At 36.0% G+C, this 70,082-nt stretch overlaps 8 protein-coding genes and 2 non-coding genes across 13 annotated transcripts; 5 read left to right on the top strand and 5 right to left on the bottom strand.

The window, feature by feature from the left end:
* The first annotated feature begins 15,756 nt into the window (after positions 1 to 15,756).
* On the top strand, positions 15,757 to 19,345 carry LOC110876920 (protein FAR1-RELATED SEQUENCE 5). The gene is made up of 6 exons (XM_022125078.2): positions 15,757 to 15,955; positions 16,124 to 16,204; positions 16,785 to 17,586; positions 17,665 to 17,923; positions 18,008 to 18,577; positions 18,677 to 19,345. The coding sequence occupies exons 1-6, from the start codon at positions 15,757 to 15,759 to the stop codon at positions 19,343 to 19,345; spliced, it is 2,580 nt and encodes an 859-aa protein (XP_021980770.1).
* A 4,528-nt stretch (positions 19,346 to 23,873) lies between these two features.
* LOC110875089 lies at positions 23,874 to 26,828 on the bottom strand. The gene is made up of 13 exons (XM_022123324.2): positions 26,813 to 26,828; positions 26,683 to 26,757; positions 26,547 to 26,609; positions 26,405 to 26,467; positions 26,263 to 26,325; positions 26,005 to 26,145; positions 25,806 to 25,886; positions 25,676 to 25,714; positions 25,393 to 25,576; positions 25,165 to 25,227; positions 24,889 to 25,069; positions 24,459 to 24,725; positions 23,874 to 24,367 (listed from the first exon to the last, which is right to left on the bottom strand). Exons 1-13 carry the CDS (start codon positions 26,826 to 26,828, stop codon positions 24,056 to 24,058), a joined length of 1,548 nt encoding a protein of 515 aa, XP_021979016.2. The 3' UTR covers positions 23,874 to 24,055.
* Positions 26,829 to 27,069: 241 nt separating this feature from the next.
* Positions 27,070 to 31,627, bottom strand: LOC118481854. The gene is made up of 12 exons (XM_035977159.1): positions 31,554 to 31,627; positions 29,815 to 29,871; positions 29,665 to 29,721; positions 29,531 to 29,587; positions 29,396 to 29,443; positions 29,256 to 29,312; positions 29,127 to 29,168; positions 28,807 to 28,863; positions 27,971 to 28,725; positions 27,666 to 27,932; positions 27,321 to 27,579; positions 27,070 to 27,224 (listed from the first exon to the last, which is right to left on the bottom strand). Exons 2-12 carry the CDS (start codon positions 29,822 to 29,824, stop codon positions 27,085 to 27,087), a joined length of 1,749 nt encoding a protein of 582 aa, XP_035833052.1. The 5' UTR covers positions 29,825 to 29,871; positions 31,554 to 31,627; the 3' UTR covers positions 27,070 to 27,084.
* Positions 31,628 to 34,462: 2,835 nt separating this feature from the next.
* Positions 34,463 to 37,212, top strand: LOC110880003 (shikimate O-hydroxycinnamoyltransferase). Its single transcript, XM_022128553.2, has 3 exons — positions 34,463 to 34,645; positions 34,763 to 35,190; positions 36,173 to 37,212. The coding sequence occupies exons 2-3, from the start codon at positions 34,783 to 34,785 to the stop codon at positions 37,067 to 37,069; spliced, it is 1,305 nt and encodes a 434-aa protein (XP_021984245.1). The 5' UTR covers positions 34,463 to 34,645; positions 34,763 to 34,782; the 3' UTR covers positions 37,070 to 37,212.
* A 1,234-nt stretch (positions 37,213 to 38,446) lies between these two features.
* Positions 38,447 to 39,158, bottom strand: LOC110875090. The gene is made up of 2 exons (XM_022123325.2): positions 38,947 to 39,158; positions 38,447 to 38,866 (listed from the first exon to the last, which is right to left on the bottom strand). The coding sequence occupies exons 1-2, from the start codon at positions 39,050 to 39,052 to the stop codon at positions 38,637 to 38,639; spliced, it is 336 nt and encodes a 111-aa protein (XP_021979017.1). The 5' UTR covers positions 39,053 to 39,158; the 3' UTR covers positions 38,447 to 38,636.
* Positions 39,159 to 41,637: 2,479 nt separating this feature from the next.
* On the bottom strand, positions 41,638 to 45,488 carry LOC110880004 (mitogen-activated protein kinase kinase kinase 17). Of its 3 annotated transcripts, none has more exons than XM_022128555.2 (2): positions 44,446 to 45,487; positions 41,638 to 42,396 (listed from the first exon to the last, which is right to left on the bottom strand). In XM_022128555.2, the coding sequence occupies exons 1-2, from the start codon at positions 45,174 to 45,176 to the stop codon at positions 41,922 to 41,924; spliced, it is 1,206 nt and encodes a 401-aa protein (XP_021984247.1). In that variant the 5' UTR covers positions 45,177 to 45,487; the 3' UTR covers positions 41,638 to 41,921. The 3 variants fall into 3 exon arrangements, with proteins under 3 accessions (XP_021984247.1, XP_035833857.1, XP_021984246.1); XM_035977964.1 differs by having other exon boundaries at positions 41,638 to 42,408; positions 44,458 to 45,487; XM_022128554.2 differs by lacking the exon at positions 41,638 to 42,396 and having other exon boundaries at positions 43,732 to 45,488.
* Positions 45,489 to 53,384: 7,896 nt separating this feature from the next.
* On the top strand, positions 53,385 to 53,504 carry LOC118482495. Its single transcript, XR_004868529.1, has one exon. It is a non-coding gene; the product is annotated as a U5 spliceosomal RNA (small nuclear RNA).
* Positions 53,505 to 55,917: 2,413 nt separating this feature from the next.
* On the top strand, positions 55,918 to 56,037 carry LOC118482528. Its single transcript, XR_004868562.1, has one exon. It is a non-coding gene; the product is annotated as a U5 spliceosomal RNA (small nuclear RNA).
* Positions 56,038 to 57,833: 1,796 nt separating this feature from the next.
* On the top strand, positions 57,834 to 61,195 carry LOC110880005 (protein HEADING DATE REPRESSOR 1). The gene is made up of 3 exons (XM_022128556.2): positions 57,834 to 58,136; positions 60,384 to 60,703; positions 60,786 to 61,195. Exons 1-3 carry the CDS (start codon positions 58,046 to 58,048, stop codon positions 60,990 to 60,992), a joined length of 618 nt encoding a protein of 205 aa, XP_021984248.1. The 5' UTR covers positions 57,834 to 58,045; the 3' UTR covers positions 60,993 to 61,195.
* Positions 61,196 to 61,687: 492 nt separating this feature from the next.
* LOC110880006 (probable folate-biopterin transporter 3) lies at positions 61,688 to 67,010 on the bottom strand. Of its 2 annotated transcripts, XM_022128558.2 has the most exons (6): positions 66,579 to 66,712; positions 66,399 to 66,510; positions 64,720 to 64,979; positions 63,744 to 63,839; positions 63,315 to 63,485; positions 61,688 to 62,429 (listed from the first exon to the last, which is right to left on the bottom strand). In XM_022128558.2, exons 2-6 carry the CDS (start codon positions 66,454 to 66,456, stop codon positions 61,836 to 61,838), a joined length of 1,179 nt encoding a protein of 392 aa, XP_021984250.1. In that variant the 5' UTR covers positions 66,457 to 66,510; positions 66,579 to 66,712; the 3' UTR covers positions 61,688 to 61,835. The 2 variants fall into 2 exon arrangements, with proteins under 2 accessions (XP_021984250.1, XP_021984249.1); XM_022128557.2 differs by having other exon boundaries at positions 66,399 to 67,010.
* Positions 67,011 to 70,082: the final 3,072 nt, after the last annotated feature.

Here is a 70,082-nt window from a genome sequence, read left to right as displayed (position 1 = left end):
GTGACAGAGTTAAAGAAACTCATTGTTTAAGAAAAAGTATTCGTCCAAATTTATACTTTTATAAAAACTAGCACTATATATGCAAATTTTCGGGAACTTGGTTAAAGGAAAATATTAAATGTTTATGTGCGATATGATAAAATAAATATTCAAAATAACACGTGGATATTAGTTGATGTGTCTTTCTTTGTATGTAGTGAAACCTAGAATTTGTATGCAAGTTATAATATCTCACAAAAGAAACAAAAGAAGCAACTTGTCTGAATTTTGCTTTTAATTCCCTACACAAACATGAAATCTAATTTCTTTAGGATAAGAACGAGGTTGGCATGATCAACGTGAAAATGCTAAAATTGTGTCTTTATTAACTTCACATTGCCTATTGAGTATTTGTTTTTGTTTGTAATATTAGCATTCAACATGTTTTGTAGCTATTAATATCTTATACTAGCTCTATTAGACAAGTTGTAGTAGGGTTTTTGGCGTTTTTTCCTTAAAAAACGTCCTATAATGCCACTCCACCGCCCTCATGGGCGTTTTTCTTCAAAAATTGGGTTGAGGCGTTCCAAATTAAACGCCGGGTAAAGATTTTTTTTGGCCAATCATGCCATTACACTTATTTCTTCATTAGTTTTAATTAAAAAAACAAAAAAAAAAGTGTAATCATTGGATGGGACATTATTGGACATTATACCACTACACTCTATGTTAAACAAATTCCCTATAAGCCCTTGTGTAATGGGGCGCTTTGGCCAAGCATGGCGCCCAAAAAACGCCCGGAACACAACCCCCCTAGGCGCCATGTTTCAGAAATTTGGGGGAGGCGCGAATATGTTCGCGGCGTGAGGGAGGAGTGAGGGGGGAAGGTTATTAAGCTTGGACCAATCAAAAAAAGGTTAATGTTTTTATAATTATTTAATAAAAACGAAAATTAATAATTAGGTATTGATGGGTAGGGGCTTTATGACTACGGGCTTAAATGCATAACGCCCCATAACGCCCACCCGCACACGTGGCGCGCCACATGTCGCATAACGCCCCTAAAAGGGCTTTATGACTACACATGGCCTAATGCCCCATTATTGACTGGACCGCCACATAACGGATAATGTCCAAAAATGGAACATTATCTTCCTTCACTACTACACAATACACATAGTCTTTTATTTCTTTGAGGTGAATTATCACAAAGGATGGAAATTGCTTTTAAGAAATATCTTGCTATGATTAAGTAGTGTGTTTTATAATAAAACGTTTGTGACTTTAAATCCTGTAAAATGTGGATTATGATAAATTTTACATAGAAAATCTAGGAGTTTTTGTTCAAAATAAAATTAAGGATAGAAATTAGTGGAATTTATTGTAGTTTTAGCGTTTACATTTTCAGGGAAAAGATTAAATAGGAAATTAATTTTCGCTAGGAAGGATAGGAAGCCATAGAATTATGACATGTGACAAATTTTAAAATAAAGAGAAAGAATATTTTAGTCAATCCAACTCCTTCTTCTTCCTTTTTCAAAACCCAGTAAATTCAAAAACCCACCATTTTCAACTATTTCTTCACTTTCTATCTCAATAATCACTACATTATAGTGCGATTTTCATCACCAATCAATGATTCAGACCCGATCAACGTGTTCTTCAGCTTTTTTTGAAGAAAACCCAGTTTAATTTCATAAAAAAATCTCGTTTTTTCCGGTGATTTTGGAGATAATCACTCGATTCGTTTGATTCGAGCGTTGATAAGTGTTTCTATCATTCAAATTTCGTCAATTGATGAAGAAATCGGCTTCGATCTATGTAAGAAATTCTTTAATTTCATTTTCACGATCTGGGTTTTTTATTTAGTTATTGCGTTTTACGGTCTTTGCGGGGGTCCGGGGGCGGCAGCCCCCGGTAGCAGGGTCCCAGGGGCGACAGCCCCTGGCGGGGTCCAAGGGGCAGAGCCCCTGTACTAAAAACGCATCAGAAAAATTAATTTTCAAGAAATTGGCTCATTTCGAAGACAGTAATTCGTAGACAATTCAGACAGTTCACAGTGACAGACAGTTTTATGTGTCCATTGCGTTTTAGAAATGAGTCATTTTTAAGTGTTTTCTGACCATTGCGTTTTACATATAAGACATTTCTTTGTGTTTTTTGTGCATTGCGTTTTAGGTAAAACACTTTTTTATGTGTTTTCAGTCCATTGCGTTTTAGAAAACAGACATTTTAAGTGTATTCTGGCCATTGCGTTTTACAAATAAGTCATTTCTTTGTGTTTTTGGTGCATTGCGTTTTAGGTAAAACACATTTTTATGTGTTTTCTGGCCATTGCGTTTTACAAATAAGACATTTGTATGTGTTTTCTGGCCATTGCGTTTTACAAATAAGTCATTTCTTTGTGTTTTTGGTGCATTGCGTTTTAGAAAAATATCATTTTTTAGGTTTTTTTTTTCATTGCGTTTTACGTAACTGATGGTTTTTCTATTGCGTTTTACGCAACTGGGTTTTAATTTTTTTTTTTTAAATGTAGCAATAGTATACTCGTTTTAAAGATAAAAAAACGCTCATTTTTTTGGTGCAATTTTTATAAAAAAAATAATGTCATATGAAAGAGTTATTAACGTTTAAAAAATAGGGGGAATTGGAGGAGAGAGAAACTATTGGCTTGGATTGACTAGAATGCCCTTGAACAAACTCACGTGCCTCTTTTCTTCCTTTCAATTTCCCTGATTTAATCTTAGCCCTTGATTAACTTAATGGATGGTCAAGATCACTTCCTACGCTTCCTAGCCAAATAAACTTCCTATTGTATCTCCACCCTACATTTTCATCCTAAATGTAAAAGATTATTATAGTTCAATCTTAATTTATCAAGATTTCTGATTTCTTCTAAATTGTTGGGTTTTAAGGGTTTTCTCATGAGAACTGAGAAGAGCCTATTGTAATTTTAGAATGTTAAACCTTAATAGTTGGAGTTCCCACCAACCCGAACTCGAATTCGATTTTAATCTCATTTGAAAATTAACTTGAAATTTCTAAAATCCTACTTCTCAAATACAATTCTTTAGATTAATGTTCCCAATGTTAAAATTATTATATTATATTATATTAAAGGTGTAAAAATTTCAATAATGATTCCGATTTTATTCGAAACCTGATTTTAAACTTATCAATAAAAATCAACTTCAAGTGTTTAAAAACTATATAATAATTATAAGTTTTACAACTCCAGCGTATGAGAACTACTTACGTGTAATGTGTATGAGTAGTTTTGACTGTTTGAGTCCATGTTGTTTTGGTGAGGTTGTATTACCAAAGATAATATGGTTAGCCGAGATGTATTCAAATAATTTTAATGAAGATGATAAAATAAGACGCAAGATTGAACTCCTAAACTACACTGATAATTTGAAAGTAGATACAAGATATACCAATTTGAGTGGTCTATTTAGTCTTGTAAGATTGATAGTTGAAGAAAATAAACACCTTTCATTCATGTGTTAGTGCATTGAAGTCAACATTAGTTTACCGCTCGCAATAACAAGCGTTGATAGATGCTTTTCTACAGTTATGTATGTAATTCAATTGATAAAGAGAATTTAAACGACAGCTGTATTTATTATATTAAAAAATATTATGTTCTCTATATTGCAATGTTGTAGGACTATTTGACAATTTTTAGATCCTTTAAGAGTGTATTTTACATTTCCCGTATAAAAGCATACACTAAATTAAGAAAACATTATCTAATGACACTTTTTACTTTTTGTTAAATAACAAGTTGACGCTGACCCGCGCGTTGCGGCGGGACGTTGATTGTGAACGTTTTTTATATTAGATGCGAAAATTCTTGATATGTATGTATTTACAAAACGTTTTCGTTTTTAATGATCCAAAATATATCCGATAATCGGAAACGTTTCATTCATTTGTAAGTTGTGGGTATATTTTATCAACTACTATTCAGTACCCATTTTACTTTTCTATTATTCAATTCTGCATCTAATCACATATACATATGCTTAGTCACATATTTATGCAGCAATATCATTATGTGGTAAAAATTAAATGAAAAAACAAATGATATAAACATACAATTTGAAGTATGTGAGCCCAACCCACTAAAAGATATGTCGCCGACCAATATGCGAGCCATTTGCAACCCTTTAATGAGAACTCGCCACTGTTCAATAAACCCTCATTTGCCTCTTCACGTAATAAAGTTACTGCAATACAAAACCAACCCACCAATAGGAAAACACAGACATCTTTCCAACCATGACAACTCTTCCCTATATTTCAAAACCAAAGATTGGATGGGTAGGTTTTATTCTTTTCAAATTCTAGCCCCCCGAAACGACCCGGTCTCTTGAAGGATCGATTTCAACGAAATCTGCATCGAAATTGTTGGTGCTTGATCTGACAACGATTCTGGTGATATTTCAATGAGAAAGTAACCGCGTCACGGAGCCGGTGACCAGATTGTGGAGTTAGTAGATTTGTGGTGTGCGGTTACGACTCGCCATAGATGAAGTGGCAACGGTTATGAATTGTTGGAAGGGTTTGCACAATGATTTTTGCTTGAATCACCGGAGATGAAGAGACGGCAGTTACGAATTACCGGAGATGAAGAGGCGGTAGTTACGAATCACCGGAGATGAAGAGGCGGTGGTTACGGCTTGCCCGAGAGGAAGAGATGACGTTGTGACTCTCTGGATACCAAAAAATAATGTTACAAATCGCCGAATGGGCATAATTTCGATTTAAGGTTTACCGTTTACTAAAATTTTGTTTATACAACAACCATATTGATAGCAATTCTGGTGTAAATGAGAGAATTGTGAACGTAAACTGTTTGTGTGAAATTTGGATAATTTAGGATGGATGAAGTGAAAGGGAAGCGCTCCCTTTTATATTGTTCAATAATACTTTCATGAACCATTACAACGGTTTGTAAAGATCAACACCCGTTCGTGATTTTTTTTCATTTAATCGACACAACCTTTGCTTTTTGTGACACAATTTCTTCAGGGAGGCGTGAAGGGTGACGTTTTGTTGGTTTTTGTATGTATAGATAAAATCATTTTATCAATTCAACCGGTCGAGATGTCATTGTTCTGTTACGGTGTGTTTTTTTACGCAACGGTTAGTTATCCCTTAGTTATATAGTTTTGTAATTTAAGATATTAGAATATGGTGGGTTACTTTTAATTAAAAAAATTATAATATTTAAAAAGATGATGGTATGACTTAATGTTAAACGCTGGCAAAGGCATAATAGGAAATATCATATCCATAATACATGTCGTTTCAAAAGGTCGCCACGTCATTGTGGTTTTCCATTTTCTTTCGTTTTCTGAAATGGCACTTTAAAATTCCAACCGATTGCCTTTAAATTCCAACCGGTGTGAGTTGCTTTGATAGATCACGGAGAGGGACGTGATGTTTAAACATACCCTAAGTTGGTTTTTGTATATATAGATAATTATCTTTCAAATCTTTTAGCCATCATCAAAGTTTCAACCTTTCATTGACGATAGAAAAATTTACATAAGAATGACAAATAAACGGGCAACAAGCTGCGCCGCAACACCAATTTGTGTAGTAATAAAACTTAAGTTTTGCACATTTTGCAAAATTAAGAAAGAACGGGGTACATACAAACACAAATAAAAAACAAGGGACCTCATACAAAGTTGTTTATTATCGACACGGCAGGATGACGCGTGTTGCAGTATCCACACATGTCTGGATCTAATTGGTCCAATAAAATAGACTTTTAGTTTTAACTCTTTTGCTTTTTAGTTAGCTTAACTATGGATAAAATATATATTCCTGAATCTGGATAATTGTTGAATTGGAATTGTCAGATTGATCTCTTGGTATATAGGATGATAATTGAACAGAAAATCATGGATTGGTTTCTGTAACTTCATTCATGGATTCTTCATACATTTTGTTAAAAATATGACTTTTATTAAATTTATTATTTATACATAGGTGTTTACATTACTTTATAGGATGCATATATAATTTTTTAACGACAAATGTTATCAATAATCTTTAAATATTTCTCTTGCCCAGATTTGAATCTCGAACCTTCCTTTTAAGAGACAAGTGTCTCTACCAGATTAGTACTATATGAATTTGATACTTACAACAACGTATGTGTTCAAGATGAAACTAAAGTGAAACGATATCAATAGTGAATTAGAAATTAGTTTCTTCACTACCAGTCAAATACAACTTTTATCGATGTAAAACATGTGTTGATATTATTTTAGACGTGTCATAATTCCTTTTTTTTGTTAGATGAAACTTTTATGTAGTTATAAATGTCATTTCATACTATCTTAAAACCAAAAGTCGGTGGAAATTCCACCGACCACCTTCAAAAAATGATAAAATGCACTTTTAGCCCCTTGCTTTTTATAACCCCATAACTTTTGATAATAGCAATTATGACCCTTTATACTATCAGTTCATTTTGCAACATCTCAATTTGTGGCATTTATAAAAATGGTCCATCTTTTTTCCAACCTACGATACAACCTCTCAACTTTTGAAAATTGCAGTTTTAAGTCTACACTATTACTTCATTTTACAATCCCTTCAACTTTTGAAAATTGCAATTTTTACTTAAATTAAATCTACACTATTACTCCATTATACAATCCCTTCAACTTTTAAAAATTGCAATTTTTATTTAAATTAAACTAATCCTACATATTTAATTAATTTTTCTTTCGCTAATTTCCTTTTCGAACAACTAAATTGCTGTTGTGTTTAAAAACTTTGTAAAATATCATTTTCACCCACTCGATTTTTTCTAAAGTTTCGAATTTACCTATTTTATTCCTTTACCCGAAAAAGTATTTTCATGTGCGTATTCTTATTTATATGTCAAATTCGAGTTAGTTTACGTTTCGATGTAAACTTTTTTAAAGCAAGTCAACACAGATGTAATACGTTTTCGATTGGTCTACGTTTCGCCATAAATATAGTTCTGAACCGAATGGGGTCAAATATATGATGTTCTTATTCGACGGTATAAATTCGAGCTCACCGCAACGTGTTAGGGGTAAAATTTCAACCCTTAATGTGAATATGTCATTTGCTTACACGTGTCAGTTTTCCCTTTATACACTTTCATGTTTTTTTTTGTACATTTCCTATGTATGAGTCAGGTCACATATAAATACGTTATGATTGTACAGTATAAATTTGATTACTTTACATTTTGACCCAACCAAGATGCTATTGAGTTAAATCGGATATGTCAAAACACGCATTTTCATATGGTATACGCATCACATAACGCTTAGACTAAACCGTTCGATATTTATAATATACCCACGCCGCAACGCGCGTGGGTCTAATAACTAGTTTTAAATAATTCTTAACTTTAATTTACAAAACATACATATTTCTCGATGTATCGCTCGAAGGATTTTTTTAATAATTACCTTTGGGCCATTTGATTATGGGCTGTCAAAATGAAGTCAGGGGCAGTGATGGCCCAGAATCAATTTTGTTTCTATAAAACGCTTGTGTTATTGACGTGGGCCTAAACTCTTGCGCTCAATCGCTATTGACAAAACCCACCGTACATAAAAGTCGATTTGGGCCCGCCAAACCGGTTTATAAGCCGGCCCAATGCAAAAACAAAACCATTTTGGCCCAAACTAGGTTGAGCCCCCTCTGGCTTGATACCAGTTGGTGATTTGAAGGAAAATATCGGTTTAAAACAAGCCCTATTCAGTTTTTCTAAAGCGGTTTACTAACAGGTTTTTTTTTGGGCCCCTGAACCGGTTTAGAAGATCCTATTCGATTCGTATAAGGTTGGGTTTTTAGTCAATAATTGATTGGTAACCGAACCATTTTTGTCAAACCGATTTGGGCCTTCAATAAAAAAAATGATTTGGTTTGGGCCCCGAATCGGTTTGGGTCTAAAACCAGTTTTTGTACATATAGTTGGACACTTGGAACTTTATTTTTTTAAAAGGGGTGTTGTTAAACGTACGCCTACTCTCACAAATCATAAGGGAGACCCACCATTAGTTTGTTTCTCATTTCATATGGAAGGGGATACGTTCACTAGAGAGGGAGATAAATTTAACCCGGCCTTTTTAAAGTTATTTTTTTTTTTTTTTTTGAACTTCAACGTTTCATTATTTTCAATCTAAATCCTATTTTTAGGCGCAGCTTGCATAAACCAACGATGAATTCGACAACGTCTGGAGACATTTGGTTGAATTGTTGCAAGTATTCGTTTATTCTTTTACCAATGACTAAGTGATCTAGCCGTATGGTGAGTGCCCCACACAAAAGTGGGGTGGGTTTAAATCCTTGTATGTGCATGTTAATAGGTGGTTTATGTGTGAAAAATATAAAAATTAGTGTTCGTAAAATTTGATTGCCCTTTTTTTTAATTTACAAGCAAAATTATTATAATTGATTGCAATGACATATTTATAGTTGAACATAAATGTTAACAGAATATCATCCTGTGATTATGGGCTACGAAACATAGACGCTTCATCACATTCAATTGCCTCTAAATGCAGTTGCATGGTGAACTTTGAAATATGGCCATGTGACCATGACCCACTTCATTTATTAAGTTGTTCATGCAATTATGTTACGTGATAATTCTTTACATCGCCACAATGCCACGTTGCATGTATGTCCTTTACATTTTCTATGTTTATTAGTTACCTCTAAGTAATAGGTAATTGTTTGAGTAGTTTGTTCAGTTATTTAAGTAATAGGCAATAGCTATAAATATCATTTGTATGCTTATGGTTAGATTATGAATGAATAATATGGTTTAGTCCGAATTCTCTCTAAATATTCTATCAAGCTACTTATCTTATTTCTTTGGGTCATTTGGTAACGATTCGATTCGTATCAGATTGTCACCTAAAGACAGTCTTCTCATTTTAAATGTCGACTATCATACTTGAATATATTTGGTAGATTTGTCCAATTGTCTGGCCGTAAGGACGTTCAAGGATGTGCAAGAGTAGTGCCCCACAAAAACAAAAACAACTATATTTGGTATGTTCAATTGAATAAATAAAGGTATTGACAATCACACTTCAACAATTTGTTCTTAGAAAATAGAAGTGTTCAATAAACTGATGTTACGTGCTAACATCATGTTGTCGTGCTAAGCTTGAGCTTGACTCATGATCCGCTTATTTGTAGACATATTGTAGGATCTTGCCATGCTTTATTTTATGAACCTTATGGTCTGAACACTCAAAGCTTCCGAGTTTTAAGGCCACTCTTGAGTCTTTCTTTTTTCTTTTTTTTTTACCCCATTGATACTCTCGGTGATATTTACTACGATTGTTTTGTTCTAAAAGTCCCCAATTATCAACTTTTAACTATTTTGCCATTTTGGTCAATGGCCATCATAAGCATATAATAAAATAAAAGAGAATAGATTTTTACTCTCTCAACTACAAATTTTATATAGGGATATTGGATTTAAACAACCACAACTTTCACCAATAGGCCGATATCATTCTCAACTTTCGATTTGTACTACATGACTCCCAACTTTCAACTTATTGGCCGATAACACTCCCAAACTAACTGAAACCTAACCCAATTAATTTTTTATTAATGTAGCACTTGTGCGATGACGTGGACTTTTTTTGATGCCGTGGCAACTGACTTGGTTTTTTTGATGATGTGGCATCTGACTTGGTTTGTTATGACATGGCAGCTGACATTGCATTGGTATGTTGATGTGGCAATTGATGTCAACAAACTGAGTTAGTGTTGGTTAGTTTGGGAGTGCTATCTGCTAATAAGTTAAAAGTTGGGTGTGCTACAAATCGAAAGTTGAAAATGCTATTGACCAATTGATGAAAGTTGAGTTTATTTAAATCCAATATTCCTTTTATATAAGTGTGTCATCGTCGTGTCCAATAGACCGATAACTGGTTTGCTCTATCAGTTTTTCAAAGGTATGTGATGAAACAATGGTTAACCGGGCAGGGTTAACTCACTGGTCTGGTCAAGAAGGGTTAATCCCTTCCTCTCGAGGATCGCTGGTTGGATCACCGGTGGGTTGATCTCCTGCACAAGGAAACAAACCGTGACTCGTAACAAGGAGGATGGGATGGGGGGTGCTCCTTGTTACCACTCTCCGGCGTGAGAATCAGTAATTTGCTTGGGAAGCAAAGTAAGATAGTAGTAGTAGTGCGAGAGTTGTGAAGAGATACCTCAAACCTGGTTTGGGGTTGGTATTTATAGCCGAGGAGTGAAGGAGGAGGTGGATGGATAGACTGACGGCATGCTACACCTTTGCAGGTGTGTCAGACATGTCGGCCGGGGAGACGACGCCACGTCAGTCTGTCGCTTATGTAGACCTGACAGGTGACTGCCATTGGTTCCACTTGCACTGTGGTGTCAGTCCCACTTGTTTGAGCGTATAGGATGCGGTGCGAGCCGCATCGCTGCTTGCGGTAACATCTGATGTTATCGCGTCTCTTGCTTGTGATCAAGAAATACGCGAGATGCGGTGCTGGCCGCATCGTCGCCTGTGGTGACTGTTGCTGTTATCCAGCTTCCTTGTATTGATAGAAGTGTTCACTGGATGCGGTGCGAGGCCGCATCGCTGTGAATACTTCCGTTTTCATACATCAGATGTGATGCTATGTCGCATCACTCTACCGTTCTCATGTTCCAGGTAAGTCCTCCTTCATCACTAGATGGATTGGATTCAACCCTTGTGTCGACGCGTTCTCGCATGGGCACAAGTAGGTTGTTGGCTGGTGGGGTTTTTGATAAGGGTAATGGTCACTCGCGGTCGATGCTGACGCGAGATCTGGGACCATACCCCTTCAGTATGCCTATTTGTTGGTTCAACCACCTATACTTTATTTGTTGTACACAAATAAGCGTTTTATATCAGATTCATATCATTATATCGAATATATCTCTCTCTTCTAAATGACATTAATTAAACATAAACAATAAAAGACAAGTCGCCACAGCCTGAGTCGATTCACATTGAAGTGGCAAGGCAAGATCAACGACGGTTGACCACGACGAAGGACCAAGCAACGCAGTCTTCAATTTTGGCAACTCAACTTTGTTGCTTCTTAACTTAGTTTGTGCCTTGTGGGTCCACACAACCCCATGAGTGATTATATTAAAAATTCATAATTTTATAATAATTTACTCATATAATTTTAGTTGACTGAGTAAAATTCCTTTTATATGTATAAAGTAAATAACACATGGCCTAATTGTACGAAGTTTACTTTTGTGACCGAAAATGTATTTAAAAGAGCAATAATCAAGAACTAGATGGGGTCATTGATCTAAATATATCCTAACAATAATCAATCTTGGTACTTATCAGGTTACTAGTTTATAGGCTACACCACGTTTGGTAGCCGTGGTTTCATACATTTGAATTCTTTGCATTAATTTTCTTAATCTAGAAATCAAGAGCGATATGTAAGTTTTGTTTTGGAATCGTACCATAAATCAGATTAAAGGTCGACCTTATACGTAGGTTATAAAGTATAAACACAACAAAAAAAGTTAACTTTGCATGAGAGAGTATAACTGTTTAGTGATTATAAATATCGGCAGTTAGACAATTATATATGTAGGAACACCCGCTTCTCTAAATTGCCACTGCTAATTAATTTGTCAATGATGCTCACTTGCAACTGATGCATAGTTACAATTGAGCGTCAAGGTGCCATTTATAAAACATTGTAACTTTTCATGAGAGAGTATAGTTGTTTAGTGGGTTATAAACGCCGATAGTTGGATAGTTATATATGTGGGAAGACCCACTTCTCTAAATGCATAGTTGCAACTGATGCGTTGTTACAATTGAGCGTCAAGTTGCTATTTAAAAAAACTTTGTAACTTTTCATGAAAGAATAAAACTATTAGGTGGTTATAAACGTCGATAGTTCGCCAATTTTATATGCGAGAACAGCCACTTCTCTAACCTACCACTGCTAATTAGTTTGTCACTGATGCACAGTTACAACTATGGGGGCTTCATCCCCTAGAATCATCATGTTATTAGTGATAGATAGGGATGGCAATCAAACTTAAAACCTAATACATTTGGGACGGCTTGGGGTCAGGTATGGTAGCAAGTTTGGGACTAGTTTTTTTTTTTTTTTTCTTTTTTTGCAGGTTTGGAACGGGGGTTGGATTTGGTGATATGCCTGCTTACCGGATAAAATGTACTCGTTTACCCGATTGTATACTTGATATAATTTCTTTTTTTAAATACGTGTGTATCAGTTATTGGCATAGACTATTTTTGTCATCTATGCATTTAAGTATTTATTTCGTATACTGATTATTGGTATATACTATTTTTGTCATCTAATTATTTTAAATTAACGAGTTTACCCGAAATCCGCATGTATACTCGATACCCAACAAGTAATTACCCGGTGGGTTTTGGGACAAGCTTATCTAATCGGGTTTGTGATTAGAATTACCTAAATATGTCCCAAGCCTACCCCATTGTCATCCCTAATGCTAGAAATGAGCATAAGCTTATACAAGTATATACTTTACACCTCTGCATTTGTAATAATGTTTATGCTATATTACTTATGGATTTAAGTAAATCCAGCTAAACTAAAGCAATCTTGATAATACGAAAATCACCGAGAGTGTTCTCGTTAATAGATTTTGGATCAAGGATTATGAGGTTCAACTAAGATTTTAATGTCATACGACATGTGTTGCAACATGAACAAATTATAAGAAATAAAAAAAGTGCATTTTTGTTAATGAAACAAACTCATGTTAGGCATATAGTATAGCGGCGATTATACTTAGTATACCTATGTCTAACTAATAATAAATCAAACTTATTAACCATTAAATTGATATTCAAGGGTAAATCAATTATTAAAAGAAATTTATAGTTAAAAGAAGTTAGATAACGATTATTGTTATATAGAATACAAAAGGTAGCCATGATGAATTCACACTAAAGAGTAAGACTAAGAAAACTTTGAACTATCACCAAAATAATCCAACCCTTGCATAAACTTCGAAGTAATAGTATTGTAAATGCCCACCCACCCTATCTTTAAAAATAAGAAAAACATCGATGAGCTCACCCATGACCATGATGGCATGATTGCAACTAAAACACTTCGGAGACGAAAAGGAATCAAAGACCATGGGTGCACCAACATCCGATTACTTGGACCCACACATATTTCTGGTTTCCAATATTTTAGTGTATACAAGAGTTGGTGAAGTGTTGACGTTTTGGCCTGTGTCGGGGTCACTATCTCACCAACTTCCCTACGCCCACCCGGTACAACTTTCCTTCTTATCTCTTAACATTTTTTTACAGCTAACCACTATTTCTACACCACTAAAATCTTATTTTCACATCCCGTATAGCAAATTTTTGCATAAAAAAAGTCGGTGAATGTTTTATTCGTCTCCATGTATACGGGCGTATTATACGATCTGTATAGAATGTTATACGACCCAAACTCATATAATGTCATACGACTTATATAGAATGTTATATGACCTGATATTTTCTCCATCTATACGAGCCGTATAACATTATACGACCCAATATTTGTCATGTTAGATTATTCTATACGGCCGTATAACGTTATACGGCCCGTATACAGGGTGTGAAATTAAGATTTTAGGGTGTGACTTTATTAGCAACTTTTTTATTTACGCAAAATTAATTGTTATGATTTTTGTTTGTTTTCTTTTTTTTTTATATTATAGAATTGCTTTGTGTTTTAGGTTTTATAATAACTATCAAAAGTATTTATACAAACTTGTATGCCAAGTATTGGAGAAATTTAAGTTACAATTCAAATTATTTTTATTGATAGAATGTGTTTACTTAATGTAGAATATTATCAAAATAAACTAGAAAATCAACATCTATCATGCATAATTTTCTGATGTGATGTTTGTTTTTCATGAAGCGAAACCTTTTATCAAACATTATCTTGTATTCAGATACATTTATTGAATAAAAAAAGGAATAAATAAACAAAAGCAAAAAGAGAAAAGAACACAGATCATCACACCTCACTAATCATCATTTAGGTGTTTGTTTGTTTTTTAAGAGGTAAAATGTTTGTAATTAGCGGATCACATCTGCAGACATCTATAGAATAAGATGTGAATCAAATCTCCGCAGTCTACAAGAAGAAAACTGTTTGTTTTTTAATGTATGTAGAGTTTTAAAATAAACTGGTGGTGGTGTACAACCGGTGGTGGTGGTGCTGGACGGTTGTGCTGGGCGGTGATAGTGGTAACGGTGGTGGTGGTGGTGGTGGTGATGGACGGTGGTGGGCGTTGGGTGGTGGACGGTGGTGGGTGGTGGGTGGTGGATGGTGGGTGGTGGGTGGTGGATGGTGGTGGTGGTGGTGGTGATGGACGATGGTGGATGGTGGTAGTGTGTGGTGGTGTTTAACCCTCTGCAGACATTAGAAGATCTTAGAAGTAGTTAGGTCAAGTCTGCACCAAGAAGAGCTCGTGCAGACGTATTTTAATGAAACATCTTCGGAAAAACAAACAGTCTGCGCGTGGCAATGTCTGCGCGTCGTCTGCGCCACACACACAGAAGAACCTACACATAGCTTTTCTGAAAAAACCAACAACACCTTACTCTTAAATAAAAATTTAATGCGTTAAAAATATATTATATTTTAATGTTAAAAGATAATTAATAATATTATATACATTATACATAATCTATCATCCACCTAAGGCTAAAGGGTTTGAGGATCATGGTTGGAATATGATTTGTCATCTATGATCATAAATGAAAGGCTATACCATCCCCTTGCCTTATCCAACATGGTTTGCATGGATTAAACCATGACTACCATGGTCCTGCTTTCCATTTTCAAGAAATCCTTTCATTTTTCTTTAGATAAAGCTAAATTAAAATAAATAAGAGGATAGTGGTTTGGGTCATGACCACAGCCTTAGGATAGTAGATTAAAGGTGGGTGACATGGCACTGACGTGGTGGGTCGTGATAGTCATGAGGATCATGAACACATAGCCTAATATATGTAAAAAGAATGGGAGCCATTGTCTAATTGTTGAGAGAGCCGGAAAGGGGTGTGTGATGGATTGGCCGATTGCCACAATGGCCCACTGCGCCAAATCCTATCTACGCCACGCAACCCCCACACAATTCGAGAAAAAAGCTCAGATTCCTAAAAATTTGAACTGATTTGAGTTTAAACGAGCTCGAACTTAAAAATAAACTTGTGTAATAAATAAGTCCAAGCTCGAGTTTCACTTATTGAGTTTGAGCTAGCTTGCAAATTAAATATATATGATTGTTGTTCTTAATTATTTTTATACATAAAACTATAATTAATATATATATATATAGGCTAATTATAATGAGAAAACTCAGTCCAGTTGACTAAACCCTGAAAACTCTAATATGTGGCTAGGATTGATCCACGTTTAAACTATTATTTGAAGAATGAGGGGCATGATAGTAATTTTGCATGTCTCACTTTTGACATGTATAGATGGCGATGGTGATGTCTGCACACGCAGACTTCTTTCATTTGTATCATACCCACCTTTTCATCTTGTCATGCTTTTAATAAATGCATGTACTTGGAGGAGACTTTCTTCTTCTCTATTTTCTTAATATCACAACTTTCTTCATCTCTCTTTTCTTCTCATCAGTTTCTTTCTCTTCATTTACTCACCATTTACTCATCATTGATGAGAACTTGCATTTAACATGGCTGATTTGAACAACCAACAACATCTAACTGTTGTCGGCGGTACGGAGGTAGCTAACCTCAATGATGATCCCGGTTCACCATTAAATGTTGTCCCACATAATCTTTCACTTCATTTTGCATTTAATGAAGATGAAGATGCTTTGGTTGAGGGTAGAGTTTCTCCAGATCCTGAACCTATTTCTTCAGCGATTACACGTGAGTGATTTTTTTTTCTGTTTCATTAGATGTACAGCTTTAAATGCTTGTGTAGATATTCGTTCGATTCATGTTGGTTCCTTTTTTTTTTCTGTTGTGTAAAATAAGGATTTATTTGTTTAGTTGTACATTGGATTCTTGTTGCTTAACTTTTTTTTTTATGTGTAGCCTCAACTCTGAATCAAAATGGACTAGATGATGATGAAGATGGTGTTCAAGATTGTACTTTTACTCAGTTGTTATCAACAGGTCATTGTTTTTATCTATAGTTTAATTGTTGTTTGTAGTTTATTATTATTATTATTATTATTATTTTTATTATTATTGTTATTATTATTATTATTATTATTAAGCAGATGATGTTTTGGGTAGTTTGGTTGAAAATGTGGTATTTTTTTTTCCAAGGCAAAAAACAAGTGTAACCATTTTTTTTAAGAAACAAGCTTTTAGAAAACATGTCGTTAGACTTGTATTAAGTTTTTATATGTTTTTGGAAACCAAGGTATTGAACTTGGTACTATGGTTAGGTTATATATGATAGTATGTATTGAAAAGGTGACACTATGGCATACCATAATAATAATTTAGCAAGTATACGTTAACAAAGTATGACATATGGTCACCATTAAAAAAATGCAATAGCATCTACACTTTTTGGCGTCATCAATAAAATGTACTTCCACGTTTTATTTGAATTTTTTTTGGAAAAGGTGTTAATGTTGTATTTTTGGAAACTATAGTATCAGTTTGTTATGTTTTCATGTTACAAGTAAATTTGTGTTTTAACCTATACGTGCTATGATTTATTTAATCAATACACTTTTTCTAGGTGTTCATGCGGACGAGGAATTTTATGTTCACCACACACCCAATGGGACTAGAATGTGGTGTCCTAATGTTCCTATTGTTTTAAAGCCTGTTGTTGGTTCTGTTTATGAAACGTGGAAGGATGTGTTCAGTATGTACAAGGATTATGCTGTGTATTCTGGGTTTTCTATTCGTAAGGGGCAAACCAAGAGATGGAAGGGGGTTGTCACTCACCAGTACATAAGGTGTACTAAATATTCAAAACCACAGATTAAGCGTAAAACTGATACTTTGGAGCATTCAAGCTTGACTATTAGGCAAAGTAATTTCACAGTGACAGATTGCAAGGCTAGTATACTGGTTAAGTTTTGTGAGGGCAGCTCTACGTGCACAGTGGTAGGGTTCAATGAGCACCATAATCATCCGTTTGTTGAGCGTTTCAATCGTGACCTAAGTAGGACTTCAAGGAAACTACCATTTGCATCCAAACAGTTTATCCATAACATGAGTTTGAACAGAATTGGTCCGATTGTTTCTCACAGAGTTTTAGTGTCCCTGATGGGTGGACATCACAATGTACGTGGCACGCCAACTGATTTTAAGAACTGGAGCCAGTCGGTTAGGCTTTATATTGGCGATCGTGATGCGCAACTTGTTATAGATCGTCTCAAAGAAAGATCCGAGAGCTTACCAGACTTTTACTATGAGTTTGTTGTTGAGAAAGGGCAATTGAGATCGATTTTTTGGGCAGACGAAATTTCCAAGATAAACTACGAGGTGTTTGGGGATGTGTTAGCTTTTGATGCGACTTATCACACTAACAAGTAAGGTTTTTGATAGTTGCACTTTTTTTCCCTTTAACATACTATTTAACTTTTGTTTTTTTTTTCTTTGTCGCACAGGTACAACATGATTTTTGTTCCTTTCACAGGCGTTGATAATCATAAACAATGTGTGACATTCGGTGCTGGCTTGTTATTCAACGAAACCACTGAGTCTTACAAGTGGTTACTTGAATCATTTCTCAAGGCACACAAGAAGCAACCAAAGCTAGTTTTGACGGACCAGGATCCTTCAATGAAAGCTGCCATTTCAGAGGTTTTCACAGACTCTCGGCACCGCCTTTGCATGTGGCATATTATGAAGAAACTTCCCACCAAGGTTTTTATTAATTTATGAATTTATTTTTGAGAAGTTTTTTTTGTTTCAATTATTTTAACAGTTTTTGTGTTTTCATTTGTATAGATTGCTGGAGACTTGTTACAAAACTCTGAGCTAAGAGCATTGATGCATCGTTTGGTGTGGAGTATTCACATGAAGCCATCTACATTTGAGACGCGGTGGCAACTTTTGATGGAGGAATATGGGTTACAAGATCACGACTGGTTGAAGGACATGTACTCAATTAGGGACCAATGGGTACCTGCCTACTTCCGTGACATCCCAATGTGTTGTTTGATGAAGACTACATCAAGATGTGAAAGCTCTAACTCAAGCTTCAAGGTCAACTCTTCTAGTGCTAACACACTAGTTCAGTTCATGCTATGTTACGAGACTAGGATAGACAATCAGCGTTACAGGCAACGCGTTGCAGAGTTTAAAACTTCATCTAGTGTATTCATGGACAGTACTGACCTAGCTATTGAGAAGCATGCCTTTGAGTTGTATACACATGCAATTTCTACGGAAGTAAGAAAAGAGATATACAAGGGGAAGCTGTTTTGTTACATAGTAAACACGGAGGATTGTGAGGAAGGTTGTGTTTACTATGTGAATCAATTGGACAAACGTAACAATGCAACCAACACATTTACGGTAATTTTGATGTATCTTTATAGTTGCATTTTTTGTTTTAAGTTATTCATTATGCTTTTTTTCATAGAAGCTTAATTATGTGTTTTGGTGTGTTTATAGGTTATACTTGAGTTGAGTAACCAGTCGGTTTCCTGTTCATGCAACAACTTCATCCGTATTGGATATTTGTGTAGGCACATTTTTTGTGTTTACCGGGTAAACAACATTGAAAGAATCCCGGCCCAGTATGTTGTTAAGCGTTGGTCTAGGGACGTGCTTCCTAAAAGTTTATTTTCTATTGAGAGTCGATATGGCGTTGACACTCGTCCACAAGCCGCTGCTAGAAGTCAGATCCTTGAGATCGTAACTGAATGTGTGGACGCATTAAGAAGCGATGTTGGAGGACTTTCCTCGTTCGCTGAGCAGATAAAGGAACTGAAATGCAAGTTACTAAATGGAGGACCAGTCGATGACGGAGCCAACAATGATAACTATGCTGCTGTTGAAGAATTGCTTGGTGTTTCTTTAGATGGGGACGTAACTCTCGACAACCCAGACGGGATCAGGAACAAAGGACGCGGCAAACGCCGGCGATTGTCTAGAGCACCTCAGGATGGAACGAGCAACTCTGCTGTCAAACCTCCCAAAACACCCAGGCTTTGCCGAACCTGTATGAAGTACGTGACTGGGCATGATTCAAGAAATTGCAAGAAAAAGAAGAAGAAGAATAAATCGGGTAACGAGGACGAGGACGAAGACTCAAGCTCTGCGAGCCAGGAGTCCACTTGATTTGGTATTTTTATGTTGATGTGTGTGATGTGCGTGTTTTGAAAACTTTTATGACGCCAGCTTTTTGGTCTCCATTTTAGTGGAGCGCAAGTAAACTTTGATCAACCCTTTTGGACATGCACATGTTTGCATGTGTAGATTATATGAAAGTCGATGCACATGCATATGTTTGCATGTTAGGATGTATGTGGTTTTGGTATGTCGTATGGTTTTTAAGTTTAATGACTATGTTTTAACTGATCAGTTGCATTATGAAATGATATCCCTAATGTTTTGTGTTAGAAGTAAACGTTGCATTGTTTGTTGAGATTAAGAAATGGGTGGTACTTAGCTGGATTTATCTTTTGTTAGTATGCTAATGATATTTTCGTTAGAATGTACCTGTTAATGCTATGTATTTTTTAGGTTTTTTTTTAATGTGTTACATTTTTTTCACCATTAGTATTTTTGTAGATTCTTTGCTGTGTTTGAATCTGAGATTTTTCAATCTTATGGATTTTTTGTTTTTTTTTATACCATGTTACATATTTTTGTCGTTACATCCATTTTATGTATATAATTAGGTAGAAAAGGTCCCTTTTCGCTACAAAAGCCGTTAACAAAAAAAAAAATTTATTAGCACATATAGTAGTTTGTGTTTTTTTTTTCTGTTTGTATTTTTTGTACAAAACACTAGCCGTAGATACATTTTTCCATAATACATAGAACAAGATGTATCTTTTTGTTACTTTTCCCCTTATTTTCCTGGTGATGCATTTAATTTGTCATTTACTCTCATATCTAATCACCACCATCCTTTTTCATTATAAATAAGTTTCAGCACCCCCCAATGTGTATATCCCCAAAGCATTGTTACCTACTTATCACACACAAAGCATAACAATGCACAAGAGGCCATGTTTGTTTTCCAAAGTTCTGGATGTTGAGGCGATCGATCTCAAGCCTGAAAAAAATGAGTTCGTTAATGTTGGCAAGAGACTTCGAAAGTTTGCATAGACTCCAGTCGGCGTTGGCGATATTCCTGAAACAACCCCTCTACCCGCTATGCCCATACGCAAGCTTAGGGAGATTTTTACCAGTGATGGGCACCCCCGCGGGAAGAGAACTAGTTTTCCGACCCCCAAGGTTGAACCCGATGTGAAGCCTACGGCGCGAGCAATACCGAAGAACGAGCCTACTGTTAACGCTACAGTCAAGATGGAGCCAAGAGTAGTGCCCAAGGGTGAGCCTACAACATACCCAAAAAAAAGAGATGTTGAAGATCCCACAACCAGCGATTGGGTTGATGATGTCTCATGGATGAGTGAAATTGAGTGGGATTCATATTTCCCAATAAACATATCAGTTTCCCCTGTGCCAGCAAACCCTTGCAAGTGCAAAAAATGGTTCACATGAACAAGCTCAAGTAGAAATTAGGTGTTGTTGGTGTGTTTTTTTAATTATGTCGTTTTTTAAGATGTATGTATGTTTTTAGGTTAATTAGAAATTAGGTATAGTATCAGGTTATCAACATTATGTAAGGAGTAATTTATGTGTCTAATGTTTTTCTAATCTTTTTGTGGTGTAATATGTAATGGAAAAAAAAACTATCTACTTTGTGTGTTGTTACTTTATTTCTTTGGATGTATTATGTTTTTGGTTTATTTTAAAAAAAGTAATGAAAAGTTAAAAAAGTAGGAAGTAGGTGGACGTGGGTAATGACAAAAGGATATATTTACCATGGGACCCACAAATGGTTGGTTCATATCTTTATATTAGATCCATCATTTCAACTACAAGCTTCCAACTATCTCCATCTCCAACTACCCAAACTATATTCATCTATCTCTCAAAAAAGATGAAAAGGTGTTCATGTGGGAGGATTGCTGTTATTCGGACATCATGGACCGACGATAACCCAGGAAGAAGGTTCTATTCATGTCCATTTAAGGTAAAAGATTCAAACCCTGGTTTTATTAAGTAAACGTGTTTTCTAATCATGTTTTTTGCCCTTTTTTTTAATGTAGCCTAGCAACTGCCCTTTCATTGGTTGGGTCGACCCACCGATGTGCTTACGGTCAACTAGGATCATACCAGGTCTTTTGAGGAACATCAACAACCTGCAAGCTGAACTGTTTACCCGCGAACAAGAAATTCGGAAGAAGAATAGGGTTATATGGTTACTGATATTAGCGTTAGTGTTTGGCACCTTACTTGTTAGGATTGTTTGTTATGATTAAGAATTAGATAGTACTTAGTTGGATTATGCTTATTAGTATGTTTAATGACTTTTTCTAGTATGTACTTGGTGATGTTTGGTTGAATCTGAGATTTTTCTATGTTATGGGGTTTTGGGTTTTGTTTTTTCCATATTACATTTTTTTCCCACTAAGATTTTATGTAGAGTTTTGATGTTTTGAATCTGAATTTTTTATGTTATGTTTTTTTGGTTCTTGTCTTTACCATGTTACATTTTTCTTTTGCCCATGATTTTTGTAAATTTTTGGTGTATCCGAGATACATTTTTTTCAGCGAGTTTTTTTTTGTACATTTTTTTTATATGTGTGTTTGATCATGTGCCTTTGAACCTTCCTTGAGTATTTTTTTTTTCCCCAACAACATTGTATGTTTTTTTAGATTTGATCACGTGACTCTTTTTTATTTTTTTTATTTTTTTCCCTAAGGTGTGTAACCTATGTATGTCCTTTTTTTTAAGATATCAATTTTTTTTAAAATCATATAATAATGACACGAATTATTGAATAAGATACACTGGGAAAAACATAGATTTATCTCAATAGTTGAGTACATAATAACTTCAACACTAGATATGGTAAACAACATAGGATAAGTAAAGTAGCCCCTATATTGCATGAGAGAGGGAAAATTGGGGCACATTTTTTTTCACACCGATAATAGCAACATGATGTAAACACCACTATTTAGTCAAGAAACGATCTTGGTGTGCCATACTCAATTTCAGTGCTAAGTGGTTCTGGGCTAAGCTCACTCTCCCAGGGGTTGTGGTTGGCCCACGAGATAAGGGTGTTTTCAGAGTAACAGGAGTAATCATCATCTATAGGATCATCTTCAGGATCATCGATAGTTTTTTGATCAACTGCCGGGGAGGTCTCCTGGGTGCCGGTGACTGGTTTTGCTTGGTCTTCGAGCACTACAGATGAAGTTTTTTTGACGGGGGTAACTTGTGTGGTGAAGTAAAATGATCCCCAGTCAACATCCAAAAGTTCATCATCTAGCGACATCTCATCATGTGTTGTTGCTTCAGCTTTAGTGTTAGTAAGGAGATCACTTATAAGCTTAGCATCGATATCCAGATTTTCTTCAACAGTGGGCGGCATTGACGGAATGCAAGGGGTTTTTGTGATTTGAGAACACTCTGGGTTGCAATCCGATTTTGGAGTTTGGAGTTCGAATGAAAGAGTTCTCCGTAATCGTTTGGTAACCCGTTTTGAGTTCGCCGGTGATGATGGACTAGACATAGTAAGGTGTTTTTTTTAGTTCTTTTTTATGGTGCACAAGTGATGAAACTAAATTTTACATTTCACCTTATTTTTATAGACAATCAAATGATGTTAGGTGGAAAAATTAATTATATTGTTTACATCAGTTGAGCCTACATCAGTTTACATCAACATTAAATGTACTACTCTGAGCAACATAGGAGATAATTATTTTTTTGATTTAATGAGTTTCAATTTTCTTTAAAGGTTCCGTTTTCTTTAAAGTTTTGGACTTTTGATTTTTGCGACAGGTGTATATATATATTTTATATTTTTATTACTACATGCAAAGAGTCAATTTGGAATTTATCAGATGTGTGTACTGTAGTTACGAAATCATGACAGAGATACATTAACAATGAATATACTTAGAGATAGAGTACACATATTTTTTCCTTTTTATTATTTATGCCTTTTTATTGGTCTAAACATTAATAAGTGACAAGTTTCCTTTTTGTCCAATTTAGATTCCCCATATTGGGGCAATTAATGAGACTGTACTTTTATATATTTCTTGGATATAGTGTTCCATATGTATGTACTTATGCAGTCACTTCCAAGTTGGCACAACTACTTTGTAAGACTTCACCTTTTTTTATTTATAAAAATACTATAATAGTATATCAATTGAGTTAACATATAATATCAACGTTTCCCACAAGTACAATCTGAGAACTATGATGGCTTTTTGTCCATCTTAGATTCCCCATAACAACTACTTTATATATATTATTATAAATGTTTCTTGGATATGGTTTGGGGTACATGCGTGTACTTTTTTTTTTTGCAGATTTGACAATTCAAAGCTGGCATTTATGAAAATATATTATAATGAGTAGTTAGGTTTTGCATAGTAGGTAACTCGCCCCTCAATTTAATATATATTGTTACATTTTTTTTGGTACTGTTTGTTTGTACAAAGAAAGGTATTTTTTTTGTAACAAAGCAATTCTGTAATGATAGTTATGGCCGTTTGACTAACGCTAATTATTATAGCAAAGAACACACATATTGATAGTTATGGTCGCTTGTCAAACTTTCCAGTAGTTTACTTATGCTTCACCAAAATGTTTAAGATGTCCGGATCAACGACAGACATTAATAGTTAGATACATATAGGCAACTAACAAAGTACGAGTTTAAATTGTTTAAGTTGTACACCATAGTCCCATCCACAAAAAAACATAACATTACCATACGGATCAGCAACTTACACTGATAATGCAGCATCACGAACCTTTGCCTTCACCACATTCACATCACAGAGTAGTATGCGTGTAGCGAATTTTTTTCGGAGGGTAAGAATCTGTTTTTGCTTTTGTTTCCAGTTGCTACTAAAACCACATTCAAAGTGTTTACCAACGCCGTTAAAATTTTGCATGTGGTGCATAAGGAACACTGCACTATCCATTGGATGTGCACTTGTCGCCCAATGGATATCACACCTTTTAATCTTGGCTGGTGCAATTTTATCCTTTAACGGATGTTTGCAATGCTCCAAATAATTGTCCAGCATATGCTTCTGTTAAAAAAAAAAACGATAAACTAATCAGTTTTTGTATGAGTTCTTGTTTTTCATCCTAATGTTTTTATGGGAAAAGAAAATGACTAACCACTTTGTATGGTGTATCTTTTTTGTAGTAGTCTTGATGATCCCTAATGCCAGCTAAGGGTGTGCGATCAGGCTTGTGGTCTATGACGGTTATTTCACCGTTTTCCAGATCGAAAACAAGCATGTAATATTCATCATTCTCGAGGATTGGAAAGAAACCCATTTTGATCCCAATGAAATCATATGCGCCGCCTATGACCATCCTTTCGCCGAACGTTTGCATACGTTCATCATCATCACAAGTAGAATCCGTCAAAAGCCAGCTGTCCTGTTTTTTTTCCAAAATAAGTTTGTGTCAATAAGGTGGTGCAAGCCGCGAATCACCCATAATTCAAAAGATGCATTTAGATAGACATACTTACAACGTTCCCAAAGACTTAATAAATCCAAAATCACAGTCAAAGATCAAGTAATACAGTATGAATACTTACTATCACAGTTGTGTTAAAATAAACCCGCGTTGGGCAGCCGTCGGTTCTGTCAAGTTCTTCAAAATTCATCACATCTACCCAAGCATCAACTACATCAGAGCAGACCTTCACTTCCCCCCTCAAAGTGCGCATCAGCGTTTTTGTGAGTTCTAAGCCGTATATACTCTCGAAGATAACATCTCTGCGCAAGACAATGTTAGATATGTAGATTAGATTCTGGATATCAAGAAACTAGGCCTATTATGTTTTATGTATATATTTTATAGGTGAACTTACCCAGCAGATTGACCAAATTTTTTTGTTACCCCGCTAGACAAGGAGATGACCATTCCACGTGTCCTGTTTTGCGAAAAATCATATGCAGTTATACACTTAAAACATAATAGACTATTTAAAAAAAAAAACATACTATTTGGAGCAAAAACATTCCATAATCTATCAGAGGACCAAAGTTTTGCATAATGTAACAAGTAATATTTTTAATATTTCTAATTTGAAACTTACACTGAGTACTTCACATCGAATAGAAAATCCCAAATACGCTGTTCTTCCGTTGTAATGTCTATTCCCATTTCGTCTTCATGGTCATCACGTGAGCCGGCGAACCTACCAACTGGTTTTCTTCGTCTTGATTCGATTTCCTTTATCCAAGGATTACGTGTGATATCCTTTTCAGCCGTTCCCTTCCCTGATCAATTTTAGTTATTGTTTGTTAGTTTTTAATAAAAAAATGCCAAGTTTATTATAATATTCGAAAGAAGTAAAAAAAAAAACATGTAGAATTCACCTTCTTGATTTTTGTCATGCGTATCATCGACATCATCACCTGCAATTTTTTTTTCATATTGATAAGTCGGGTTATCCGTTGTGTACAGAAATAACACATGTTAATTTTTTTTTGAGGAATTATGAGTCACCTAATTCGGTGTCTTGTGTGAGCAGGTGAAAGGTAGGCGCATCAAACAATCCTTGCATGTTTTGTGTTTCGTTGTTCTTGTCTTTTTATATTCATTCACATGTACACAGACACATACGTGTTAGTTTGTTTTGTGTGTGAGTTGGTTTTATTGATTTTTCTACACTTGTGACGGGTTATATGTAAGATGTAAAACTTACTTGTTGTAGTTATCGTCTCTTGATCTTTTGCCTCATTTTCTTTGTTGCCTATGTCTCCACATGTAGCATTTTTTTTTGTAGTGGCATCTCCGCATCTTTCTCCATCTATCATCTCTGGTGTTTTGTCAGCCCTACCCCGATCTATTTATTTTAATGTGGCCACATACACACATGTTACGCTTAGTTTGCATTTTTAGGACATACATTTGGTGGTTTACTACTTAACGTTTTTGTTAGGATTGTCATCACTAAAGTTACCTTTTGCCGACACATCATTCTTCATTTGCTTACCATCGCCATTCCCCTGATCATTGCCAGATGCTATATACGTTTAAAAAAAATAGTATCAGTTTATTATCACCCAAGACGTTTTTGTTAGGATTGTCATCAATAAAGTTACCTTTTGCCGACACATCATTCTTCATTCGCTTACCATCGCCATCCCCCCGATCATTGCCAGATGCTATATACATTAAAAAAAATAGTATCAGTTTATTTATCACACAAGACGTTTTTGTTAGGATTGTCATCACTAAAGTTACCTTTTGCCGACAAATCATTCTTCATTCGCTTACCATTGCCATTCCCCCGATCATTGCCAGATGCTATATATGTTTAAAAAAAATTGTATCAGTTTATTATCACACGTGCGTGTATTATACTTTTTTTGCACCTTACCTTTTTTCAGTAAATCATCACTCGCTGCACTGCGTTTTTTATTTCGCACATCCACATGATTCGGTTTATTTGAATCTGTCAAATCTCATTATATTTGTGTTAGAAATGAATGGTTTTAAAGAGTCAGTACATGACCCACGATACATTAAATGTACCCTAAGTTTTTGAACTACTATACATAGGCATTTCTAATTGCACTGTTATTTTTTTTTGGGAAAATGTAATCAAAATGGAGCTTGTTAATCCATATTTCAAATAAATTTTTAACGTGTAGGAGTAAATTGATTGTACGAAGAACGTAAAAAAGCACTTTTATGGCTCAACGAATCTTAACGAATTACGATAAGTATATTCTTCTTCCAGTAAGTCTTTCCAAAAAAGTTATCTCGAACTCTATTTTTTTTAGCTACAAATACATATGAATACTTTTTTTGTGTAAACGATTATTTGCAAAATAAAAAAAAGATAAATATTTTTTGTAAAAAAGGTCATACCATTGATCTTTGCCACTGCAGCCGCGTTTGGCACATCATCTACAGGGTCTGCATTTAAAAAAAATTATTCAAATTAGTAACAGCTTGTAGGAAAAACTGAGTACATATTCAATGAAGTGATACATATCCGTTTTCCCGTTGTACCTTCCGTGTAATCATTATCTGGGTTTTGGACTGTCTTGTTAAGAGACATGAGCACCCCAGCAATTTTTTCCCTTGGGGAATCAGGCCACAGCGATACCCTTGTTTTTTTTGAGTGTACAATTTTCTCAAAGCGTTGTATCAATTTTTTAACTTGCTCATTGTCTGGATGAGCATTGAACACTACTTCCAATTTTTTTTGCACCGTAACTCTTTTCGCCTCCATCACGTCCAAATGTTTTTCTATCAATGCAATCTCATTCTACAAACAAAGTTATAAAATACATTTTTAACCAATTTTCGAAAGAACATAATTACTTTGTAATTGGTTGTAATTATTAATCTTACACTCAGAACTTCATCATTAGCATGTAACTCTGTTTTCCTTGGATCCCGTCTAACCACACCAACTTCATGCAAATCCTCTCCACCAAAGCCACCTCTTTTTATCTCAAACCGTTCTCTTTTTTTCAGTTCGTATTTGCTCCAGAATACGATTGGGTATATTGTCCGGTCAACTGGAAATCCTGTGCATTTAACTCTGTCGACATATAGTAACTGTGTAACGGCGAAAAAAAAAACAAGCGGTAAGATAACAAAACAAATGTTGTATGCCTATATTGTTAGTAAGTTTTGTTAAACAGGCCACTTACAGCCAAAAGTGTGAGTGGTCCAGAAAATGGAGATTCAGGATCAGAACTCTTCCAGCCATCTTTACATGATTTGATTTGTTGGATCAGATAGGCACACCAATTGATTTTACTAAAATCCGTGTCTCCTGTAAAAGTTTTCAAAATCCACTCTTTCATTCGCCCATTTTTGTTACACTCAACCATGACGGTTAAGAATAACATCAGGAAGTCCAGTCGGAAATGAAAACTGTTGGCTTCATCACTTGTGAGTATAGATCGTGCCAGGTTCGTTGGTGCCACAAATCGTTTACGATATCGTTTTCTCCATGCTTCAACAGCAACATCAAGCTTTGAATTTGTTCGTACATTTTGCATGTCTATGCCCTTCTTAGGAATCCCTAGAAGGTCATGGACAGACTGAACATCAACATCTATTGACCCACATGGCAATTCAATAGCCATTTCTTGTGGGTTAAAGTGGTCCACAACATAGTGGGCAATTTTTAGAGGTATCCCACTGATGTTGAATGACAACATTTTTCCAAAACCCATCCTATTAACGTCTTCTTGTTGGTTCCTCGTTAGAGACTTGATGCATTTGAACAACTGCATAGATGACGAACGTGTTTTTAGTTTAGGCCACTTATGCGTCGTTTTTGCGTGTTTGCCACTTCGGGTTTCCACCCGATCATGTTTTACTTTTTTTGTTTTTTTAACAGCAATTGCATCCTGTTTTGGTAGAGCTGTATCTGCACTCATCTGTGAGTCACCATCTGCTGAAAATAAGATAACAACTTTTGGTTAAGATTTACATATTTGATAAAGAAGGAAAGTAATAGTGGGGTGTGTTTACGTACTTATTAGTTTCCTTTTGACATTTTTCTTTGGTTTGCTATCTTCACGCCATCGCTGAGCTGTAAATATACATTTTTTTGTAAATAATTAGCATTAAAGTACATAAGACAAGTATTGAAACATATATTCATTTTATTTTAGACTCTCAAAGATCATGTATAGCACAGTTTTGTACCTCATCTTGTACGTGTTGCCAATATACATTTTTTTGTAATTAATTAGAATTAAAGTACATAAGACAAGTGGGCCTAAGACAAGTATTGAAACATATATTCATTTTATTTTTAGACTCTCAAAAATCATGTCTAGCACAGTTTTGTACCTCCTCTTGTACGTGTTGCCGGCCTGTCCTGATCGCCCTCGCCTTACAAATGTTTTACAAAGTCATGTACACATAAATATTAGATTCAAGATGAATGTAACCAAAGCTTCCATACATTAAAAAATGTACCTTTTTTTCTTTTCTCAATGTTTTCCATCGGAGTGTCCAAGTCACTATCTGGTAAAACTGTGGCACCATATTTGTTTTATTATTTATATAAAGCATTACTATTAGACAATCGAAAGAAAAAAAAATGCTTTTTTACGTACTTATTAGCTTTCTCCTGCGTACCTTCTCCTCACAATGTGCATCCTTAACTACATTTTGTACAAGTTTTATATAGATCACGAACTAGTAACAACCTTTACCAGAATATATATTAAAAAAAAAGAGTAATTTTAAACCTTTTCTACCCCCCCTTGTCCGCATTGCTGGTCCGCATGTATTAGTATCCGGTGTCACTGTTTTTTAGAAAGCTTATGGAAATTAGACATAACATGACAAACAAACATGTAATGAATTAAAAGTAGTTACGTACATATTTGTTGCCTGTTTTTGCGCTTCTCAACCATCGGGGTATCACGAACCTTTTTAGCTGCATTTTTTATTTGTAGTCAACATCAATAAATACAAAATGGTTTTTAATATGTAAGCATAATTGATCATAGTTTATCTAATTTATAAGCACCTGTGGTCATTTTTATTGTCGGATTTGTTTTGCTATTTTTAGCTGTCACAACGGATCCTGCAAAAGTATGAGATAAAGAGGCAGTCAATATATGGACCACATATCACCAGTAGATAACAAATATCGCATACCAATCAACAGTAGATCACTATGCCCCAGATCAGTTTATAGCAAGCAGAGTTTTTGTTTCCTTAGAATGAACAAGTACACACTATAATTTTTTTTTCTCATTCAAAATTAACCCACAAACCACCCCCCCACCACCCCCCCCCACCCCAAATTGATCATGTGTTCATCCCGAAAAAGCCCTAATGTCACCCCTGTCATTAACAGAAAACCAGATGTATGAAGTAACCGAGCACTTTGAAAACTGCTCTTTGACCCTTTAAAACTATATTTTTGTTTCAAAGATTTTTCATATGTACTTTTTTTTTTATTTTGTCAGATTGCTTCAGAAGGTCTCAAACATTAAGATCACATCTAAAATAGTTTTTTTGTATATTTTCCATGTTTTTTCCGCGTGTGCCCACTCGAATCGTTGCCAACTCAGAACGTTTTTTTCAATTTGCTAGTACATAAATATTAGATTTTAAAAAAATGTAACAAAGAAACTTTTATACGTAAGAAAAAACATACCTTTTTGCATATTATCCATGGTTTTCCCGGGTGTGTCCAAGTCACTGTCTGATGTAACTGAGACAACAAGTTTGTTTTATTATTTTTTTCCAAAACATAAATGTAAGACTAGTGGAAAATAATCCTTGTACGTACTTATTAGCTTTCTTTTTTGCAACTTCTTATCCTGATGCGCTTGCTTATCGACAACCGGCGTACGGCGAGTCTTTTTAGCTGCAGTTTGTTAATTGTAAACAACATTAATAAACTAATTTCCAATTGAATGCGTAAGCATAAATTATGAAAGGTTTGTAACTTTAAACACCTGGGCTCATTTTTCCTTGGATTTTTAGTCGTAAATGCGGATGACTGCAAAATGTCACGTATGCCAACAAAGCATCAGTTTACACATAAGAGCAAAATGTCACGTATGCCAACAAAGCATCAGTTTACACATCAGACGACCATTATTCGGACAATATTTATGCCCTTTTTTTTTATTATCATCAGAATTCTTGATTTTTTTTTACTTATCATTTCTGATTATGTATTGATAAACCGCGAATAGCCGTTTTTTCTAATTACAGATTATTAGTGTAATTTATTTTCTCAATCAAATAGAAGCAAGAAACATATACTACAAAAAAATTGTGATGTTCAATACTTCCAAACATAGACCCCCAAAAGTCAATTCATTTAGAACCACACACAAACTCTAACCCTTATAAAAATTAAAGAAACAACATTAACAACAAATCATAAGCCTTTAAAAAAAAAACCAGAAACAACAAATCTACGAAACACACCCAAACCTGTATATATAAAAGTCCGGATTCTACATAAACAACGGCTTACAAAATATATAAAAAAAACCTTCATTTTGTACCCCTCCCCCCCCCCCCAAACAAACCAGTTTAGTCGGCACCAGGCTATGCAAATGGAAGAAATTTTTTTGGGAAGAACCATGTCTTTTTAAGAAAACCCAAATGTTATTTGCAGAACATAATCCCCATAAAGTCCATTCTTTTTAACATCCTTCATTGTTATGACGCACAAGACTAAAAAAACCATGGCAAATTGTGAATCTATTTGACACTTACATAATCAAAGAGTAAGTAAAAAACCTGAAACGACGTACCGGAACCCTAATTATTCCGGCGAACGTTCTTTTCTTCGGTGATTGTTGGAAAATCTGCGTTGATTGATGAAGATTCAAGAGACTCAGTGATGAAGATGAATGCCAGAGCGTGAATCTCAGGTGATTTTGGGGTTAATTTCAGAGGTTTGTTGAAGACTACAAGAGAGAGAGAGTTTTAGGAAATTTTGAAGAATTTGAGGGTTGTGAGTCTCCGGTGAGTTTTGGGTATTTTGAATTTTTTGTAGTCTGAGATAGGTTTTGTAGATTAGGGGGTAATGATGTAGTTGATGTAAGTTTGATGTAAACTTCTTACACCATGCAGTCTTTATTTTGATATAAGAGATTATCAATTTCGGCTTTCCCATATTGCCCCTCAAGTACCATCAATATATTAAAAAAATGTAGAAAAGTCATTCAAAATCCAACAATGAGAAGATTAAATCTCAGCCATCCATGGAGGTTAATCAATGGCCATTAATAGGTTTTCAGGGTTTAGTCAACTCAACTGGGTTTTCAATTTATCCTTGCCCTATATATATATATATATATAATTATAAATGTATACAAATTAGTTTTTAAATAATGAGAAAAAAGCCCGGATAGTCCCGGTGGTTTCGTCTTTTTTCACCTATAGTCCCCAACTTTCTAAAATTACCTGAATAGTCCCTAAGTTTTCATTTTTTGTTCCCGGATAGTCCCTGGGTCTAACTTCAGTTTGTTTTCTCTGTTAAGTGACCCCATGTGCATATCACGTGAGGGGTATTTTGGTCAGTTTCTTTGTGCCTAATAAAATATTGATAAAAATAATATTAATAATCTAATAATAAGGACCCACTTTTACCCACCCCACTCCATCCCTCTTCTCTCTTTCTTGATTATGTCTGCAACTCTGCATCTTCACCCACATTCGACCAAAATCAAAGCACCATCACCACACCTAAATCTCAACCGCCACCACCCTCAAATCCCCACTACCGCCACCACCTCACCCCGTAATCAGACCGCCGCCACCACCGCAACCTTTCATAACCGGCAGACCACCAATTCCAGACAAACCCACCCACACCATCGCCGGAAAAACGACCATCAAATCAAAATTTCCAACAGAAATCCAAATTTCCAAAACACACCTCGTTATCATCTTCATAAATTAATCACAACCAAACAATGGTGTTTCACTTCCGACGTTTTTCGATCGAATACAAAACTAGAACTCACACAACTACAAAATCATCTTCCACCGGATCTTTCCGCACAGCCGTACCGACTTTCCTTGCAACAAGACATCACAAGTCTCAAATTCGGAAAAGAAACCAACCAATCTGAGAGTTTTTACAGTCGCTGAATTGAAATTAGCGACTAAGAACTTCTGCAAGTCTTCGAAGATCGGTGAAGGTGGGTTTGGGAGAGTATATAAAGGTGTGGTTAAGAGTTTGGAATACCCTGGTTGTGAGATTCAGGTGGCGGTTAAGTATGGTGATGGGTTATTGCAGGTGAGTTGACCTTCTATTAAAGCATAAAATTCACTATTCTTAGATGATATTTTGGGGAATATTGGAATTTGAGCGCTAGAAATGGAATACCAGTGGGCAATGGAATACTTGAGGGTGGTGGCGGTAGAGATTTAGGTGTGGTGGTGGTGCTTTGATTTTGGTCGAATGTGGGTAAAGATGCAGATATAAACAAGAAAGAGAGAAGAGGGATGGAATGGGGTGGGTAAAAGTGGGAAAAAAACTGACCAAAATACCCCTCACGTGATATGCACATGGGGTCACTTAACAGAGAAAACAAACTGAAGTTAGATCCAGGGACTATCCGGGAACAAAGAATGAAAACTTGGGGACTATTAAGGTAATTTTAGAAAGTTGGGGACTATAGGTGAAAAAAGGCGAAACCACAAGGACTATCCGGGCATTTTTCTCTTAAATAATAAACTAGTCAAGATCTAGCCGAGCCCGAGCTTCGTTTATCGAGCTTGAGCCGGCTCGCGAGCCTAAACGAGCTTTCTGTTTATATATTTTTTATTAATATATTAAATATATATTTATATAATAATACCATTTATATAAATTATATAAAAATAACTAAATTATATGAATAATAATAATTATTATAATTAATATTAATTAATTAATAAATACTAAACCAGTCAAGCCCGAGCCCGAGCCCGAGCCGAGCTCGAGCTTTACAAATAAAGCTCGAATCGAGCCAAACTTGAGCTCGAGCTTTTCATATATTAAACAAGCTCGAACTCGAGCCTGGTCGAGCTTGGGCTCAGCTCGGCTTGTTTACACCTCTAATTATTTGTTATATTGATATAGAAATGAATGAAATAGAATCTAATTGAAATAAAATAAATGTCTATTTTATTAAATTAATTTAAATGAAGTTGACTGTTGCAGATGAACTTAAATTACTTTTTATTTAGCTGATTTTTATTTTAACTTTGTGGGATTTTTTTTTTCATTAAATGAAAATTATAAATAATGACTAGTGAAAGCATGATTCTTGTTTCTTTTTCCTATGGAGATGTTTGTGGGTATGCGAAGGATCGAAATTCATGTGGCATTTAGGTGAAAGAGAGTGAAATTCAAATAATAGCGGATGAAAAATGTGAGAGGATGATGGAGGAGAGGAAAGGAAGAAAAACATGAGGATACTCTAATTACATGCTCTATTTAGTTTGGTTGTTTTAAGCTTTTATTTATATTTATTAATATTAAATATTAAATTAAATCCACAATATTAAATTTTAATTTTTGTAGGCTATCTCGACCAAAATAAAAATAGCAACTTTAATGTATATTTATATTAAATTAAATCCGCAATATTAAATTTTAATTTTATAGGCTATCTCGACCAAATCAAAATTGCAACTTTAATTAGGCCACCCTCATTATAAACGGTAGGTGAGACTTATACTTTCAGAGCTGCATTATAAAACCCATCCCTTTTCATTTCTCCAACTCAAACCCACTTCACACCAAATCACCACCAACAGCTATACCACCCTCTCTAATTTAACCAGACATTTCGTCGAACACCTGCACTACACAATTTTCTCCCCAACCTCAAAAGGTAACAAATATTTCTGTTACATAAATCTTGTTAATTATGCTGTTTTATCACTTCCCCTTTTTTCGCAATCACCGAATTCCCAATATTTCATGTGTATTTATGTTTCGTTATATGCAGTTTGTTGATCAAAAACCGATATGAAGATCGAGGTGCGAGAATCAACGATGGTGAGGCCAGCGGAGGAGACGCCGAGAATAAGATTATGGAACTCTAATGTGGACCTGGTGGTGCCGAATTTTCACACACCGAGTGTGTATTTCTACCGGCCTAATGGTGCTGCTAACTTCTTTGATCCGACGGTGATGAAGGAGGCGTTGAGTAAGGCGTTGGTCCCGTTTTACCCGATGGGTGGACGGTTGAAACGAGATGAAGATGGTAGGATTGAGATCGATTGTCAAGGACAAGGTGTGTTGTTTGTGGAGGCGGAGTCTGATGGTGTGGTGGATGATTACGGTGACTTTGCGCCCACGTTGGAACTCCGGCGACTTATTCCGGCGGTTGATTATTCTCAAGGGATTGAATCGTATCCGCTGCTTGTCTTGCAGGTATTAACTGTTAATATAAACATATCGTATTTTATTTCTTATAGCATTTTTGTTTTTATAAAGAATTTATATGTTCAACTAAAACATGTGTTTACCAGTTAGAGAATGATGTCATGCTTATCTCATCGTGACTTTTGGTTACTTTCAATATAAAAAAATTATAAAAATCAAAACCAAAATCTTGACGTAAACATACCGAATGAGGAAAAACCTATCATAACACATAAAAGACCAAAAATAAATATAAAAATGTAAACAACAAGTTGCAACGGTTTTTTTCAGAATTTATAAAACATCATTTTTTAAAGTTATAAGAGAAAAAAATAAAATAACGTGAATGCAACAAGTGGCATAGTAGTGGGACCGAAGTAAGAAGAAAATAAATTAAGAGTTAAATGTTATTTTAGTCTCTATGGTTCGAACCATTTTGTCAGTTTAGTCTAAACGTTTGAAACGTTTTCATTTTAATCCAAATAGTTTTAAATCCTGGGTCCATCCCTTTATTTTGTTAACTAGAAGGGCATTTCGGTCATTTTATATGTAATTCTGTTAAATAGAATGACAATTCGACCATATAAAATTATCGAATTACCCTTCTAGCTAATACAAAAAATGGACGGAGTTAACCTAGTGGACTAAAATGACAACTCTTGAAACTATTTGGACTAAAATACCAACGTTTCAAACCTTTGACTAAATTGACAAAATAACCCAAACCACAGAGACTAAAATGACATTTAACTCAAAAAATCAACATACAACGTTGAAGGGCCTAGAGGGTAAATGTGGAGGTGGCTAAGTGTAAGTTAATGAGGGTTGAAATTGTAATTGAAGAAATCATGCATGACCAAGGTGTACACTATGCTTGACCACTTATAAAACAGGAACAAGTATTTATGTGTCATGCTTTGACTTTGATTTTTATGTTTATGTATAATGTATAATATAATTAATTAATTTATATTTTGATATGATAATGCAGGTCACATACTTTAAATGTGGTGGGGTGTCACTAGGAGTTGGGATGCAGCACCACGCTGCAGATGGGGCATCTGGGCTGCACTTCATCAACACTTGGTCCGACATGGCTCGTGGCCTCGACCTAACCATCCCACCTTTCATTGACCGAACCCTCCTACGTGCCCGCGACCCACCCCAGCCGGCCTTTGAGCACATCGAGTACCAACCCGCTCCTCCTATGAAAACCGCACCCAAAACCACAAACGACAAACAAGTTCCTGAAACCGCGGTATCCATTTTCAAGTTAACCCGAGACCAACTCAACGCCCTCAAAGCCAAATCAAAAGAAGCCGGCAACACAATCAGTTATAGCTCGTATGAAATGCTCTCCGGACATGTTTGGAGGTGCGTGTGTAAAGCACGTGGCCTTCCTGATGATCAGGACACCAAGCTATACATCGCAACTGACGGGCGGGCCCGCCTGCGCCCATCGCTTCCGCCTGGCTACTTTGGAAACGTCATATTCACTACCACCCCGATAGCATTAGCCGGTGACTTACAATCAAAGCCTACATGGTACGCCGCGGGTAAAATTCACGACGCATTGGCAAAGATGGACGATGATTATCTAAAATCTGCACTGGATTACTTAGAACTGCAGCCCGATCTAAAGGCGTTGGTTCGTGGGGCTCATACATTTGCGTGCCCGAATCTTGGGATTACCAGCTGGGCTAGACTCCCGATCCATGATGCGGACTTTGGATGGGGTCGGCCCATATTCATGGGCCCGGGTGGGATAGCTTATGAAGGGTTGAGTTTCGTCTTACCGAGCCCAACTAATGATGGGAGCTTGTCGATCGCCATTTCGCTACAAGCTGAACACATGAAGCTTTTTAGCGGGTTCTTGTATGATATCTAAAATGGCTTTTATGTTGCTCATTATTCATAAGTCATAACACCTTTCCCAGACACATTGTTGTATGTGAGTGGAGGCTGAAACAGTTTTTAATCGGCTTATCGGTTTATTACTTTTATATCAATTCAAGCAATTAAGTATGATCATATGTGTGGATGGTTCAAATGAGAAGAAAAATTTTGTAAGAATAAAAAGAATAAGTTTTAAACCGATAGAAATGTTCCATTTTAGTGTATGATAAATTTAGATATGCGTAGGGTAAATTTCGGTAAGTGTAAGATATATGTATGATAAATTTTGAAATCTGTAGGATAAAATGTTTTTTTGCTTTATTAATGAGAGATAACATAATTAATGAGATAAGTTATAAACTATTTAATGTTTTACCATTATGCCATTTCTTCTTTTTCTTCTCACATTAAATTTATTCTCAAATGAACCTTTGTGATCATATATATTGCAAATATATATATTTGATCATCACATTTAAAGTTACAAACAAACCTCGTTCAGAGAAGAATTAAAATTATAGTGAATTGATTAATATTTGGACAAGGTTTAGAGCCCAATGGGCTATGTCTAAGTGGGCACATGTTCAAATACCGGGCCCGTTAGGAGGGCACACAATGATATGTAATTATTTGGTCACTTGCACTAAAATTTTCAAAAAAAAAAAAAAAAAAAAAAATTATTTAAGATATTGGGCATCTTTTGTGATCTTGGTTAGTTGGTTGCAACTAGCAGACACAAGAGATACTAATTTAATCATAAGAAATCAAATATCAAATCTATTTGTGTTAATGGTGGTGGAGCAACCAATCTTTATTGACTAATCATAAATCAGGACTGGAAGCCTCCTTGCTTTACAATAAGTTTATGAGGGAATTTAACTTTATATTTATTAATACTTGTTTCTTTCAATAATATGGATGCAAGGGATACATTATACATACCTTTATAAAAGATTGTTCTTAGCTTCTTATCGGGTTTCATATGTAATATTTTGGCATCGGCTCACTTGATATTAATCTTATTTTTATGGAAAATACCCACACAATAGCTCGCGATTGGGTTTTTGTTAGTCGCTTTGGCGTTGTATCTATTGCTTTAAAAAACCCCCGGATATGGATAAGGTTCTCGATAGCAGTACTTGGTCGCTGGCGCAGGGTAACCTTCGGTCGTGGAGCTTAATCTGCACAGGTAACAGCTGCTAGTCTTGCCACAGTGAGAGGCGGTAGTTATTGTCGGTTACTGGACTCTTTGACATGAATATGGGTTTGAGAGAATAGTAAATGCAAATTAATCTACTGTATTTTAGTTTTTAGTCACACCATCATAACATAACTATTGTACAAAACAAATGTTATGCATCATAAAATATCACATAAACATACTCAAGTTCATAAACCATTAGAACACAAAACCAAAATTTACAACAACTGGAGATTGTTTCACACATAAGTGTTACGACTACACGTACGAAGACGAAAAGAAGATTTTTAGTAAAAAAGGAAATAGCTGGCAGCGATGGCGCAAGGATGAGAGACGAAAACAATACGAATTTATAGTCTTAGACGGCGAAAAGGAGAAGAAAAAACGACCCAAAAGTAACACTGAAGGACACTATACGCTTTGACGGCACTATGTTACGAGGAACATGGCGACTGCGATCCACATCCGCGTCACCACCACCAGCATGTGCGCCTCCTCTTCCTCCTTTCTCTCCTTCTTTCAATGTATATTTGCTCCCATCGGGCTCGTTTATGTTGCTATTTAAGCCAGTCAGTGCCTCCTCCACCCCTGTATGAAATATCAAGTATATGTCATGACCATGTCACCTAACCACATATACAAAGAGGTGAGAGTGGATGAATACTAACCATGAACTTCTTGTTGGAGAGTTGGATTATTCGAGCCTGCAGAACTTAAAACGATCCGAGTACATATAAAGATAAAGAAAAGGTATACCACCATATTTGATCTCATTTTCACTAATCTTCAATAGCTTAACACTGTTACACACAGATACCTAACTTCTAGATAAAGGCTACAGAATGTTTGTTTTAGGAAGAATCATGTAAAAGCAACTTCAGTTTGAAGCTTTTACCTTAATTTTTTGCCCATTATTGAACAGCCAATATAGAATCTTTCACCTACATAGATATGTCTACACTCACGGGCCCCTCGATATTAATCATATAATTTTAGGAAAGACCCGTCACAATAGCTTGTTATTAGTACCTTTGAGTGTCGCCTTGGTGCATTGCAACATTGGCCGGGCTCAAATATATGAAATAGTCTTTGTTCTTTATATAGAGTTCCTAATCGATACAAGTTAATAAAGTCAATTAATATTAAAGTTCATATCACTGCGGCTTCATCTTTTTATTACACATTATGTACCAATATGCAATGTTGTAAGAATCGTTAGGCGCTAGTCGGCCGAGAGGGTACGGACTAGCGATTCATCGGATTGTGACCAAAACAGTCTTGGTCTATAACTCTATATAAAAACAAATCACTGCCCAAATATGGATTTTAAATGTCTCCTGGTTGTGTGGGCCCGATTAAGACAACATAGTCTGGCCGGAGAGGGGCAACGGAGCTTTCCAATTTGGGGAGTGCGGTAGCCTAATACAAGAAAGTCACCGTTCAAAAAAAAAGTAACAATTTCTATAAAACAATTAGATTTAATCGTGACCCAAAAACATTTTCATTAAATCTCCAAGTACTTGATGTGACTTACTAAAATCAGTTTCTATTGAAACTTGGTTGAAAGAAGCAGCAACAACTAAGGCCCATAATATTTCAGCCCAAAAGAACGTAAATATACACACCGTGATTGTGTACTCTCTTCCTCGGCCCACACACAAATCACAGTCGTTACTCGTACAGCCGTACTTCAAAAAATATATTATTTCCTTTTAACTCATACGACCATAAATTATTTAAAATCCATGTCACCTTTAATGTGATCAAATCATACTAGTGAACCATGTTAACTTTGCTTGAAATATGTTCGTTCTATCAAGTATTGCGGCGGATCCAAAAAGTTTACTTGAAAGACAATTAATAAAAAATTTGTTCCATATTTATTTTGTTGTATGGGGTTGAGATCCTGTACAAACAGTGCTAATTATAAGAACCGTAAGAACAGATCTGAACCATTGTTAATTTAAATCAAGGGTTGATATTGATTATAAATAAAACTCTTATAATTAAAAATTACTACTAACAAATTAGGGGTAATTTTGTAAAATTGCTAGTCATTTGACCATTTTCTATTAAATACAAATTCCACCAAGGTTTTTTAAACTAAAATAACTTTTATATACTTCATTATTTTTTTTAAAAATATATACCATAAAATCAAGTATTTTTTTATCTTTAATATGAGTACCATATTGCTATACCTTTTTGTATTTATAAAAGTGTTTTTTAAAAAAAGTTAACAAAAGGTGTTTTATATTTGTGCTAATAAGGTGCTGATTATGTGTTAATTACAAAATAATACAAACAAACAACAAAGGTAGATATAATCAGCACATCTGGTGTGCTGATAATGGAGAACGATTGAAGATGTTGTGCTAATGTCGTTTATGTTGATAATGGAGAACGATTCGAGGACGATGTGCTGATAATGAAGAACGATTAATGATGTTGTGCTAATTATATAGTGTTGTGCTGATTATATTTTTTGTAATTATTTTTAATTAGTTATAAATAAATATGGTCAAAAAGTCTAAATTACCCCTAAACTAATTTTTTATTGATGGACACTTGTCAATTATGTATTGCTTCTTATGGTTCTTACAAACTTAAGTGTTTGTATTTGATCCCATTCCTTAAGATACAATCAGTTACATATTAGGTTTTAACTTTAAAAATAAAGTTTGGCTTAATTTAATTACTAACTTTTGCATGCCTAAATTTGGTAAAAGGGAAATGATAAAATACTTTTAGGATTTGCCTAAAAATCTTTTTAATATCACTTTATATAAATTTTAAGATCATATTTTTGGATTTATTTAGAATATTTCAAAGTTGAGTGCACTTTCCTCCTTTGAAAAAATGGTCAGAACATGTTACATAAATGAACATCTCTGCAACCTAAGCTATTTGTAACAAGCTATTAAGAAAGTATATGTAATATTTATTTATTTTTTGGAACGAAGAATTTCCTAGTCCTTTTAAAACTTGAATGCAAGACCTCACACTTAAGTGTACCAAAAGACTTTATCTTGTCACTAGACCATCAACCCCAGTGGTAAACTATGTGTGTAATAGATAGTAGAGGGGCATTGAGGGAACTCAAATTATTGCGAATCCATTCTATTTTCAATTTTAAAATTTTCGAAACATAAGAAAATTACATAAGCGTAACCATTATTGCTAAAACACAATTGTTCGTTTGTGACATAGATAACATATACATATGTAGGTTATATTACTTACACATGTATATATTGCGAAGTGTACAAAATGGAAAGGTATTGTAGTCATTTGGATGTCGTGCTATTAATTCTAAGAAGTGCATCCACCATAACCAAGGCCAGGATATACAGAAAGTCTGAGACAAAAACTGCAACAGTGACACTTTTCTTATACAACAACAAGATGAAACCAAAATCTTTAGGTTCCCAAAATCATATTAATTGAGAACACATATATGAATGATACAACCTACAAAAATAATGCTTAAACTATCATCCTGATTTCCGCATACATTACGCAGATAACACAAAGAATGAATCAAATTTCATAAAACATATAGTGTACTCTGTACATTAAACATGACTACAGAACATAGGTATGAATGTAACTTCAAATCTCACAAAACATTATATAAATTCTCTTACACAACAGTGAAAGTAATAGGGTATTGGTGGTGTACTTCATTCAATGGGGCACTGGCGGCGCTTGTTACATCTTCTTCTTCTGACCAAGAACATAAATCATCTGAAAATAATGAAAAACTGATCGCCTCATCGTCTTCACCTTCAGACATAATTAACGAGCTGATAGCGTTTATGTCAAAAACGTCACCAGTATCTTCAACATTATTATTATTATTGTTATCATCATCATCTTCATTATCTTCATCTATTCCTTCTAAAAACGGATGAGCTAAAAGCATCTCCACTGTCAATCTGTACATCGATTTCCTCGAGAAACAACCCTTCAAGAAACTCTTGGCTTCACTCGACAACGTGCTTACAATCAACGGAGACTCATTAAGCTCCCCAATTCGAGTAATAATCTCGTCACTATTCGTATCTCCTTTCGGACCCCAAGGTGGGTTCGCAGTTAACATTTCGAGCACAATACACCCAACCGCCCAAATATCCGAACAAAATTGGACTCAAAACGTTATAAAATAAATGACTAGGGACTAAGGGCGTTAAACTTTTTGATTTTGGACTCAAGTGGTTAAACCACTAAAATACAAGAACTCAAAAACTAATTTACTGTATGGATTTAAATGTCTCCTGGTTAAGTGACAATTTCTATAAAACAATTAGATTTAATCGTGACCCAAAAACATTTTGCATAAAATCTCCAAGTACTTGATGTGACTTACTAAAATCAGTTTCTATTGAAACTTGGTTGAAAGAAGCAAGCAACAACTAAGGCCCATAATATTTCAGCCCAAAACAACGTAAATATTTATTCACGCCGTGATTGTGTACTCTCTTCCTCGGCCCACACACAAATCACAGTCGTTACTCGTACAGCCGTACTTCAAAAAATATATTATTTCCTTTTAACTCATACGACCATAAATTATTTAAAATCCATGTCACCTTTAATGTGATCAAATCATACTAGTGAACCATGTCAACTTTGCTTGAAATATGTTCGTTCTATCAAGTATTGCGGCGGATCCAAAAAGTTTACTTGAAAGACAATTAATAAAAAATTTGTTGCACATATATGTTCCATTTTAAGATAAGTCCATATTTATTTTGTTGTATTAAGATACAATCAGTTACATATTAGGTTTTAACTTTAAAAATAAAGTTTGGCTTTTAATTTAATTACTAACTTTTGCATGCCTAAATTTGGTAAAAGGGAAATGATAAAATACTTTTAGGATTTGCCTAAAAATCTTTTTTATATCACTTTATATAAATTTTAAGATCATATTTTTGGATTTATGTAGAATATTTCAAAGTTGAGTGTACTTTCCTCCTTTGAAAAAATGGTCAGAACATGTTACATAAATGAACATCTCTGAAACCTAAGTATGTGTAATATTTATTTATTTATTTTTTTGGAACCAAGAATTTCCTAGTCCTTATAAGACTTGAATCCAAGACCTCACATTTAAGTGTATTAAAAGGCTTTGTCTTGTTACTGGACCACCAACCCCAGTGGTAAACTATGTGTGTAATAGATAGTAGAGGGGCATTGAGGGAGCTCAAATTATTGCGAATACATTCTATTTCCAATTTTAGAATTTTCAAAACGTTAGAAAATGATATAACTGTAACCATTAATTGTTCGTTTGTGACATAGATAACATATACATATGTAGGTTATATGACTTACACATGTATATATTGCGAAGCGTACAAAAAGGAAAGGTATTGTAGTCATTTGGATATACAGAAAGTCTGAGACAAAAACTGCAACAGTGACACTTTTCTTATACAACAACAAGATGAAACCAAAATCTTTAGGTTCCCAAAATCATATTAATTGAGAACACATACATGATACAACCTACAAAAATAATGCTTAAACTATCATCCTGATTTCCGCATACATTATGCAGCAGATAACACAAAGAATGAATCAAATTTCACAAAACATATAGTGTACTCTGTACCTTAAACATGACTACAGAACATAGGTGGTATGAATGTAACTTCAAATCTCACAAAACATTATATAAATTCTCTTACACAACAGTGAAAGTAATAGGGTATTGGTGGTGTACTTCATTCAATGGGGCACTGGCACTTGTTACATCTTCTTCTTCTGACCAAGAACATAAATCATCTGAAAATAATGAAAAACTAATCGCCTCATCGTCTTCACCTTCAGACATAATTAACGAGCTGATAGCGTTTATGTCAAAAACATCACCAGTATCTTCAACGTTATTATTATTAGTATTATCATCATCATCTTCAACATTATCTTCATCTATTCCTTCTAAAAACGGATGAGCTAAAAGCATCTCTGCTGTCAATCTGTACATCGATTTCCTCGAGAAACAACCCTTCAAGAAACTCTTGGCTTCACTCGACAACGTGCTTACAATCAACGGAGACTCATTAAGCTCCCCAATTCGAGTAATAATCTCGTCACTATTCGTATCTCCTTTCGGACCCCAAGGTGGGTTCGCTGTTAACATTTCGAGCACAATACACCCAACCGCCCAAATATCCGAAGGAGCTTCTTGAACCCCATCAATCACAACTTCAGGCGAAAAGTACATCGGTGTACCCCTCCAGTAAGGAACAATCAACTTCCCCTTTTTGTTCTGTTTTGCCCTCTTCGCCAACCCTAAATCGCCAATCTTAGCTGTGTATTGATCCCCTCCAGAACCACCACTGGCTACGAGCAAGATGTTTTCAGGCTTCAAATCGCAATGAACATACCCGCAGCGATGAATATGCCGCAACCCACGGAGAATTGATCTAGTGTAACGTTTAACATCCAATTCGGGCAACCCGTCAGATTTCTTGATCAGATCAGCTAGGGTTCCACCAGACCCATACTCCAGCAGCAAATTATACACCATCTGACCATTCTCCCCATTGGTAATCTCATCCCCAAAACATCTGATCACATTACGACAGCCTCTAATGTTATTCAACACCTCTCTCTCCTTTTGAATTGAAGATGAAACAGAGACCTCTGCCGATTTGACAGCCATAATTGGCGGGTAAGAGCTGTATTTCGATTTGGGTTTCTTCAAAGTTGCAAGATATACAGACCCGAAACACCCTTTTCCGATCAAACAGCCGCGAAACCACGCCATTCCATTGCCATACTTGCTCGCTCGGTTTCTTCTCTTCTGCTCCCAATTATTATTATTATCATTATCATTATCTTCACTCATCAACCTTCTTTTCTTTAAACCCGAATTCAAATCCATTGCAACAAATGCTTTGCTTGGTTTGGCTTGGTTTGGTTTGGTTTGGTTTATGAATCACAAAAGGCAATAAATAAAGATAAGGTTGACGAATTGGAAATAATAATGAAAACAATAATAATAATCTGAGTTGAAATAAATGGAAGAATTAGGGTTATGAAGGGGAAGAAAGAAAGAAGAATGAAGAATTTAGGGTTTACGAGTCATGTGGGGTTGGTTGTTTCTATGGAGTTTCTAAAATTAGGCATGTGGGGATTGGTAAACAGGCAGCCGCGTTTCCATACAAACAACTTGAAAAGGTATTATTATGACCACCATACAGAACACACACACACTAGACGCAACTATTTATATATGTGTATATATTTCTTTCTTTATAACGGTATAATTAACTGTCAACTGGTTGAAACTAACTGACTTCATAAGTACATTCGTACCAATGTATATGGAAACAAAATGTTGTTACCATGTTGGAATTAAGGTTGGATGGTTCGTTAGATTGTGAAGTAGTTATTATTAGCTGTTTTTGTTTGTTGTTGATGTGTAGTAAACTTTTAGATTAAGTTTCTAAAATAAGGTATGATGAGTATTTCCTACGTTATGAATATGTTTTTTTTTTTTTAATTGTAGATAATAAGTTGTTAACTAAGAGTACATAATTGATCTAGCTAATTATGTGCATGCTACATGCCTGTTGAAATTTGAATAGTGAAATTGTAATTTAGTTGCTAGTTATTATTTAAATTAAAGTTTGAATAAATGATTAATTTTTTTTTTTTTTAAATCATCAAACACCACCACAGTGATGAATATATATATAAAAACAACTGGCCGAGTTACATCAATATCGCAGGTAAGCGAGCAACAAGCTGCGCCGCTACCCCCTTCTGAATAGCAAACCCTAGCCTATTAAAGACAAACCCCTGCCCCCCTGTTGATGAGCAACTGCTGTGGACAACCTTTTGGACCCTAGTCAACAAACGGATAGCTTCTGGAGCTAGGGAGCCAAAAGTGTCGAAGGCGAAGGGGACAAATGCATGTTGGTTATCAGCACATGCTTTAGCGTGTTTATCCACCTTTTTAGATTCCGCTTTCCTTATAGCCTGTCCTGCTACAAACCCGCTTTCCCTTAAACCAGCTAAGGGGGAGACTCCTGTGAGATCCACACAAGCATGTTTCCCTCCCGCCCAGCCAAAAACGAGCAGATCCGCTGGTCTTAATGTAGATCTCCCTTCCATGGGATCTGTAAGGAAATTCACAGGGGCCTCCTTCTTGGCAGAAATCCCCGCTCTCCTCAAGATGTCCCCCAAGACATCTCTCACCCAGTCGTGCCGATATTTGAAACCAGGGAGCTCCTTACAATGAATAGCATGCTCCCCGTATTTATCCATGCAGGCTTTACGGCAAATTGGGCAGGTTTCGTCTTCTGAATACATAGGGATCATCAGCCGGTATTTGAGGATAGCCCTATACTCAACAGCCGACATGCATTGCCCCAGCCCCTCGATCGGGATAACAGTAAAAAAATCTTGCGCATGGGGCCTTTCAAGCACTCAATCACCGCCTTCTGGCGGGGAGACAAATCGAATGTTTCTCCCAGACTCCGAGCGATTTTGTCAAATAGGGCATTCGCCAAAGTTTTTTGTGGCTTTGGGGGGGCGGTGTCCATATTATAGAAACCGCCAATATCAAAGTCTGGAAGAGAGATACTTAAGTACTCAAGGGCCTGTTGGTAGTCTACGTCAAGCTTAACAACCCCGCTGTTCCGAAGGATATGGTCTTGCAATACACACGACTGAGCTCTAGACGCCACAAAAGCATAAACTCCAACATCCCGAGCTGAGAGGAGGCCCAAACCCCCCAGACGCATCGGCAAAGATGCCAAACGCCACTGAAGGTCACCGAAGTAGGACCCCCCGCAAACAACAATGTCTTCGATAGCCTCTCGAAGACCATCATCAAAACAGGATACTGCATTGGCCATCAAGTGGGGTTGGCAGGTCCGCAACCCAAATAGTAACTTAGCTACCCCCATGCATGACCTTAAAAGAAGAAGCTCGCACTGGGGGTCCTGAAGGCAGGGCAAGAGTTTCATAAGGTCAACCGCTTTCAATGCCCGCCGCCCTGCTAATTCCCCGATAAAAGCAGAATCTCGGCTAACCGCCCCCCCAAGGAGCTTAACCCCCCTCTCAGGTCTACTTATCCCTCTCGGGAAAATTCCGTCCTGAACCTTGAGACCGTCACACGATGGCCAGTACACTTCCGTTTTCTTAATATTGAGATGGAGCCCTAGGGATGGTCCCTCCGTGTTGATGATGTCCAATGCCTTAGCAACTTCCATTGCATTACCAATAATCGTGCCATCATCCAAATACCAAGCATGAAAGGGGAGGTTACAGTGCTCCTGGACACGAAGAATAAGTGGGTGTAAGGCTAGGGCAAAGAGAAGGGGCCCCAAGGGATCTCCTTGTTGCACTCCAGTGGTGGCCCTAATACAATCGCTGCCAACATACAACCTAGCGGGTTGGGCGTACAGGAACTGGACCCACCGATAGATAGATGGACAACGTTGGTGGACCTGTTGGAGGAACGCTGAGCGGTCAACCATGTTGAAAGCATTGGTGGAATGGAAGTTTGGTGGTAGGAATTTATGGGTTAATTAGTGCATTAGTGGAATGGTGTGGGGTAGGTTTTTGTTACATTTTGAGACATTTTCTTTGAGTGTTTTTTATTGATATAGTTAAAGGACAATATTTTTTATTATATATATTGAATATTGAATTGATTGTTTACAAAATAAACACAAAAGTTTGAAATGCTATTAGTTTTGAATTTTATGATTTAAAATCATGTGTAATTAAAGTATCCTTATTTTATATAGTTAGACAAACACTTGCATAATCAAGATGTGCATATTTGACCAAATAACTAATATAGCATCTAGGTGGATGGGCTTGACTAAAATTATGTGGAGTATTTGTTTTAAAGCGTTCACATTTACATATTTGGATGCCTACGTTAGCTCTATTTCTAATTATTTTATAACATCATTATATAGATACCAATTATTTTAATCTTTTTTTTTTCTGTGTATATTCCAACTTGCGTCTTAGAAAAGAATCTGAATAACAAATCTTTTACTTTATTTAGAGAGAATTTTGATTGAAACATTTAGAATTGGTCAGCCTTGGGATGCCCTCCTCGCCTGCTTCTGTTTATACGTGTTATTTAGTTGTGTATCCTACATATGCACCCAATGAGAATTGTTGATGCAACAAATAATAGACCAAGATGCAACAAATAATACACCAAGGCCTGTAGCGATATCTCTGGAGTAAAAGGGTTCAGGGGTTCGATTAGCCTAACGCAGGTCGTGGGGTCCCCCCACGTTTGCAAGACGTGGAGAGAGATTCACTAGTATTGTTTTTATCTTCCTTAGATCTTGAGCTGATTAGAAATCAGCCCAGAAAGCGATCGTTGGAGAAGATGAATTATTTAGTGTGAAGAAGAGAAGTAAACATGAAGCTAGTTCTCAAGAGGGAGAAGGAGAATCAGAGAGTTAGAGTGACATCTGCTGATCCTGGAGTGAATGGCATGGTGGAATAGCCTGCATTTTATAGGGGAAGGTGTTTCTTAAAGGAGAAACCCGTGACTAGTGAATCTGTGCTTGCAGTGAGGGGTTTGCCCATTTTGGGGGTTGAAGGGTTTGGACCTGCGGACAAAAGGGTGTGCTCTCCCACATGTTCTGGTTGTGGCTGGGCAGAAGGTTTCACACGTTAAGTGTTGATGTGACCGGACACTGTGCTTGTCCTTTTTACTGTTCATGACCGTTGGACTATTTCCGAACCTTTTAACCTTTCAACCTTTTAAGCTGTTGTGTCTCTAATCAGGTTATTAAGGTTTGAGCTACCTCCGTCATCAAGAATTATCTAGCGTATACATGTTAATAGACAACTAATTAATTCATTTTTCTGATAAAGAGCTAATTAGCTGATCCAAAAGAAGTTTGTAGATTTTTATTTTCATCAGTGGCCTATAACTAATAGGCGTGGCAGCCTAAATTTGAGTTAAGAGTGAAGTTATGATATATAGAACCCAGCAAGGAACTGGAACGGAACAACCAAACAAAACGTACATACAAGAGAGAAACAAGAAAAACGGAAGAAAAAAGGTTGCAACAAATCGATAATGTCAAAATCGATCCATTTGTTCCAGGCCAAAGAATGCGACTTCTTCCTATGACATATCCAAAGATACGTGTATTCCTTGATCATCTCCACGATTCTCTTGACAGGGACGAACGAGTCGTCAAACGTCTTCTTATTACGGGCTAACCAAATCCTCCAAATGGTAGCTAGAGCAACAAGTTTAGTTTTTCTTTAATATATAGCCTGCGCTTGTTAGTTTTTTTTTGTTTTTTTTTTTTAAGTAAACACACAGTTGTGTTTGGTTTTCTTCTCAATCTCCCGGTATAATTTTTAGTGAAAACATGGTTGTCTTTAAAATAGGGTCTTTTCTGGGTATCGTACGCTATATCAAATGCCGATGTCGTAATAGTACTGTTATGAACGAAAACGATGTCGTCTGAATAACATCGATATGAGTATTAGTATCATTGGAATCTGTGTCAGTATTCGTTTTTTATACACCACATTATATTTTGGTTCCATGACTTTATTTTTTTGTTACATGACTATATTTTTTGGGTTGCAGACAACTTTTGTGTAATTAAACTATTGTAAACAAGTTTTTTTTTCTTTTCCTCTTTGTACCGCATAATAATTTATTTCTTTGTGTCGTAAACTATATCGATTGTCAATACGGTACCGGCACCGAAACGAACCTACCCGATCCCAACCGGACAGTGTCAGTATTGGTATTGGTATCGGTATTCATTTTTATTTACTTCGATCGGTATAAAACACCTCCTTTGGCATATAACTATATTTTTCTTAACTTTGGCATCCGATTGCTATAACGAGTGTTGATACCTAACAAAATAAATAAATACCTACCGAATTTCCACTACACAGCGCGAATGAATCCACACTAGTCATCTAATAATTAAGTATAACACAAGTCAGACAAACCTTGTGATCATTATACCTATTTAATTAATTAACTACATAAAATGTATGATATCTCTATTAATTTAGTGTTGGGCTAGCTAGCACGTTCAAAGTTAACAGCATTTAGTGGACAAACTACTTATGGCCATTATACTTTAGTCAGAGATCGATGGTCCAGAGCAGGAGCGCACCATCACGTGGCCAGATGGCTTCACCAAGTCCAGGTTCAAGGGTACAGATCAGATATGAATTTATGATATTCTCTGATTGATTAAAGTGTTTGAACTTTGAAACACAAACTTAACAACATATATATACCCAGAAATGAGCAAAACAGGTTCTTTAACCAAATTCGTTTTTGTTCTTTGTGGCCCCATTTGCCATTCGATCTGATATTCGGTTGCTTTGGAAAGATAAGAATAAAGAGTCAGAGTTTGGTAAATAATCATTTTTTTGATATTTATATTTTGTTGGGTTATTATATGTATGATCGATGGTATACAATTAACCATGATTTTATTCTTATATGTTACATTGCACTACTTGAAAGATGTAGGGGCTGTTTGACAACTTCTGAATGGTTAAGTGCTGAACCAGTAAGATGTCTGAAACATTAAGTACTGAACCAGTAAGAGGTCTGAACCATTAAGAGGCAGTATAATGCTTAACCGTTCAGAGGCAAATGTCTTACCAATTCAGATTATAGGTCTTAACCATTCAGACTCAGTATAATACTTAACCATTTAGAGGTAGGGCTGTCCAAACAGCTCGACGATTGAGGATCGCTCGACGATCTCTCGAAAAATGCTCGTACGATTCCCGCTCAGTTTGTAAATGAGCCGCTCGGATCGGTTCGATTCAAATTCAATCCAAGCATTAGCAAAGGTCCGCTCGCTCGTCGATCGCTCGGTTTCGCTCGAATTATTTTTATTAATAATTAATATATGTATATATATTATTATAGATTTTGAAGATTAAAAACCCAAAAAATATATTAGCCAAAAAAAAAAATTAATGCCCAAAAAATATTCAGCCCAACTTAATAGTTAATATCAAATTCTAACCCCAAATCCCTATTCCTAAACAATATTCACAGTCATAATTTGATTGTGTGAAGATTTGCATATCGCCACTCCACAAACACACCAAAATCTAACCCTAAATTCCTAAATTCCTAATCATGATTTTAGTTATGTATTGCTTTTGTTAGTAAAGTGTTGGACATATTTTAATTAAGTTAGGATTTGTTTTTCTTGAACGCAGCCTTATAATTCAATCGAGCGAAAACGATCTGCTCGTTTTTTTTAGGATTTGATAAAAACCGAGCGAAACGATCCGATCGATTCAAATCCAATCTGAGCATGAGCATCACTTTTGTGCTCGGTTTTGCAAATTCGATCGGATCGGTTGTAATTCAATCCGAGCATGAGCAGACCCTCGATCGGATCGGATCGGTTCATTAACACCCCTATTCAGAGGCAAATGTCTGAACCATTCAGATATCTGCTCGTGAAACAAACAGTCTGAATAGTGCTGAACCAGTAAGAGGTCTGAAATATTAAGAGCTTCATTAAAAGCTAAACAAACAGCTAGATTAGGGTAAACATGACAGAAAGGGCCCAAATGTTAAACGAGCGTAACTCGGGCTACAACTGGAGTTATGTGGCAAACAACCTCCCATCTGTTAGACCCGGAATCCTTGATCTGACACTTAGATTTCGTCAATCAAGAATTTCCCCGAATTTTGCAATCTTCCACGGTTTTCTTTTTAAGCCTAAAACGCGTGAATCTTTGATTGGAACAATTTACACATCTAATCATGTATTTATTTTAGTATTTCCATATCAATTTTGTAATTTCGAAAATTTGCCTAACCTGCCAAATTTAGAATCCCATTGCTATTGTAATCTTCTAATGATTCAGAAATTTTACAACTTTTATTTGAGAATTACTTTTTGTTCATTTTATTGCTTCGGCTCTGCGTCATGTAGCTAGATTTTTATGGGGGCTTCGAGTTTGCACACAGAAAGAAAACATCAAAATAAATGTCTAAATGACCCCAAAATTTCAGAAACAGTTAGATATTTGGATATGATACAAGGGCATTTGTGGTCATATTTTCATTATAGGTAGAAAGTTAAAGTTTTATCAATTAATTCCAATAGTTAAACAAATTATTAAGAGCCGAACCTGATTCGAGTTTGAATTTTTTTTTCAGGAGCCGAGTTCGAGCTCTGTTAAGGTAGCAAAGCTCCAGCTCGGATCGTCTCGTTAAGTTTATGTAACCCAGAAAGTTAAATTAATTTATTTCATGCTTAAAAACTAAGGTTTTTTATCAATAAGACCAGCTGTGTTGGAGTGTTCGACTAACTCAGTTTTGCCATAACCTGGGCTACTACTGATGAGATCACACTAGCTTATTCAAGCTCTAATATTCGTTACACTAATTAACAGTTTGTAAATTTAAAACTTTATTGCTAGACACACACCATTCCCTGTGGCTCCGTGCTAGAAGTTTGCCTACAAACATTACAAGAGGTCCCTATTTCTCCACCAGTGGGAATCTGCCCAGCTTCTTCATCTGAATATCTGATTATAGATTTTAATGTCACAAACAGATGTTAGATACAACATTTCAACTATATATATAGAGGTGGCAACTTCAATCCATTTAGTTACGAACGAGTTTATTAGATCACCTTTCATGATCATGGGACCTCTTAGCCATAGTTCTCCTTTGCATAGGAGATAAAGCCTCACCACTTTCAAGATCAACCATTTCGGCCTCCACATTACACGATAAACGGCCAACAGATTCATAGTATTCACACTCGTCTGGCCTGACCCCTCCCCCAGTCTCTCTGAAGATGGTCATTCACAGTGGCGGATTTAGCCACATTTTGTGGGGTTCTTTGAAAAAGTTAGTGAAAACCTTGTATGATTTGGAAAAATTAATGATAATCTATCAAAAGGAACCCATTAGAAAAGATTTCTGAATCCGCCACTGGTCATTCATCCTGAGAAAGAAACATCTATTGTGGTCTAGAAACTACAAGTTGGTGTCCCACATCGGCTGGTTGAATAAGTTATAAAGGGAAGCTGTGTGTATATAAGCAGCCCAGCTGCAGTCAAGAAAGGCACGCAGCTATGCAATGAGCACAAAGCGAACTATTCTTTCGCCTTTTACTAAAGAATACCGTGTGCTCGTTGCACTAAAATAGCATACGCCTATTTTTGGAGAGTTCTTTTCTTTTGAAAAGACTCCAACCAATCTCAGTTTTAGTTTTATCGCATGCTTTAAAATCTTAATGCTCTCTACACAAAAAAGTATTTGAACACAGGACTTCCTTATATGAAGGATATATTATTGCTGGGTATATAACTTATATCAAGAATATTATGCTGAGTGTATAACCTAAAAATTCATTTGTATATATTAGTAGCACACACAGTTTTAGATTATCTTTCTTTTCCGAATGGCACTATGGCAGGTATTTTCTAAGAACCCAAAACCGGTCTCTTATGATGTCGGCAGCATTGGTAATTGGTCACTTATAACGAACGATATGAATATTTTACTTGCAAGTTAATTTTAAGATTTTTTTTTAATTTTCCCCTGCTGGTAGTTTGTCTTATTGGTGGATAAATGGGCGGCTCGGACAGGTTAGGTAACCGGGTAATGGGTCAAAACGAATCAGGTTTTAGGAACAGGTCAAATGAATGTGGTTTTAGGAACAGGTCAAAATGGGTTGGGTTGACCCTTTCTAACAATACTTTTATGTTCTTGGGTTGATTGGCACTGTATTTTTGCACATGCAAAGTAAGTTGTTAATGATATAAATAGCTCACATGACCTCAACTTATCACAGTTACATATAACATGGCATTCAAGTATTTATTGCTCATTTATCAAAACAGAAAAAAGGAAATAAGGATTTTAAGTAGAGTAATTTTTCAAGTACAAAATAAGAATATCTTCAATATCTTGATTCAATATCCATTTTTATGTGGATTTTCTAACTTGCAAGACAGTTGGATCTATTGATGTTATGATCAGTATACCTGCACATGGTGTGGTAGTTGGAGCCTGGTTTATAATTTGGGGCCTGACCTATGCTCCTTAACTGGGAAAGGAGGTGGCAGGTACTGTTGCTGTAATTAACATTTAATTATTTTCAGAACAGATTACATAAAATCTTACAACAGTATATCGTATTTTATGTGGTGGTTTGGTAGAAAGAATGACATATATTGTGTTTTATGTGGTGGTTTGTTACTTTGTTAGAAAGAATTGACATATATAATGAGAGGATAAAGGGTCAGAAATCAAATCACAAAATATTAAAACATTTTGTTTGATACAACTTTTTGTGGATCAAAAGGAAAGATGTATGGGCCGGACAGGTTGGATAAAGGGCCAGAACCAGTGACGAACCCAAACTTTTTTTCGTGGGGGGCGATCAGGGTGCTTAACCAAACTTTTAGGGGGGGGGGGGGGTCGGATTGTTGCATATAAATAACACTATTGTTTTTCATGGAGGATGGTTGCCCAGCATAGTTTCTACATGGGTCCACCAATGGTCAAAACGCGCTGGGTTGAAATGGGTCACTTAAGTATGTGTCGAAGTGGGCTGGTCGAGATTGGCTTGCCCTGTAAAAGCTTATTGCCCTTGTGTTGATTACAATTAAATGATATTACGCGGTATAGGAGGTTATCATTTTATAGACTTTGAGCTCAAATTTTTTATTGATAAAAGTGGCCTTTGGTGAATTGGTTCAACTGGTTTTTGTTGATATCTTCAAGTGAAAAACAGCTGTACTTGGATTTAGCTTTTCAGAGAAACTGTTGTAGTTGCGGCGAACCGGAGAAAAACATTGTACTTGGATATTTTGAACATTTATAATCATTGTACTTAGGCTTGAAATTCCAGAAAACCATTCTACATGACCATAACATTCAAAAAAGACTTCTGTATGTAAAAAGCAGGATAAATTGTTAACTTTTGTTAAAGTATAATTTTTCTTCTTGGGAAATTTACAAGCACAAGACTTCATTTGAAAATCTAAAGTCTAGTATGATGGTGACTAGAGGTGGCAAGAGGGACGGATTGGATAACGGGTCAAACGGATTCAGGTTAGAATACAGATTGCGAGAATCGATCGAAGCCACTACAAAAATATTATAGTTATTTGTGGACAGTGAGAATCGACGCAAAACATTGAAACATTGTGTGGAGTTTGATTCTCTAATGGCCGTTGTGAAACCAAATCACAAAAAGAAATGTTTAAAAATTTTTCCACAACCCCGTGAACACCAAACAACATGATGAATTCAAACCAGTGGTTCGACTAGTGATTCGAGTGGGAAAACTAAGCGAAAGTGGATGTTATATGCTGATACAAATAATTATATTTGAAATCAACTAACTAATGGTTAAAATATTATAATAACAAATTAACAAGATTAAGGAGAATAATAAACTTGAGTTTGAAACTTCAAAAATAAAGTAAAATAACAACCAAAAACAAGTGACAATCAAGAAGCAGAATATTTGGCTAGGAAATGAAGATGAAAAAAGTTGAAGAAAGGTTTGTCCCACATCGGCTGGTTGAACAAGTTAGATAGGGATACTGTGAGAATATAAGCGGCCCAGCTGCATTCAGGTAAGGCACGCAGCTATGCAATGAGCACAAAGCGAACTATTCTTTCGCCTTTTACTAAAGAATACCGTGTGCTCGTTGCGCTAAAATAGCATACGCTTATTTTTGGAGAGCTCCTTTCTTTTTGAAAGGACTCTAACAAAACATAGTTTTAATCTTAAACTTCTTTGATAAACAAAGGTCAACTTATTTTAAGGAAGTTTTTGCTAGTGAAATCTTGTGTTAAAAGCTTGTACTTTGAAACTGCTTTAAAGCAGGATAAACGATTCAGAGAATCAAGTTGATGGTAGAGTAAATAGTGACCAATCAGATGCTTGTCGGGATTTTTACAACCATGGTTTTGATAGTTAAAGATACTTGTGTTGGTTAAAGGCTCAAAAAGTCAGCGGTTATCATGTTGTGAATGATCCATTGTCATGCTTATTAGTTGATATATATCAAGGTGATTGACATATAATTACCTTTTTTATATTCGTCGACACTTGTAGCATCAGTAAATCTTCCAGTGATATCAACCAAAAACCTCATTATGTTGTGAATGATCCATTGTCATGCTTATTAGTTGATATATATCAAGGTGATTGACATATAATTACCTTTTTTATATTCGTCGACACTTGTAGCATCAGTAAATCTTCCAGTGATATCAACCAAAAACCTCATTCAGCTTCGATAATCATAGACAAAATCCTCTTCGCTAAACCCTACATACACCAATTAGTGTCTGTCACAAAGAGCAGGGTCTCTCTGCAACCATCCTTTGGTCTAAGAATCAACATGAGTTGTGTAGTAAATCAGCAAGTAATGAGAAAATGAGTAGTCATGTGTATATGTTCACTATTAGACCACCTGTAGTGGTTAGGGGAAATGGCGTGGAGGGCCAAAAAGAGGGGCAAACATGCCCACAGCAACGCCTCCATGGACGTTTTTTTGCAATTTTTTTTGTTGGGCCTTATGATTAAAACGCCAGATTCAATTTGGATGACCAGTAGAATATTTGTGATGTTTTTTTTTTTTTTGTTTAATTCAATTATAATATCTAATCATTCCAAGATTTCAAGCCCCACTACACCCCTTTTTAACTTCAATCCCTTTTGCTGACTAGGCGGCATGTATCGCTTCATGCCCAAGGGTGGGGCATTTGTTTCACTCACCATTACAAATGGTCTTAGAGTATGTCCAGCGTATACCTAAATAATATTAACATTATTTAAATTTTACATCAGATATAGTCTAATATTTACAACATGGATAGTCCATATACCTTCGACTATCCAAACTAAATATTGTTATCATGTCACTTTGGTTATTTTGTTACTTGGGTCTCCACGTTAGTAACGGGAGGTTCGGTTTACTACCGTGCTGTTCCGTTCACGATTACCTGGGCAGGTCAGGAAATGTGACCACAATTTTATTTAGTCTGATGCATTTTTTTAACGGCCAACGAATCTTTCAAATGGGTTACTGATGAAATTCACTACATCGGGAACACTTGCCTCCGAACTGGGGAAAACCCTCACCCAACACCGAAGCCCGTAAACCCTCATCCGAAGGCATAGCAATACAGTGAGGTAAAATTCACTCAGTTAAAAGGTCGAATTAGCGATTGCTGCTCTCGCGTAGTCTGATGCATTTTGAATCGCTTGCTTTGGATCCGTTGTATATGGTTAATTTTGGGTGTTATCTGAAGTTAAAAGATCTGTATAGAAATGTGTGTCAAATGAGTACTTTTTAGTTTTTAGCAGAAGCATTACTTTGTTGACCATTCTGCCCACGCTTCTTGAGTCTTGTCGCACAACATTCGGGGCAATTTGGTAAATGTATCAGAGTTTGATATTCCCTTGTTGCAGGAAGTGGTCCCACGTGGATAGAGTAATAAGAAAGCAGACGAACCCAACTTATACAAAATCCCGACCGTCAAAATTCACATCATCGGCACCATTAAAAACTCGTGTGGGTAAGCGACAACTACACGTTTTACAAGATTAATGAACAACACCACCAACAAACAATATCAGAATCAGAAGAAGAAACCAAAGCAAAGCAAAGCAAAACTCTCTATCTCTAATTGAAAACATTCTTCTAAAAACAAAAGGGATTAAAGTTGATTGGTGAAGAAGTTGTTGTTCGTTCAGTGGAGAAATGGAAGAAGATAATAAGGTGGTTGTTAATGTTAATGGCTTCTCTCCGGTAACTTCTACTCCTGTATTCTGGAAATCTCGTAAGAGATCAGGTAACTAATTCATTGTGTGTTTCAATGGTTTTTATATTTACTAAGATGTTTAGTGTGCAAAGATATGGGTTTAATTGTGAGTAATAATATTAGATCTATGCGCCTGTTGTCGAAAATTATTTATAAATTCTAGAGTTCCATACAAACACAACACAACACAAGTCATGTAACTGTCCTTTTTTTTTTTTTTTTGATATAGTAAAGAAAGATTTTATAATTGATTTCCATCTTTTAAGCATTCAAACTTTCAAAAAATACTTGCTTAGCATTTTATTCAATAGATCCCTGGTATAAAAAAGAAAATTCAAAAGAAAAAAAAATCTTTTCTTTTTTTCAAATGTTAATGTATCATTACTTTTTTTTTTTAATTTTTCATACATTATGTTCCACTAAATACTAACTAAGTGATAATTAAAACAACAATAACATAATTCTATTAATTGGTAATATGCGTGTGCATATTTATATATTGATGAGAGTGCATTTTAGAACCAATGTTATGTTGAGAACTCATGTTTTATCACAAGTGTAGGCCTAGCATAAGGCGGTTACATAACCGCATACCTCATTATTATTTCATTAAATTATGAATGCACTACATACAATTCAAGTGTTTTATGCGTCAATTACAATTTTCAACAAACTATTTTAAAAGAAGTAAAATTAGATTAAAAAAAGTTCAACGGTTCTTTTAAAAGACCGGGTGTACATTTTGATACTTCAAAGACTTTTCCTGATTTTGAACAACAGACCACGAGCCACGGTGACTGCAAATAATAATAATAATAATAAAACTACCCTCGTGTGTACTCTTTGTTTTTCAAAATAAAAGGGCCTTACTTTTCTCAGTAACCTTTAAACAAAGTTACAACTACGTCTTTTTCCCCTACTAATCAATTGAAATTAATAACGTTATAGTAAAAGTTTGATTATAATTTATAATTTTATAAACTAATTAAATAAGCTACTAACTTATTCAATAAACTTTTAATTAAATATTATAATTTTTTTTTGTGCCACTTGAATCTAATAAAGTTGGTAAGTTGTTGAAGTTTTATTATCTTCCCCACCCAACTAACCACTTAGAAATTAATAAAGTTAGTAAGTTTGATAATGATCTTATAGCATTATCATAATTGTAGGTATTTTATGAGTACACGGAATCAATAATCAGATAACACAAGTGTATTTTAAAGAACGATATATTCTTCTATGTATTTTAAAGAACGATGTATTCTTCTAAGCTTAATTTATGGTCGAGCCAATACAATGGTTGGCGTGAAACGTTGCCTCTCTTTGTGTAAGAGTGCAACTAAAGTCAGTCATAACTATTGGCAGTTAGTGGTTATATCAATGTACATCAATGTGAGCCATCAGTTGCCTCGAGCGGTGTACTCCACACCTCATAACTCGAATCAGAGTTTATTATGATTTCTCATTTTGGCAACTTCTGAATGGTTAAGTGTTGAACCAGTAAGACATCTGAACCATTAAAAATCAGTATAATAGTTAACCCTTCAGAGGCAAATGTCTGGCCAATTCAGATTAGAGGTCTTAACCATTCAGACTCAGTATAATGCTTAACCATTCAGAGGCAAATGTATGAACAACTCAGACATTTGCTCGCGAAACAAACAGTCTGAACCATTAAGTGTTGAACCAGTAAGAGGTCTGAACCATTAAGAGCCTTATTAAGAGGTAAACAAACAGCCCCTTAGTCTTCATTAAGGGTGCAAACGAGCCGAGCCCGAGCTCGATTAACATATGAGAGCTCGGACTCGGCTCGTTTATGATCTATTAAAATGTATATTAAATAAAAATAATATAAACAATAGACTTTTTAGGCTCGTGAGCTCGATAAGTGAAGCTCGGGCTCGTTTACTAAATAAGCTTATTTTTAGGTTCAAGATCGGCTTGCAAACAAGTTTAAATAAGCTCGGCTCGTTTACACTAAGGCTCGATAAGGCTCGATAAGGCTCGACGAGCCTAACGAGCTTCACATGCGAGGCTCGGGCTCGATAATCAAACGACCTTTGTTTTAGGCTCAAGCTCGGCTCGGGCTCGATAAGGCTCGGCTCGTTTCGAGCTTTTTCTCGAGCCGATCTCGAGTAGCTCGCGAGCCGCTCGGCTCGTTTGCACCCCTAGTCTTCATGTAAATTCTAATTACCCAAAATAGCTTGATGACACTAAAATCATCAATAGTAATTAATATGCATGTTATTTTCGAAATTGAATTTATGGTTTCAGCTAGTATGAAGAACTTGAACAAGGACAATAAAGACGAAGCTGATAAAACAACCGAAGAAGAAGAAGAAAAAGTAAGAGACGATGTAATGAAAGAACCTCCAGTTGTTCTTTCAGAGAAACGTAAGGCTCTCTTTGAACCCCTTGAACCAATAATGGATTTAAACGGTAGAAGACCTTCGGCTGAATCTTTACTTCCCCCACCGGACTTTGATTCTGCCAGTTACCCGCGCGGATGGCTCATTGGGAAGAAAAGAAAGCTTGTAAACGTAGACGTTGTTGAAAGCATGCGACGCATTGCTGTACAAGAAATGAACCGAAAGGTACACTTGCCATTTATCGCATTGAAGTATTGAACAATGAACTGCGTGTGGATTACTGAACGAACATGAATGAATGTAACAGGATAGAGAGATCGACGGCCTAAACGAGCAATTGGAAGAGGACTCGCGCGTCCTGGAACATCTTCAACTGCAGCTGCTGGACGAAAGAAGTAAACGTGCGGATGTGGAACGACAAAATGCTTTGTTGCAGAACCAGGTTGATATGTTGATGAACATGCTTCAGGAACCCGAGAACATAGAAGAGGATGAACTTCCACAAGATCCATAAGTTTAATTCTATTATTTATTTATTTGTTTGTTTTCATCATCTTGTTTGTTTGGCATATGGAGAGCTACCAAAATATTTATAGATATAGCACCAAATGTATAATTTGTTTTTATATATATATAAAAGTACTGCAAGTATTAATATTTGTTAACTAAAGGTGTAATGATACATGTATAAAAGTTTTAAATTTATTTTATTAGTAAGAGTAAACTGTCATTTTGGTTCCTGCGGTTTGGTCAATTTTGCCACTTTAGTCCAAAACTCAAACTTTTTGCATCTGGATCCCTGTGGTTTCAGTTTTGCTGCCATTTTGGTCCAAAAATGAAATCAGGTCATATTTGTCTTATAAAATCATGTTATTTTGTCATTTTTCGCAGGGGCAAAATGATCATTTCTTTTTTATAAATAAATACCATATTTTATAAGACAAATATGACCTGATTTGCCCCTAAGGAAAATGACAAAATTGCAGGATTTTATAAGACAAGTATGACCTGATTTCATTTTTGGACCAAAATGGCAATAAAACTGAAACCACAGGGACCCAGATGCAAAAGGTTTGAGTTTTGGACTAAAGTGGCAAAAGTAACCAAACCTCACGGACCAAAATGGCAGTTTACTCTATTAGTAATTAATAATCAAACATTTAGTAACTCAACAGTTTACAAAATTAGCCACACAAGTATATAGTGCACTTAAAAAAAAACTAATTTTAGTTGAAGAAAAGATCATATTCCTACAAGAAGTTTAAGAAATAAAGAAAATGGGTGTACTTTATAAACTTAAAAGACATAAGTACACAAGTTACAAAACTATGAATGTATGGAAGCAATCCACCATCAATCACATGCTATTATGAACCAACGAGATCATTTCCGAATCTCCCGATCCCAATACATCATCGCCCCTTTTTGTCGTCAGCAATTCAGATGGAAGAATAGTCGAATTCGGATCGTTACTGGGCACTAAAAACAAAAGCCCAATCGGAAGAATTCTCGCGATACTTCGAATGAAAATCGCAACCCATAAACTATCAAACCGAGTTCTTGTGACGTTTAAGGCATGAAGCAAAACACTTCCCGCCCATGATGATGTAAGCGTCCCGATATGATCGATTGACATTAGTAAAGCGAAGAAAGTGCCTTCGATTCCGGAGGGACATAGTTTGGAGCTGAGAACAAGAAGCGGCATCCATCGGAGACGCCCGATCATTTTGGAAACCCCTTCGTCCATTACTACGAATATGTAATCGGGTACGTTGAGCTTTAAGTTTAACCGTAACACCAAAGCTAAATCGAGAAGACTTGAAGCGCCATAGAGCAATTGGGTCCAAAATAATACACCGCGAAACGGGTGGCTTCTGAACACGTTTTGGTATAGAAGAACACCCAAAAGGGACCCGACTGCACCCACTGAGAATATGGATCCGATAACCTCCTACATTAAATGACATGAGGTTATCAATGGGTCGATTCTGGTTATGTTTTATGTCTAATGGGTCAAACATGTAAAACACATCATAGCTTAAAAGGAAACATGTCAAAAGAGTTGAAACGTGAATAGGGCTGTAAACGAACCAAACGTTTAGCGAACAGTCTGTGAACCGTTCGGCTGGAAGTTCATTTGTGTTGGTTCGTTTATTAAACAAACAGGCACCAACAAGAAATTCCGTTTGTTTAGTTAAATGAACGAACATGAACTGAGGCCGCATTCGTTCATTTATGTTCGTGAATGTTCGGTAACGTATTTGTTTATGCTATCGTGTTCGATAGTTCATTAATGTTCTTAGTTTTTATATTTTATTTAAATACTTCAAAATTCCGACAAAAAAATATTTAATAAGTGTCATTGTATTATATATTCTGTACATGGACGCTTATTTGTGTTCATTTGTTTCAATTTGTGTTCATGAACATTAGTTTGTGTTCATTTGTGTTCATCGACGTTCGTTGCTTAAAATTAACAAACGAAACAAACAAACACGAACACGTTCATTTCCTTGACAAACGAACACAAACATAAAATCTCGTTCGGTAAGTGTTCATGAACAGTTCGTGAACACATATATTTCTTAACAAACGAACACGAACAAGGTTGCAGCCCTAAACGTGAAGTCTCCCAAAATGTATTTTTAATGCATAAAACCTCACAAATGATGCTAATCAAAAGATTAAATTTATTAATTATTACTGTAATAATATGATTTTAGTTAATCAGATTTGACATACTGATTATATATTTGTACGTAAAATTTTGAAATTTATGGAAAAAAGTGATTTGGGTCGACCCGACATGTACCCTAAAATACTCTACTTAACATACCTGTGAGAAAGATGGGCCCGTTTTTGCATCGGTGTACCAATAGAACATTCCTTCATGAATACTCACACCTAACGCAAGTGATAGATACATATACAAACACGGTCTCCAAACTTCTGGCGTTTTCAGGGCTGTCACCATGGTTTTTATAGCATCGAGAAACTTTTGCCTTACCTACACAAGACAATATACGATGATGCCAGATAATTAGTAAAAGTAATCAAAATCAAATAATCAACTGTAACAAAACATTAAAATGTGTTTGAATGTGCTCATGTTGATTAGAGTTGCAATGATCAAATAATCGACATGACGTAAATAATGAATTTATATCGAATATAATAAAAAAATATTATTGCAACTACAAATAGCAATAAAAACCTTAGATTACACGAAAGAAAATTCTGTTTATCCGATCGTTAAAAACCTTACCCGCTTGTGAGAATAGCTGTGGACAAGCGGTTCTTGCAACATCAATCCAACCAAAATAACCAGTCCAGCAGGGATACTTAATACCCCAAATACACCCTGAAATACGTACACACAAACACAATCAATAATCATGCACTTGGTTTTATACGCGGTTCTTGCGACATCTGATGCGTTTTGATCCCAAAAGCCGATGCGTGATGCGCGAAGCGCACGCATCACGTATGCGAGGTGTTCTTTATCAAAAAATACTAAAAAAATATTTATAGCAAATATTTTAACTTGTCAACCTTTAAACACTAAAATCTAAGATACTTTCACATTTATAGTTAGATTTGTTCAATCGATAGTCTAACTTGTTCAAATACTGGTCAACCATAGTTGTTAATAGCGAATAGCGACAAATAGCGACTAGGGACCTATATGCTACATAGCGAATAGCGACAAATAGCGACCGCTATTTTATATATAGCGATACACTAGAAAAATAATTTTGAAAAATTTTATATGTATATTATATCAAAATACCTTGGTATATAGGCTATTTTACATCTTTATTTAACAAAAACCTATAAATCTAGCTATTTTATACCTATATCTAATTGCTATTTACATCAAAAAAAACTAACTGTCGCTATTCACGCTATTGGTCGCTATGACCCAAATAGCGACACTTGGTCGCTTCGCTACACAGCGCGCTATAGCGGTCGCTATAGCCGCTATTGATAACTATGTGGTCAACTGTATAAGGCGCCACATCAGACCACATCATGTGATGCGTGCATCAAGGAATCACATCACACAATGCGATCTCAACACTGCATTAGGTGATGCGCGCATTTTAAAACCAAGATCACGCACATGGCGTTAACCGTTAAACTCAAGTCCAATTATAATTATCTTGAAATTACTATTAGGGGACTATATGAAACGGAAATTTTAGGGTTCCAACTAATGACTAGGCGGACTAGCAACGAACCTGGGGTCCAATTATATGAACAAGAACGCCACTCAATGCAAACCCGACCAGTTGTCCAATTGAGGAACTAACTCCACACAAGCTTTGCATGTCACCAGCAAGAGAAGGATGGCTTATACTGTTTTCTGTCACACAAGCATCAATTGTCACATCGGCTATAGCGACCCCTGCGCCCGCTGTCATAAAAGACAATATAGCACATACGGCTGGCAAGTTTGTGCTGAAAGCTGGTATTAGCATGGCTATTGAACCAACTAAACCTGAAACAATCAAGCAACACGTTTATTTTAACAAATATGTTTATAACCCATGTAGTGAAACTAGAGAAGTGGTGATTTCGACCCGTTAATTTGTGAATAGGTTGATATGGTTATGTTGCATACTTGCATCTCAAATGGTTTGGAAGCTGCCGAAAGTTTATTAATAGTTCCGACAACTTCCTAAAATGTATCTAATAAAGATTTGTATATCGTAATCAAAACTACCACATTGATTACTCACAACAAATCTAAAAATGGGCCCGCCTGTTTTGACCCGTTTCAACTTTCAGTTTTAAATAGTATAACTCTTTCATCATCATACTCAGTAAATCCTACCGATAGCAAAAGCTAAGGTAGGGTCTGAGGAGGATAGGTTGTAGACAGCCTTACTCTACCCTGTAGGAATAGAGGTTGCTTTCAGTGAGACCCCTGGCTCGATAGTAGTTTTGCATCAAGCCTTGAACATAAGGCACATAACACTCAACAATCGGGACAAAGGCTGAGGGGCTGTTTGGTAGCCTCTGAATGGTCATTAAGAGGCTACCTCTTAATGGAACCATTAAGAATTTTACCAAAGAGAAGTTAGAAGAATGTGACATGTGATGATTTACCATTCAGTGGTTGTTTGTTTAGCTCTTAATGGTTCAGGCTATTTGTTAAGCGAGCAGATGTCTGAATGATTCAGACATTTGCCTCTGAATGTTTAAGCATTATACTGAGTCTGAATGGTTAAGACCTCTTATCTAAATTTGTCAGACATTAGCCTCTGAATGGTTAAGCATTATACTAGCTCTTAATGGTTCAGACCTCTTTCTTACTGGTTCAGCATTTACCTATTCAGAAGTTGCCAAACAGCCCCTCAGACTTGAGGTTACCTCTTATTCATTCAAAGGTTTTAATCCATTAAGAGGTAGCATCTGAATGGTCATTAAAAGGCTACCAAACAGCCCCTGATTAGACATTAGTGCATGTACCCTTTTGTCTTTCGGCTATCAACGCCACCGCATGATGCATGATTAACCGTCAGCCGCTTTTAACATTATCTTCACAAAATTAGTAAAATAACTTTAAAATTAGTGCAATTCCCCCCCCCCCCCCCGAGGGCCCACACATATATACATTATATGTGCACACCGCAAGCGGGGCGTAAAATATTCAAACGGAACACCATTCGATCAACGCATATTAGAATTTGGATCTATATCTAAAGACATTAAATTGAGTTAAACTACAATGATTTCCTATACATTATTCAAAGCTAAGTTTTTGGTACATGAAACAAACAGCAACATTTCACCATCAAATTGTATAACTTTAACCTTCCAATCAAATCTTGCAAACAAAACTAGTTCTAAAAACAAGTATATGCTTTTAATATTCACCAAAACTCAAAAGTGTAAAGCAAGAAGTGCAATATACCAGCAAATATGAAGTAAGGGCGTCTCCTTAATCTAAAAATCGGAACAATATCAGTCATAAGACCCCAAAGAGGCTTAATAATCCAAGGTATCCCAATAATCCCAGAGTAAAACTGTGCTTCTGAAGGTTGCAACTTTAGCACATCTTTCATATAGTATTGTACACTTACACGATACAAACCTATACTTATACCCTGATTAATCCCATACACAATAATCACAGACAAAACAAATCTCCAGCTTAATTCATCACTCAACTTTTTAAACCAATTTACAGGCCTCCAGATCAAGTTCCCATCTTTTCTTCTCTTAATACTTTCTTCTTGTTCGTCCATCTTGTTCTGATTTGATTCAGGAAGTTATAAGATACCCTAATAATCAGATATTTAACCTTTTTCCCTAAATGGGTTGGGGGAATTTGATTTTGTTACTGAAACAAGAAAGTGTTGGACACTTTTTTGAATTGGGTATCTCGAAATTGATTCAAAGATCGATGAAGTGAAGTGAAATTGGAATGGGGGTAGGTGCCGGTGGTGTTGTGGGTTTCGGGTTTGTTGGAGGGCGCTGACTACAATGAAGAAGGGTTTTACCTTTTGCAGTAAATGGGGACACGGTGATTGCGTGGACGATCATGTAAGTTGAGTTAATAATTTATATAAGAGTAAACTGCAATTTTACCCTCTGGGGTTTAAGGTAATTGTCATGTCTATCCTCTAAGGAAATAAATACAATTTTACCCCTCACTGTTTGGGGTTATGTCGCAACTTTACCCCCGGACCATCTTTCCGTCACATATCACCGTTTTCTTTTAATGGTCAAAGGGCAAATATGTAAAATCACCATTGTCTTCAGCTATTACCATTCGCTTCAGCTACAACCTCAGAAAATTCCCATTCCATCACTTTGAAACCCTCAACATAACCTACCTCTAAATTCAAGAGCTGCTCATTGGCGATCTTCAAGAATTACAGTGGATTAGAACTCTGTTACGAGCATGGATCTTCGATTGTGTAAGCTACGAGCTGAAGACCAGTATTTCGAACCGGATGAAATGTACCGTAAGTGACATGCAAGCTCACAGGGTCTGAATTAGGTAAAATTTGAACCTTTTTCTGTGTTAATTTGTTATTGTTGTTTGTTTACAGGTCAAACCCAATCTCAATTTACCATAAAATTTCACCATGGAGGTAATTTTGTAGAAAACCCAAATAGGAATTACTTTGGTGGGAAGATGAACTACATTGATCATGTAGATTTTCGAGTGTTGAATACTGATGTTTTAGAGGAGATGGTTAAGAAATTATGATACAATGATGGTCTGTTTTTCTGCATTCATTATAAGGAACCGTATTGTTCATTGGATTTTGGTCTTAGGACATTAAAATGTGATGTTGATTTAGAGCCTATCTTTGATCATGTGCATCAAGGAGTCCACATTATAGACATGTATGTTGAACACCGGAGGTCAACAATCTTGATTGGGTCAAGTGAAGTTCCTGTTGATAGAACATGTAAAGCAATTGTTCCAGCATCATTTACAATAAATAATCAGAATCATAGTATGAATGAAGATGATGAAGAGAGTGAAGGAAGTGATCCTGCTTATGAGTATATTGAGGAAGATAATTTGGTTTATGAAATAGAGGTGGATATGCAGAGGTTCAGGGCTAATGTTGAATTTACTAGGGAAGAACTGGATGGTTCAACTGATAGGGATCATGATGATGAGAGAAGCGAAGAAGGTCATCTGCCTGTAGACCTGGAGGACTTTGAAAGTGGGTCTGATAACAATTCAAGCCTTAGAGATAAGGTTGCCAGGAAGATAAGAAGGAGAAACAAGGGTGCTTTAAAAGGTCCAAATGATCTGCCTTTCTTTATTGGTTAGCTTATTGATGACAAGAAAAAGATGAATCAGATGGTGAAAGATTATGCTCTTAAGGCAAGGATGTCACACCCCCAAAATCCACCATGCGGAGTATCACCGCTTGGAGGCGTGACATGTCACACCCCAACCGATGGCGGAATCATCGGGGCATGGCACTAAGCGAAACAAATTGTCCAGAAGTTTCCATAACAATTATTATCACTATTCAATTTATATAATACGTCCCATACCGTACCTTAAATAGTAAACAAATTATTACAGATAACATCAAGTCAAATATTCTGTTCTGACAACTCAGATTTTAAATATAAAAATTGCTCAAATGCTTCTAGAGACTCGATCTGCAAGATCTACAGACAACTATGCTCTAGACACTTATTCTAAGCTCGCCTTCTTAGCAGCTAAGCATCCTAATTGCATGTCACATACGTTAAAATAAAGTCAATACATAAAATGTAAAGGTGAGCATACAAGTTTGATAATAGCATAATAGAGTTCGAAATAGTTTACGCATAACCAGCACGTACACAGAGGAAAACGAAGCATGTTAATTATCGACATGGATCTATCGATACCAATGACTGCGGGTTGACTGCCCGAGGCAGTTCGCAATACATGATTACCACCGTAATCCATGCAAGTAAATGTCCTTAACAACCCCCGTGGGAACGGGTACTGAGTCCAAACTATAGTACTATAGTCGTTAAGGCAGGTAGACAACATTCCACGTGTAAACATAACAACAAGCATTCATTTAGTCACGTAATACATGCGGTAATGGTTAGCGTTTGAAATGATTGAGTAGTGTGTTTGATGTGATTTCGTATAAGTAACGTATGTAACACCCAAAAGTGCTAAAAGCAAAAAGGGATCGAGTATACTCACAGTGATTGATGGATTGAAGGGAGCACTTGAGAGTAGGGTTAGCCTGAATAGTTCGATAGCATAACGATAAGCAACGCGTAAAACGAATACAAGTGTTGATCGGTCGAACAGCCTGGTCGATCGAACGGTAGGTTCGATCGGACGGGTTGTTCGTTTGGTTTGACAGTCCGTTCGGACAGCCTGTTCGGTCGGCCGGTGGGCTCGATCGGTTGGGCTGTTCGAGTGGATTGTTTCTTCCTTTGTGTCGGATGTGTTTGTGTATGATGGCTTGACCTTTTGAAGTTTTCGTTGTAGTATTTGAGAACATTGGAGTGTCCTTACCTTTCAGGTCGATCGATCGAACGGGCCGTTCGATCGGCTGGCTTAACCGATTGGTTAGGTACTTCAGTAGTAAGTCCTCAGCAGGATGTCACCTGATCGGACGACATGTTCGATCGGGTGGCACTCCAATACGTCGAACGAGTTGAAAATCGATTAAGTGTTGAAGCATAGTATCTCATGATCCGAAGAGTAATTCAAATTAAACCGTAGTTCGATCGAACAGCACTTCGTTCAATACTAGACTTTATGAAATTGTTAAAGTGTGGGGCCATGTGTTAGCCGATCGGATGGCCTGGTCGATCGGCTGACATGTCCGATCGGTCAGCATCCTGGCCTGGTCGGCCTGTTCATCTAACACTTGGCTGTTCTGATTGCTTGACGTTATATCGAAGTATTTTGACAACGAGTTGAACCATGGAACCTTCGTTCTTACTTGTTTCCCCTGCTCGGACAGGAATCACCCAAGTCCGGCCGGTGAACTGTTCGGAACGGTAGTTTGACGTTTAACCCGAAATCAGTGAACCTCGTGGATAGAATCCCGAATCTCGAACCGCAAAACTACTAGAGTGATTAGTGAGTAGGTTTAAGCTCCGT

Source organism: Helianthus annuus, chromosome 9 (genome assembly GCF_002127325.2).
Source record: "Helianthus annuus cultivar XRQ/B chromosome 9, HanXRQr2.0-SUNRISE, whole genome shotgun sequence".
NCBI lineage: Eukaryota > Viridiplantae > Streptophyta > Magnoliopsida > Asterales > Asteraceae > Helianthus > Helianthus annuus.
Note: the sequence above shows the minus strand (reverse complement) of the source record. Positions and strands in the feature narration are given on the sequence as shown.

Excerpts from the sequence above, each read along its gene's own strand:
- LOC110876920 (XM_022125078.2), top strand. The coding sequence starts at position 15,757 with ATGGCTGATTTGAACAACCAACAACATCTAACTGTTGTCGGCGGTACG. Across the intron at positions 15,956-16,123 it reads TATTTCTTCAGCGATTACAC|CCTCAACTCTGAATCAAAAT; the intron begins GTGAGTGATTTT and ends TTTTATGTGTAG. Across the intron at positions 17,924-18,007 it reads TGAAGAAACTTCCCACCAAG|ATTGCTGGAGACTTGTTACA; the intron begins GTTTTTATTAAT and ends TCATTTGTATAG.
- LOC110875089 (XM_022123324.2), bottom strand. Across the intron at positions 25,887-26,004 it reads AGAGACGATAACTACAACAA|ACAAGAACAACGAAACACAA; the intron begins GTAAGTTTTACA and ends GAATATAAAAAG. Across the intron at positions 25,070-25,164 it reads AAATTTGGTCAATCTGCTGG|AGATGTTATCTTCGAGAGTA; the intron begins GTAAGTTCACCT and ends TGTCTTGCGCAG.
- LOC118481854 (XM_035977159.1), bottom strand. Across the intron at positions 29,169-29,255 it reads CATTGAGAAAAGAAAAAAAG|GCGAGGGCGATCAGGACAGG; the intron begins GTACATTTTTTA and ends AACATTTGTAAG. Across the intron at positions 28,864-29,126 it reads GGCAACACGTACAAGAGGAG|CTCAGCGATGGCGTGAAGAT; the intron begins GTACAAAACTGT and ends GTATATTTACAG.
- LOC110880003 (XM_022128553.2), top strand. The coding sequence starts at position 34,783 with ATGAAGATCGAGGTGCGAGAATCAACGATGGTGAGGCCAGCGGAGGAG. Across the intron at positions 35,191-36,172 it reads ATCCGCTGCTTGTCTTGCAG|GTCACATACTTTAAATGTGG; the intron begins GTATTAACTGTT and ends ATGATAATGCAG.
- LOC110875090 (XM_022123325.2), bottom strand. The coding sequence starts at position 39,052 with ATGAGATCAAATATGGTGGTATACCTTTTCTTTATCTTTATATGTACT. Across the intron at positions 38,867-38,946 it reads TCTCCAACAAGAAGTTCATG|GGGTGGAGGAGGCACTGACT; the intron begins GTTAGTATTCAT and ends TATTTCATACAG.
- LOC110880004 (XM_022128554.2), bottom strand. The coding sequence starts at position 45,176 with ATGGATTTGAATTCGGGTTTAAAGAAAAGAAGGTTGATGAGTGAAGAT.
- LOC110880005 (XM_022128556.2), top strand. The coding sequence starts at position 58,046 with ATGGAAGAAGATAATAAGGTGGTTGTTAATGTTAATGGCTTCTCTCCG. Across the intron at positions 58,137-60,383 it reads GAAATCTCGTAAGAGATCAG|CTAGTATGAAGAACTTGAAC; the intron begins GTAACTAATTCA and ends TTATGGTTTCAG. Across the intron at positions 60,704-60,785 it reads TACAAGAAATGAACCGAAAG|GATAGAGAGATCGACGGCCT; the intron begins GTACACTTGCCA and ends TGAATGTAACAG.
- LOC110880006 (XM_022128557.2), bottom strand. The coding sequence starts at position 66,732 with ATGGACGAACAAGAAGAAAGTATTAAGAGAAGAAAAGATGGGAACTTG. Across the intron at positions 63,486-63,743 it reads ACAGCTATTCTCACAAGCGG|GTAAGGCAAAAGTTTCTCGA; the intron begins GTAAGGTTTTTA and ends TGTCTTGTGTAG. Across the intron at positions 62,430-63,314 it reads CGGGCCCATCTTTCTCACAG|GAGGTTATCGGATCCATATT; the intron begins GTATGTTAAGTA and ends CATTTAATGTAG.